Source organism: Halichoerus grypus, chromosome 14 (assembly GCF_964656455.1).
Source record: "Halichoerus grypus chromosome 14, mHalGry1.hap1.1, whole genome shotgun sequence".
Lineage (NCBI taxonomy): Eukaryota > Metazoa > Chordata > Mammalia > Carnivora > Phocidae > Halichoerus > Halichoerus grypus.
The window spans coordinates 20,883,406-20,955,494 of record NC_135725.1 but is presented as its reverse complement, the minus strand read 5'-3'; the positions used below and the strand labels follow the sequence as shown (position 1 = coordinate 20,955,494).

The 72,089-nt window shown below is 39.7% G+C and overlaps 1 non-coding gene across 1 annotated transcript; it reads right to left on the bottom strand.

The window, feature by feature from the left end:
* Positions 1–38,046: 38,046 nt before the first annotated feature.
* On the bottom strand, positions 38,047–38,186 carry LOC118538040 (U4 spliceosomal RNA). Its single transcript, XR_004918412.1, has one exon. It is a non-coding gene; the product is annotated as a U4 spliceosomal RNA (small nuclear RNA).
* Between the last annotated feature and the right edge of the window lie 33,903 nt (positions 38,187–72,089).

Sequence of the window (72,089 nt, the reverse complement as noted above, 5' to 3'; positions counted from 1 at the left end):
TTCATTACTATTCTAAATATGGGAGATAGCTTATCTTCCATATTTAAAATGTGTCCACTTGACATTCAAATTTAATATATCAGTTGCAACAGAGAATCTATTTTATGAAATTTGAGAACGAGGAATTAGCAGCCACAGAACTATCCTAGGAATTCTTTCTACCAACCTTAAGGCTACTTCAGTAGATGCTTGAGAGGATATGATGTGGGCAGCACACTGATACCCCATGTAGAGGACTTCAGGTGTGCCCTACACTTGGCCAAGGGCCAATACAGGATATACACTGACAGCACCAGCTCCCACAAGAGACCATCCACATGGGTGACTCCCTCTGGCTTGCAGTCCATGGTGCCCACATTACTCATTCATATTAGAAGTTGGAGGAAAAAATGTATAACCATATATCATGAGGGATGTTCACTGGACTTATTGTGGTGATCATCTTGCAACATATACAAATACTGAGTTGTTACATTGTACACCTGAAACTATTATAATGTTATGTCCATTATACCTCAATTTTCTTTTTAAGAAAAAGAACAAAGAAGTGAGAGACTGGGATTTGGAGCTCTTCAAATGGAGAGAAGTCACCAACCTTGTCCTTGTGGATCCTGTGGCTTCAAATTCTCTATTCTGTCTGGTTTTCTAAATCTCCCCAATCCAGGTCCCAGGCTGGAATATTTCATGAGGCAGAACTGAGCATCACTCACTTTTCCCAGGCCACTAGGGAAAAGGCAGCCTCCATGATGGAAACCCATCTCCCGTAGATTAATCTCCCTTTAATCCTGGGGACTAAAGCATTCCACAGAAAACTGTGAGGAGACGTCTGCTCTTTATACACACACACACACACACAGAGGTGCCCAGGATTCAGAAGGTCTACACCCTCACTCTATCACTTAGCTTTCGGAGACTATCATTCCAAAATTACCCTAAGTATATTAAATCTTTCAACTGGCTAAGAACACCCAGGAAACCGGAATGCATAGTTGGTAAATGGGTCCCTTATCATTCCTGGTTTCAGACTTACTTGGACTTGTATGCAGTGCTTGCTCAAAGGACACAGAAATGTACAGTCTAGATTTTTTAACAATCCCTTCTATATCCCAGGGTCTCCAGAAGTAAAGCACTAAATATCCTGCTTGCTCCCATTCAGGGCCTCCTGACACTCAGAAATGCGTTTCATCTGGAGTTTATCGGTATACTTTGCAACCTTCCTGAAGGAACCTTAGTCTTTGTCACTGCTTTTATGCTCCCTGCCCACCTTCCTCCAGCACTGGGCAGAGCACGCGCCCCATCACAGCAGCCGGGGATCCTCCACCTGGACGTGCAGCCGTTAATCACCCTTCTGCCCTGCCTGCTGGTTAGTGACTGGCAGGCCCCCTTCGAACCCCAGCTCCTCTCTCTTCCCTTCCAGATATCTATTTCTCCACATCAAAAACAGCAGAGTCTCTTCTAAATATCTTCATTGTCATGCCCCCCTCTAGATTCCTCAGGTTGTTAGCAAATGCCTCCTTTTATCGGAGGTTCGGTATCCCAGTCGAGATCTTGCCAGGCTCTTGAAATGTGGATGGTGTGTGCACTAATGCAGGGGAGGAGCACCTACCACCTGCCTGGGCAGAGGAGAGAGGTTGCCTTCTGTCCTGGACTCTGTCTCTGAAGGATTTGCGTTAATGACTACCTGTATTGTCATTCACACGCAGAATTCCTGACCTGGAGAAGAAACCGTTGCTCTACCATTCCACCCCAGGTACCGTGGGAAGCAAAAGGGGGAAAAAGAAGCAGCCCTGAGAGTCTTCTAGAACTGTCCAGTCCACAAGCAGAGCAGAGAAACGCCAAACAGCGGTAACATTCGACCCACTCACTCAAGGGCAGGCTATTCATCAGAAATGAGGTACAAATATATGCTCGAAGCAAGGGAGGGATACACTATGGGGCATTTAATCATAAATGAGGCAATTAGCGGCGTTTCCAGAAATAGTCTCAGCGCTGTCCCTTGCCGTGGTCCAGACGGCTGCAGGGGCCGCTGGTCCCCGCCATGCAAACTCGGTGAACCACAGCAGGTGGGAGCTGCTTACGAGCCTTATTCTTCCAACACTATTGCCATTGAAGCTTGAGTAATGTTTTCTCGAGAATTCTATATCCTCTCTCCTCCATGCCTTTATAGTCTAATCTTTTCTTTAAATATTTGAAAGCTTATGAGCCTACTTTCTACAGGCAATCTATTCATCCCTATAGGGCTTTTCAGAAATGAGATTAGTTTAAGTGAATGGATAATACAAAATATGCCACTAATTTTATGCAGCGTTATATTTAGAAATATAGGCGGCCTCTCCAAATTATACTAATTTGCATTAAAATGTGACATGGGCCTTTGTTTAAAGAGTTTATGTGCTCTTTCCACAGAAAATCTTGAGCACTTATTGAAATAGTTAAATTAGAAAAACCTTTAGAGACTCTTCCTAATATTACCAAAAGATTTTAACATCTTAAATAAAAGCATCCTAAAACCTTTCCCAAACCCTCATGCAGTTCCCAAGGCTTAACCCAATATTGTGCTTTTTTGCTCGTTTTATACATCCTGATATTAGAGGCTAAAAAGAAAAGAAGATGCATTTAGGAATTCAATTACATAATGACACGTTGACGTTTTTAAGTTGTGAATTCCATAATAAAGCAACTCTCCCTTTATGAAGGAATAAAAATACAACACCATGGCAGGTGTTGTGGAGGAAATTTTCACTTTATACCCAAAGTTTGGAAATGATATCTTTCTAAAATCGTAAGTGCGGAAATAACATGTTAGAAAGGAAGGGAACAAATAATAGGATTTATTTGCAATGTTTGACTAGCATTGGTGGTGCAGAAACAAAATATCTGCATTAAGAGTGGGCTGCTCTTGGGCAACCCTGCCACCAGCCTCGAAGGCCTTCTGGCTCAGTGATTCCAGAAGACTGGAGATTTTCCCCCCCGGCTTGCTGAATCTGATGCGAGCAGGAGTATCCTTCAACTAGCATAGCTCTGATTTAAGTGCATATCCTAGCACAATGAAACAGCAACTTTCTAGATCTTGACCAGGCTGGCGTTTTGCTCCTAAGAAAAACGGAACAAAATGGTCCACAGAGGGGCCATTGGCATTCAACCGGGTCTAGCTAAAGTCACAAGCAGTTTGTTGGGAGTAGATGATCAGCCCTGGGATCCTGAGCGTGCACCGGCCCCAATCTGTACAGGAAGTGGGGCCGAAGGGGAGAGGGAGATGAATGCCAGCCCCCTGTCACGACCCCCTCTACAAAAGAGGTGCCCTGTGTCAACCTTGTGCTTGCCTGGAGAAAAATTAAACTACCCAGGGAGTTAAAAAAAAAAATAGTTTTCAAATTTTCAGCCTCATTGCTAACATCGAAGAACGTCGTCTGTAGCTTTTGTTTTTTGCTGTTTGCCAAGCTGAATCAGCGTTTATTGAGTGCTGTGATGTGCTGGGCAGCTTCACGAACATTATCTTGTGTCATCAGCCAATAAAACTATAAAATAAGCACTCCTATTTCTGCTGCATGGATGAAATATAGAATTTCAAAAAGATTAAATGACCTGCCCAAAGTTCCCCTTTAGTATGTGATAGGATCAGGGTGGACCCTGTGTCCTTAAAGCCAGGTCCCTTGTCCTTTCATCCAGAGCCCAACTAACTAGCCCTCGAGATCAGTGTACCGGAAGGTATTAAGCTGTGTCAGCAATATCGGAGTCCCACCCATCCTGCGGATTGTCAACTGTCCAGAATTTTTATAAGAATTTTTCCCTAGAGCATCCATGGATCTCTCATGTTGTCACAGAAAACGTGAGAGAGCCTCAGAGGAGGATTCCAGCTGTGACTCTAGCCATCCCTGGGTTCGTGCATACGCACCTGTCTTTCAGGCACTTCCGTTTTGTGACTTCCAAATTAGGGATAATAATCGTGACTAGGTAGGGTTCCCTTCGTCTCTCTGTCCTGTTCCATTCTCACACCTAGCGCAGAGTGGGCTTGCAATATCCTTATCCACGCTGGGCTAGGGAAGGCAGCAAATGTTAGTAAAACAGAAGTTTGTTTGTTTTGCATGAAGATCCTCCTGATGATAAGAAACCAACTGGGAAAATATTATGAGATAATACAGAAATTCGAACACTACCTTCACATCGAATGATGTTAAAGAATTGTGAAAAATTTTAGATGTGTGGATGAACTGTATCAATGTAAATTTCCTGGTTGTCATATTGCGTCATGATTATGCAAGATGTTACTACTGGAAAAAACTGGGTAAAGGATATACAGAATTTCTTTGTAATATTTTTTACAATTTCAGATGCATTTACATTTCTCTTAAATTAAGCATTTTTTAAATTTAGATATGATAACTTCATTTTGGTTATGCTAAGAATCTTTAACTTTTAGAGATAAATAATGAGGTATTTATGAATGAAATAATTTAGAAATACATATATGGCAAAAAAAATTTTTAATGATCTATTCACATGATATACCAAAACAAGGTCAGATTTTTAAAAGAAGAAATTAAAGACTATTACTAGTATAAACATCTACCAAACTACTAAAAGCTATATCATAATCCTAAAAATAATTCATGCCTTTGATCTCAGTGTTCCTATTTCTGTGAATCAATTATAATCATACATTTTATATATATATAAACATATTCATGAGAAATATATATAGCACAAATATAAAATCAACCTGTAATCACTTGTAAGTATGTCACAATGAAAAGAAAAATAAATGATATGTGAATAAAAACAGCACACAATTTTTTATCAATAGGATTATTAAAAATGTTGAAAGGCAGGCATATAAAAATATATTTCAACAAATTGAGAAAGGTAGAATTCAAGGAAAATGAGATGAAGCTTGCTGCTCAGCCACAAAGTAGTGGTAACTTGCACTTTCTTCCCAAGGGATAGAGAAAAAAAAAAAAAAAAGAGGCCAGGCTCAAAACTAAATGTTTTACATGAATCATTCTCACTTAATCTTTACAACAACCTAACAAGGTAGATGGTACTACTGTTATACCCATTTCACAGGTGAACACACTGAGACATTAGGAGCTGAAGTAGCTCACCCAAGGTTACAAAGGTAGTAAGTGACTGAAGGGGGATTCAAACCCAAGCAGTCTGGGTTCAGAGCCTCCCTCACCAGTCAAGACCGCTAATATCAGCAAAAGAAAAGCTCCCCTGCTCTGTAGATTCTTCTCTCAAGTATTCAAAAGACTTAAAGCCTCTTCCACCAGTGCGCAAAAGTATATTGCATTGCAATTTAAACTAGAATCTATCTATCAGATGAAGTAAAAATTTCCAATGGGAAGATGAAGCACACATATAACTAAGAATCCTGTGTCTCCCAAATCAATAAGAGTTGATTAAAAAATAAGCAATTGCCTTTTATCTGTTACAGTCAACGGCAGTCCCTCTTTTACTAAATGGTAATGAGAAATGTAGATTGAGCTCCATGGTTTCTCAGAAAATAGACACATTTCCAATGGGGCCTGGGATGATGGAAACACAGGCAACCACTTGATTTGAGAGCTGACTGTGTCTGGCTAAATTTCCACTGCAGGAAAGGTCAGATAAAGCCTTTCCAGAAGGAAAGGAAGGCCAAGTACCTGATTCCCTACACTCGTTTGCCCCATTCCTCTGCTTCAATCCTAAACGAAAGGGTGAAGTAGGTTGAAGTTTGCATTCAAAAACTGGGCCTTGCACCGTTTAGATGTTGTAAGAACACTTGTTTTTTGTTTAATTTCTTGTTCCAGATTCCCCCTTTCTTTTATTTCATTGGGAGCCACCTCTTATTCGCATAAAAACCCCAAGGTCCCCCATATTTGGATATTCTTTCCTCCTTGCCACCATTAAAAACCTGCTCATAGGAAATTTTCTGACCAAGCCATTTATCCTAACATAATTGACTGATTAACTTTTTATGTTTAAAAGTTTTAATAATAAAATTTGGGAAGGGGGAGTTAAATATAAAAGAGATTTCCAATTTAAAATATTATCCAAAACAGGACACAACTGCAAGGGGCTCCCAATGGTCAAATCTGGGTCACTTTGATCTGGGTCACAAAATAATGATTGCAATGAACAACCATGAGTGCATACTATATAAATAAAGAGTTGTATAAATAAATAAGTGGAGAAGAAGGTAAAGCTCTCACTACAGTAGAATTCCAATTAAGAAGTAAAGCCGGAATGATAGAATTAGAAGGTCACCAAATCAGCAAACGTCACAGTAATAATTGTTGTGGGCAAGAATAATCAATAGCCATTAAAACTGGCATCAGTATCATCATCAATGAATGCTAGTTAGTGGGCAAAAGATGAGAAACAGGCTATTTACACAGTCTTGAAGTATCTCCCCTCAAGACACTCATTAATTACCAAGGGAAAAAAATAGTCACATTACCGTAGAGAAACCTGGAAGACACCATGTTAACCAAGCCATCAAAGTTCTCATCACCAAAGATGAGATGTAATCAACAGCATGTGTCTCCTGATCATGATGTACTGAGAAGGACAGAGTATCATTTCGTTGATATCCTTGCCCCAAATTCTTAATTTGAATTTAATCATGAAGAAACATGAGACAGATCCAAATTGAGTACTGGCCAGTACTCTTCAAAAAGTGTCAAGGTCATGAAAGACCACAAGGCATAGGAAGTATCCCAGTTAACAGAGACTAAAGAGACGTAATGACTCGATGGTTCAGATCGTGGTCTAGAAAAAGGACAGTGGTCTAACAACTCAGGTGGGAGGAAATTTGAATAAGGTGTATAGATCAGTTAAATGTATTGTGGCCATGTTAATCTCTTGATCTTGATAATTATATTGTGATTATGTAAGATGTTAACATCTGGGAGACGTAGGAAACGGTGTAAAGGAATTCTTTGGTTTTGCAACCATTTTTAAGTTTGAAATCATTCTAGTCACCAAAGTGCGCTTCCCCAAAAGATGAAAATACAAGGAAAACTAAGAAGAGTGATGCCCTCAAATTTCGAAGGCTGAATGTTTTGAGGCATGCAAGGTCTTCACCTTAATTCTTAACCAATAGTAGTAAAAAAAAAAAAAAAAAGTAGCAGTAGTCATAATTATCAGAGTAAAAGTAGAAATAGCTAACCTTGGCCAAGTGTTTACCATGCAACAGACACCAGATACAGATTATCATGTTTAGGGGTATCCAACTCTTAGTTTCGGCTCAGGTCATGATCTCAGGGTCATGAGATGAGCCCTTCAGTGCAGAATCTACTTGAGATTCTCTCCTTCTCCCTCTGCCCCTCCTCCCCCCCAAATAAATAAAATCTTTTGTTTTAAAAAAAAAATTATCATGTTTAGTTCTGATAACAACTCCATGGAGTAAGATACATTCAGTAAATGCTGACATTTAAAAATGCTAACTCATTCTCAGCAACTGGGAAAAAATTTAATGAAGTCAGGGATCGTGTCTTTCTTACTTAAGTGCATGTTACCAGAACCAAGCACAGTGCTTTACACATAGCCATTATCCAATATGCATATTTGTTGAACCAATGAATTAATTTAAAAATATGTGCTCTATCCACCCTTTGCATCATGAATAAGCAGCTCTATCCACCCTCCTCCCACTAAATATAGGGAGCCAATTTTCACTCCCCAATACTGACCGGCAATCTTTCCTAGCCATTAAAAGACTTGAGATAGTCATCTCCGTGTTGTTAGGACTCTGCTTTTCCTCCTTTGCCTCATCTTATTCTGTTCACCCAGAGGCCACTGGTCTCAGAGAACAGAAACATGGAGAGAATAACAGCATATTGCTCTGTGGGAAATACAGTCACCCAAAGCAACTTATTGTGGATGGGAGACAGACATAGGAAGAAACGGGTGCAGCTCCCATTAAGGAAGTCTATTTTTTTATACACCATACTATGTTGAATCTCAAGCAACTGAGCAGTGATGTAGAACAGGAGGGCATTCAACTTCATTCAACAGAGCAACACTAGATGGAACCTTGCTCAGCTTTGGAAAGTAAGCTGGAACTCGACAGATATTTCATTCTGTGCAAGAAGGGCTCTCAAGCAGTGCGCTGTGGAGTGGGGAAGGAAGCTCAAGGACCCTCATCTGCCCTGATGGTCAGTAGACTGGACACAGCAGTCCCCACTTGTGGGTATGTAGAGAGACGAAGACAAAATTATGCCAACCGAAAATAAAAAGTACTGAAGGATAAGGTAAATATAGTTTCATACAAAACAAACATCTGAAGGAAGCAGAAGAAAACCCTACAAGGATTTTTGACATTCTCAGGAGATATTTGAGTTGGAAATTCTCAAAACCAAAGCAGCTGATCTTACAGTCTCTCCTTTGCAGCTGCATAGACTTCTTTCTGCTTATCTCCCTATGTCTACTTCATTCTCTTTTTTTTTCCTTATGGCTTTCTGTTCTATGAAACAGGAACATGTCATGAAAGGGAGACAATGGGCTAAGATTATTTATAATTAATATAATAAGTAATTACAGTAGATGCATGGCATAGATTACAAGCTAAGATAAAATGTTATATAAGAAAGTGTTGCATGAAAATCAAATTGAGACAAGCCATATTTTTAATGTTGGTGACAACATTGATATTGCAGATAATCAAATAATCATGGTGGAAGACAAACGTGAGAAACACTCTCCAAATTTATCGGGGAGAGGAGAAGAAAATCTTTGGAAGAAGATGACAGATAAGGAAATAAGACAATGGAGATCAAACCTATTAATTATATATGTTCCCCAGGGGCAAAATGTGAAGAATGATTGGAATAGAGGCAGAAATCACAGATGAAGAATGCATTCCATTGCTAGTTTTAAGAAATGATTGAATACACTTATCAAAAATGTCAAGGTTATGAAACACTGTCACAGATTGGAGGATTCGAAAGAGGCATGACAACTAAATGCATTGAATCCTGGCAGAGAAAAACACGATAGTGGAAAAACTAACGAAAACAAAATAAAGTCTGTAGTTCAGTTAACAATATTGTACTAATGTTAATTTCTTTGATAAATACACCATGTCGTGTAAGATGTTAACATTAGATAAATCTGGGAGTGTATAGGAATTCTGTGTACTGTGTTTGCAATTCTTCTGTAAATCTAAAATTATTTCAAAGTAAAAAATTTTTAAAAATAATTGAAGAGTCAAATCAAAGGAGTTGATTGTGTTTCTGGAAAAATTATTGAAAAGAACCCTAGATCTGCAGAAATTCAGGCAAATTTTTAATTATTTAATTAAAAGGATAAAAATAAAACCCTATAAGCACCCAGAGAAAATAAGGTAGTTAGCTCCAAAGACCTAATTAACTAACAAAGCATCAAAATACTCCAGTGAACAAATTAGAAATTCCAGAAAAGGGATAGGAATAGAATTGTGGGAAATTTTTGTGTATATATTTGCATATATATATACACACACATATATGTATATACAACATTTGCATATGTTTAAAGCTTAGGTTTACAAAGACACACTTCTCCCAATTGTCCGTGGGATGTTTGTTTATAAACTAGAGCAGTAATTAAGTTGCAAAATAAAAGAAACTCATGGTTCATAAAAGAAAATCACAAGTACAGTTACAGACTGTTAGAAGAGCGGAATCTGGAGAACTGTATATAAATTTATTTACTTAATTCTATCAAAAATCCTATCAAAGTTGTAGTCAGAAACAAATTCGTAATCCTTAATGCCTTCATTATAGGTAAGAATATACTTGAAAAAGCATAGGATTTAAGAAGGTATTAAATAATTTTTTAAATCTTGTTAAAAAACCAGGATAACAAGACTAATTTTTTAAAAGATTGTATTGTATTACTATTGATGGGTATTAAAGAGGGCACGTTCTGCATGGAGCACTGGGTGTTATGCACAAACAATGAATCATGGAACACTACATCAAAAACTAATGATGTAATGTATGGTGATTAACATAACAATAAAAAAATTAAAAAATAAATAAAAGATTGTATTACTATAAAATAGCTAAATAAGTCCAAGCACTGGTTCTATGAAAAAAAAAAACAAACCAACCCCAAAAAATGTTTTAAAATGCTGATGAAACTTAATGAATAATGAATATAATAAATAATTAAGTATATATTTGTATAATAAATATTAATATAGAGATTAAACAAATAGAAAATACTTCTTGATTCTAAAAATAAGAACATCTTGATAGGATACTTGAGTTTATGGGAAATGGTATATTACCTGAAATGATTCAATTAAAGATTTAAAAATACAAAAAGATGATCACAGGAAAATTATTTAAAAGTTTATCTGAAAACTACTTTTAAAAATAGTTTATCTACAAATTATATAGATTTTCAAAAAACAGATCATCTTGTGCTATAGAAGCTACTCAAGTTTTTTAGAAGTTAAGGCCGAAACTAGATACAAAAAGCACCAAAAAGAATTTTAAAAACACAAACCTTACTTATTAATATAAATACTTTAAACTGAATCCATTAGTACAAAAGAATTAGCCACCATGACTAAGTAGGGTTTATCCCAAGAATTCAGACATAGTATTGAGAAATCTCTTAATATAATTATTAAAAAACTAGGCCTAATAAGAAAAAAAGACATATCATTTAATTTAATCATTCAGATGTTTCCAAGGCATTCAACAGCATTCACTATCCATTCCTTTTTTTTTAATTTAAAAATAGAAGAATATTTTTCAACATGATAAACTTGGATAGACAATTCAATAATACAAGAAGCAGACAAAAAGAGATGACTATTGGAGTGGAATCTTTTAAAATATCCTTAATAAAGGAAAATATATTTTATTTATTCAGAAAGCCCACTAAAACACTCTACGACTCTTAGGATTAATAAGTACAATGAAATATAATACAATGCAATTAAAAATAAGATAAGTATACATGGCTCAATTGTTGTCAGACAAAAGATTGACAATAACATATGAATAAAACACACACACAAACTATTTTGGAAAAACCTTAAGTAGAAACTTGGAATTTCAATGTCAAGAAAATATTACATTTTCCTGAGAAACATAAATATTATTTGTGTAACCAGATTGGATGTTGCAAATGTTTCACTCATTGTTTTGGTAACCGGGCTCTCCTCACTCTTGGTCTAGTCACCCCAGGATAATACATAGCAGTACATAGCACATCCCTGAGGCGGGATCTTGACTAAGAGAGGTACCACATGCCCAAGGTCATGGAAAGCCAGCTGCTGTCTGGGATTTAAACAACATGGACTACCAGTACCATTTTACTCAAATTGGAGATCACAGCAACTCACCAGAGACTATGCAGGAAAATGTGAAAAATCATTTTGAAGTATGACGTTTACTCATTATTTTGAAACATTGATAGTGTGGTGGTCTATAGAGAGCTGTTTTTGTTTTAGAAAATACCATACTAGACCACTCTGATTTGACAGTAGGGTGTTGAAGAAATGATATGGAGACAGATAGGAGGAAAAGGAGAGAGCCGAACTATTTCGAGACTCAGAACATTCCTACTGACTCAAAAATGAGTCATTAAGGAAAGTTCAAGAAGGAATAACATGATGTGGTGGGAGATCGGAGTGTACGGGGGAAAAAAATGTCCTGTGAGGAATTCTATTCAACATGCTAGGACCCTGACGGGCATTAAGGAGGGCATGTGATGTGATGAGCCCTGGGTGTTACAGGCAACTGATGAATTACTGAACTCTATCTCTGAAACTAATGATATACTACATGTTGGCTAATTGAATTTAAATTAAAAAAAAACATGCTAGGATCTTGAATCATTTTTAACACACAGATGTGTAGTAATCCATCCTGAATGCTTTGCTATGTAATCCTATGCTGTCAGTCTTCATACCACCTGCCCTCTCAACACGTCCCCCACACTCCTACCCCACCGTCACCCTACAATTTCAGTAAAAATGCACTATAAGAAATGTTTTGGGTAAGCAATATTGTCGGAAATTTTAAAATGTGTCTTTGTTCCACGTACAGGTCAGTGTGGAGCAGAAAGTACCCCTTGGAAAAAGAGAATAAATAAGAAATCAGAACCACTACTTGAATGACAAAACATAAGTCTCAAAGAATCATGCAATTCTTTTTTTTTTTTAAGATTTTATTTATTCATTTGAGAGAGAGAGAGACAGAGAGAGCACAAGCAGGGGAAGAGGCAGGGAAAGAGGGAGAAGCAGACTCCCTGCCGAGCCGGGAGCCCGACGTGGGGCTCGATCCCAGGACCCTGGGATCATGACCTGAGACGAAAGCAGACGCTTAATCATCCAAGCCACCCAGGTGCCCCAAATCATGCAATTCTTGAGGAGGCCTTAGACTTCTGTGTGGTCCAAGGAAACGAACTCATTTTTATATCAATCTCAATGGACAAAGGGACAAGAACTGATAGTTGAATGGCATTATTTTATGGAGTAAGGTCTAAGTTTTAGAACTAAGAATAAAAAAATAAATTTAAAAAAATGTTGAACTTCCCACATATTCCTTTAGGTCTTCTCATGTCCACAGGAGAGTTCACTTCCTTTTACTATGAAATTTGGCAGACATTTCTGTGATATATTGAAATACATCAGGAGAGCTATGTGTACAAAATCAGGGAACAGAATGACTCAATGTCCAAAGCAAGCCCTCTGGAAATCATCTGGCCAGTTTGGCACATAGAAAAGCAAGCAAGGCAAGCACACTTTAGCAGTGTATTTCCAGCACTACTTAGAGAGCAAAGTGGACCATGATGGCAAGGGTGGGAGCACTCATGTCCCTCAGAAAGGCTCTCCTCAATCAGAGGAGAGTGCACCACACCAGCCTGTGACCAACATTCCTCAAATTCAAGGGACACCTCTTGCTCCAGGTCACACTCCCTAAGCAACCTTTAGATACAACTGGACAGTATTTTGGTCTTCATAACCATTTGCCTCCTGTAAGAGAAAGTATTATCTCCTGACATGATAGTAATGGTTCTCTTATCTGCTATAATTCTCATCATGCATTCATACATTCGCGTTCAGACTGACTTAACAGTTGCCTGTGAATGCACACCCATCCCGGAAAGATTGATCCCCAATCAATGAAACAACAAAGTTTCTGGGCCTGGAAAACTAAGAGCCACAACTAAATCAATCAAGATTGTTTTCTTATTCGTGAATGGTACATCCTCCGCCATATGCATTCTTTCAAATATTTAAAGGGATGCTACTAGCATGTCTGGGTTTGAAGGACGAAAAAGGGAAAATGGGACACCTGTGGACAAGATTGAGGGTGCATTGGGAATGACTTTCTTCCTCCTTTCTATCACAGCCTCAGAAAGTTCATTTCTTGGCTAGGCACCTCTCACCGATTGATTCCCTGTTTTGATCAAATTCCATCCTTAATATAGAGTAGCAGTTGTCAAAGTGTGGTCACCAGAACTTCCACATCAACATCACCTTGGAAGTTGCTAGAAATGTAAATTCCTGGGCCCCACCCCAGACCTGCTGAATTCAGAATTCTGGAGACAGAGCCCCTCAGTCTGTGTTTTAGTGAGCCCTCCAAATGATTCGAATACATGCTGGAATGTGTGAAGTTGTGATGGCCTTTGGATTTTTCATTAACTTCACTAATCGCAGGTGGCAAGAGTACCACTCTCTCTCCAATATCAGAGTGAACTTGCCCTCCCTGAGGTATTTTGCAAGTGTAGGATCATTAATTTAAACTGATTTGTCTCTTAATGTCATTTGTCACCATTAGCAAACCAAGTTGTGTGCCCCACTGGGAGGGAAAAAAAAAATCAATCACCATGGCTTGGTCTTAAGCTGAGTAAGCATTGTAATAACTATAATCTGGACACCCAACCGGTCCCAACCACATGTCAAAATCTAGCTAGAAGACGAAAATGAGGAATTTTGAGTTTTGAGCTGCCATGAAATGTACTGAAAAGATCACTGAACAAAAGTCCAGAGACCTGGGTTCATTTTAACATTATTTCCTTTGGCTTTAGCACTTCCATTTACGTAACATAATAAGCTGGTCAGTAAATTAATCTGAAAATAGCAATTCTCTTTGAAAAATCAAGCATAGGCACCTGGCTTCTAAATACCTTTAACTTGTGATTTCTGCCAAAAGCACTTGAAATGAGTGCTTCAATGCTGTAAACTATCATGTGGTGCTGGTGAACATTAGAGGCCATGAAGAGGAATGAAGAAATGCTGCACAGACAAGGCTAGATCCTGCTTTACACTCTACACTTGACTAAAGTCGTATGACCAAGAGCAAGTGTCAATTCCTATGGGTCTTCACCACTTCATATTTATGGACAGTTGCAAATAAACAGAAACCTGAGTTATGTGCTGGCATGTAGAAAAACCAAAGTGTGTGTGTGTGTGTGAAGAGCTATTTATTGACTATGTACCTAAACATTCCAGAAGAAATCAGGTGCTTAAACAATGCATTAGGAGACAACTCTTCTCTGCCCTTGGGTCTGCTCCTTTCTGCTGCAACTCCATTCTCCTGCGCGCTGCTTCTCACAGTGGTCCAGCATTTTAAGGCTTCCATCCTCAATTCAAACTGCACCAGTAAGAGAGACTGCTCTCCTTGGAATTGAATAAAAATGCCAGAATAGAATCTCACTCGTTCTGTGCCACATGACTTCCTTTCAATCAATCACTGTGGCCAGTGGGAAGAAAGCTCTTTGACCAGGCTTGGGTCAAATGTTCATCCCTGGAGACAGAGTTGGATCAGCCCCACTGATCAAGGGCCAGAATTTGGGTCAGAACTAGGGCTAGAACTAGGGTCTTGAGGCAAGCAAGGCATTTAGGGCACATTGTTTAAGAAGGCACTCTGTCATTGCTGATCCTGTTCTTGCATAACCCTGAGAGTGAGTGCCTCCTTAAATTTTATACCCTAGGTACCTCGCTGACCCCATCCAAGTTCTAGTGGCCTTGCTACTGAAAGGTAAGTGGGGGAGTTTCCCTAAAGAAAAATCAGTGTGCTACTATGTATAGAAGGGAAAAAAAATGAGGCAGAGGTCAAATGTAGCAGATGTCCATTCCAAGATTATTTACATGAGTGAAGGCAAGAGACTTGCCCAGAAAATCATGTAAGATCCTTCCATGTTCTAAGATACACAGTTCCATAATTTGTACTCCATCACCACTATCTATCTAAATGTAAGAAAGAACCAAAGTCCAATTTTTCCAAACAGGAAAAAAGAAGAGCCAACACCTAAAGATGAGAGTCACTTAACCTCTAGGCTACTTATAAAACACACTCTATCTTTGACCCTTTCTTTCCATTGTAAATGAAATAAAATTCACCAATTGCTTTAACCAGAAGTCATGAATATAACAGAAGTAGTTTAGCCTGGCTATTGGATATACAAAGATGATCCTTAGTCCAATGAGGCTATAAGTACACTTAAACATAAGACACAAGTGTAAGTGTTATAATTAACATGACCAGTATAAGGTAATAATTAAGCTAGGACAACAAGCATAAAGAGACTGTCCAGGACAAACCAAGACATATGTCACCCTAACTTGCAAGACATTTCCATAAAGGGTTAGGAGAGCACAAAGCAAGGGGCTAGAACTCAGTAAAGGCAGTTTAAATCAAGGTTTTGAACAGGTGGAGTGCCTACAAAGATGGGGAAAAGATGTAATATTAACAAAAGCACATGGGTGGGAAAGAATGAAAGAATAGGGCCTGTTTACGAAAATATGAGTAGGTAAAATTATCTTTGTGTATGGTGTAAGAGAATGTTCCAGTTTCATTCTTCTGCATGTGGCTGTCCAATTTTCCCAGTACCATTTATTGAAGAGACTGTCTTTTTTCCATTGGATATTCTTTCCTGCTTTGTCGAAGATTAGTTGACCATAGAGTTGAGGGTCCATTTCTGGGTTCTCTATTCTGTTCCATTGATCTATGTTGCAACTGATAAATTATTGAACACTACATCTGAAACTAATGATGTTGACTAACTGAATTTAAACTTAAAAAAAGAGAGAAAAAAAGAGAAAAGAAAAAGAAAGATGCTTACCCCACAGGGAAATAAAAAGAAAATATGAGTAGGTGAGACTGGCAAAAATCTAAGGGGGATACAGCAAAAGATAAAGGGCGTAAAAACAGATTGGGTCAGATTAAGGAGAATGAACATTAAATGCCAGAAGAATTTTCAACTTATCTTAAAAGCAATGAGGACAAGAAGAGTAGTGGCATGACTAGCTCTGTGGTGAGGGACACCATAATCTTAAGAAAGTTATTCTAGGACAAGCATCAGTTTTACCAGAGAAGCAAAATAAAATAGAAGTCATGATTACCCAAAGAAGTAGTTGCAAACTTACTGCCCTGGGTCTACAAACTTACTTTGAGTAGCTGATGTGATGGATTAAAAAAATTAATAAATTAAAACTAAATTTGAATGATATTAGGCACGACATTCCTGCTCAACCTTCAGATTCCACCATTCCCAGTTGCCTCGCCTTGAATGGGTAAACACATTTACCTGATAAGCTTTGAAGGCATTTGTGTTTGAGAAAACACTTCAAAATGGATATTTCCTGCTCCATCCTCTGGTTATTTTCAAGTTTTTCCTAGGAATTAATATATTTTCTTCTCAAGGGGACAGATTTTAAAACTTCACACTGCCTTCAAAAGAAAGCTTATAAAATATGAGATTATGCCATCGAGAAATACACATCTGTAAAATTTATTTCTACTGATACATTTACTATGCTCTCTTATCACAGAGTACAATACAGAGGAAAACATTTCAATGGAAGAGAAAGAAAAAGAGGTAGGAGGAAGAAATGGGGAAGAGGGAAAAAAGAGATGGACAGACAACGGAAGGAAGAAAGAAATCTGAAATTAAGTTTAGTACCTGAAGAGACTAAATTGGCTAGATCGTATTTGCCAAGATAGAATCCCCACACAAATGGAGCTCAGAGAGCCCCAAATACACGGTATCTGTATCACAAGATCCCTATAAAACATATAAAAATAGATGCAAGCATGAGCATAAATAAAGAGAGAGGTGGGAGTGGAAAGCAATCCCGTCTCCCAGATCGAGGAGTAGAGTGAAAAATAAGTCGTTTATCTCCGGTTTTCAATCTAGGAAAAATAAAAAAATGTCAACCCCACAGCGTGGTAGATGGATGCAGGGAGTAATTGGTCAAGGAAACAAGCATATGTCATCAAAAAGACCCTGTGAGCTTGAGAAGCATATCTCTGCATGCCAAGATTAATAGGAGCGCGGCTCTGTACACTGACAGTTCAGATAGCAAGAGTTTCAGAAAGCATCCCTGCTGGCCTGAGAGATCTGCAGAGATCCCTCAGTAGCAGCTGGAACCCTGCCCTCGCTGGTGGTGGTCCCACAGGCCTAAGCAGATGGCTGACCGAATGCACCCAGGCCGCTGGACCCCGGGCATTTGGGGTCAGGAAGGGGCAGATCCTCTGGCTCAGGCACGCACTGATGCTTCAGTAGAAATGACCATAAAGGAAGCCTTCTACTGCCTTGAAATAGCTATTGAGTTCTTGACTCCACTCACCATTTATTTTTCTTTCCCCAGCCATCTGACAATTGTTTGGTTTGGGATGCTGGCTGCCTGCCATTTTCCTTGTCAAAGCACAGCTAAGAGAAAGCTCCACACTATAAATCTTCTTGGGTGGGCCCCAGGACTGCCGCCTACCCGGGCTGAGACATCTCACAAAGGAAGGCCATTCTTAAGTCCTGCAAGGACGCTCAATGGATGTGGGGCCTGGAAGGAAAGAGCCAGGGTTAGAAAGGAAACTTACAGCTGGGTCATTGAACATTAAGGAGCAAAGAACCTTTAGAAATCTAATCTCTATGCAACTGGCTAAAGTGATTTGCCCACTGCTGCGTAATCAACCATCCACAGGCCTGATATTAAAACTGAAGGCCCTTGTCTCTAAATGTAATGGAGCAGTGTGCTTTGGGAAAGGGCACAATTCTGAGCATCATGGTGGGCCACTCAAAGCTGTGTGAGTTTGGCCAAGTCACAAACCACCCCCCCCCCCCAGTGTTTCAGTTTCCAAGTCTTAAAAACAGGAGTCTTCAGCTATGATTTCCAAGGCTACTTGTAGTCCCCCAATTCTAGTACATCTTACTGGGTATACTGTGTCCCTCAACTTTTCTCCAGGCCCCGCCACACATAGACACACACACTTTCATCTGAGTATTTTCAAATAGAGTCCCCTGCTTGCTTTTTCATCGGACTGTGAGTTATATCAGAGGTATGTGACATTTGCTCAGCGGATCATGGGGAACCATGAACTTTGTACGCTTTTAAAGGGAGGTCAACAGGGACCTACTTCCTGAGGATACAGCCTTCTGCGAGCCTCATCAGTTTATTCTAAAGCTAAAGGGCTTGAATGATCTCCAGCCTCTTGCGGGTTGAGTTGTTGTAGAGTTTGCCCAACGGCATTAAACTCCTCTATTATATTTCTGAGTAGGTAAACTCAGTGCCCTCCCTTATTGAAAAGATGAGAATGGGATGTTTGCCCGAAATCCTAAGTTTACATTTGCTCGATTTTGCTTCCTTTTCTCTACCATCTCTTCCTTATCCACCTGCCTCTGAAAATAGTTGTAATAGTAATGGGATAATAGTGATACTATTGGTAATTAATATCTAATTCACTTAGTGGTTAAAATGATAAAATAAATTCACATGTGTAAAGAGCTGAGAAAGGTGCCCGGTCTTTAGTAAGCACTCAATCAATCTTAACTGTTCTATGTATTGTGCCACAAGCCTAGAGGGACACCTATATTCTAAAAAGGAAGAAAATGGTATGTGTTTTTAATGAGAAATGGGCTACACGATCACGGTGTGTCTCCTCGGCATTTAGGAAAGCTGATGGGGTTATAACCCTAAATCACAGGCTTCTATAGGAAAATGTGAATTACTTCTTTCTGTCAAGAAGATGGCAAAAGGGCACCAACCAGATCACTGAAAGAGTCAAGTTTGCCGACAGATTAAATGAGCCAGAAAGAGAGGACTAAGACTGCCCAAGGAATATACTCTTTCTCAGAAAGAGAAAATGGGGCCGTGTCTTAGATTTAGTCAGAGAGTTAACTCACAATGAATGAAAGCTAGAGGTCAAGATGCCAACAGTTATCTTGGTTAAGACTCAGAAGCTAAGCCGGAATATTAGCTGAGCTGTCCCATACAGATGTGCAGGTTGAGCACTGCACAACTCTACAGGTCATCATCAACCATTCACACAATAGTCATCATGGATTTATTTATTTATAATGGCAATTTTCTAGTAGATGGCAGTAAAGTGTCATAAGGAAAGGATACCATTCTCGTTAAGACATAGTATATGCTAGTGGCAGCCCTTGAAATTAGACAGGTAATAGGTAAGGATTTCAATCTTCAATTACTGTTAGTACCCTTGCCTTAGTCAATGGCCCATAACTATAGAAAGAAATATTCATCCTCACCAAAAAGAAAAGAAATGCAAAGATGTGGTGTGTCACAGGGTGAGCTAAAACCTAATAAGGAGACATAATTTTTGTTTATCAACTAGTGAGGATACAAATGATTGTTAATACTTTAATGCTAGTGAGAGTATCAGAAAACAGGAACTCTCATAAAGAGTAGCAGGAATATAAATTAGTATAACCTTTTCGTAGGGCACTTCAGCAATGTGTATTATAATCAGAAAAGTGCATATCATTTGACCTATAACTCAGACTTGAGGATTTGCAAGAAATACTTGCACTGGTGTAATTACACACACACACACACACACACACACACAAAGCATATACAAGGCTCTTTATCACAGCATTATTTTAATAGCAAAAAAAAAAGAGAAACTCACACAAAGTTCATTTACCAAAGACTGGTAGAATTCTTCTCGGTATATCCATTCCATGAAACACATATGGTACCATAAAATGAAGAAGGAGGTTGTTACTCTACCAGCGTGCTAAAGTGGAAAGCATTAAAGAAATACTAATGAGAAATTTTTAAAACATTGCCAGGAAGTGTGTACAGTATGATTATTTTTTTGAGGGGGGAGGGGCACAGGGAGAGGGAGAGAGAATCCTAAGCAGGCTCTATGCTCAACGCAGAGAACAAGGCAGGGCTTGATCTCAAAACCCTGAGATCATGACCTGAGCTGATATCAAGAGTCAAACGCTCAACCGACTGAGACACCCAGGCGCCCCCCGAACCCCCGGTATGGTTATTTTTAAAGAAAGAGAGATGGGTGAAAAAAAATGGGGGAAAGAGGAAGCAAGGAAGAGAGGGAAAGACAAAGCAAAGAAGGGTATAGAGTTTCCTATGCATAGAAGTACATCTGGAAGGAAGCACAATAAACTGCTATGAGTGGCTCTCCCTGAGGAATATGGGTAGAGAAGACTTTTACTTTAGTGCTTTATTTTTTTCTTATTTCAATCTTTCACAACGTGAGTGTGGTCATTTTCCTGACGTGTTACCTGTGTGCTTGCTATTTCGTTTGCAGGAAACAGTCTCCCACTCCAGATACTTGCACAGCTCCTGCTGCTTCTGCTTTGCTTCACTTGGGTCCCGGTTCAAATGTCATTTGTCTTAGAAGACTGCCGGACCCCTAAATGAAATAACGCCTTTCATCAGGCTCTAGCCCTTCCTACGGCTTCATTTTCCTTTATGGCATTTATCAATGCCTGATATGATGGTATTATAACATATACTTATTTTCGCTTATTTATTGTCTGTCTCCCTTTCCCACTGAAGGCTCTCTCTGTGAGGGCGGGGTCTGCCGTGGGCCCCTCTGTCTTCTAGGGCTCCAATGCCTCCAAGTTACTTTAAGATACTTGAGCAAATAGAGACATGGTGTGTCACGGGGCGAGCCAAAGCCTAAGAGCTAATCAGGAATGCAGAAAGGGTAGCCACTCAAGAACCCCCTGATGGCGAGGTCAGATATCACTATCATGAGCAAAAGCCGCATTCCAAAAGGGACCACCACAAGCCCAGCTGTAACTTATCACCATGAAGATCAGGTATATGTGTTAATTGTCACATCAGCATAGTGACCAAGGGCAACAAGATCTCAAGGTATGCAAGATCTGTGGATTAGCTAAAAAAATACATTCAAAACACTTCCTAACCTCTTGCATAATTCTAGAGAATGACATCCAAGCTTCAGACCTGTTCACTCTGGTACCCAGGAGAATTTCTGTTGGTCTCACACCACCTGGAAAGTAGAATCCTGCCTCTGGAATGCTGAGTCAGCCTAGAGAGGACCGTTCATGCAAGGGAAGTTTGTGCTTCAGGCTCACAGAAGAGGTTGTATAAAACCCTCTACAGTGCTGTGCAGAACCATATTGGAGACAAATGCAAAAGGAAAAACCAGTAATATTGATTCCATCTTTATTTTAAACATTTGCTTTTTTCATCATGGCTCTGTTGCATTAATTTTGATTTTGAAAAACAATATATTCAAATATTATTTATCTTGTCTACTGAGTTTTGGGTACCCTCTTAAATTATATGCCCTAGGAATGGGTCTCACTCACATCATATTACTCCTGCGCTGGTTTTTGGTTCCTCCTTTGCTAGTAAATGTTTGTTTAATAACTATGTATGTGACTAAATGTGGTCTGAGACTTGCTTTCATTGTACCAGGTAGTGGTGTTCTGGGGGAATAGCCAAACCCATGCACCACAAACTTTTCAGGGGGCTTATTTAACCTCATCTAAACTTATCTACTCTTATCTAATCAAAAGAACCATGAGATTTTGATGACAAATTATCTTAGGTCAATAGAGCCTACCTACCCTATAGCCAGCAAACAGCAAGTACGCATTAAAAGAAGATGTGGTATATATATATATATACACACAATGGAATATTATGCAGCCATCAAAAGGAATGAAATCTTGCCATTTGCAATGGCGTGGATGGAACTGGAGGGTATTATGCTGAGCGAACTAAGTCAATCAGAGAAAGACATGTATCATATGATCTCACTGATATGAGGAATTCTTAATCTCAGGAAACAAACTGAGGGTTGTGGGAGTGGTGGGGGGTGGGAGGGATGGGGTGGCTGGGTGATAGACATTGGGGAGGTATGTGCTATGGTGAGCGCTGTGAATTGTATAAGACTGTTGAATCACAGACCTGTACCTCTGAAACGAATAATACATTATATGTTAAAAAAAAGAAGAAGATAGTAGGAAGGGAAAAATGAAGGGGGGGAAATTGGAGGGGGAGATGAACCATGAGAGACTATGGACTCTGAGAAACAAAGTGAGGGTTCTAGAGGGGAAGGGGTGGGAGGATGTGTTAGCCTGGTGATGGGTATTAAAGAGGGCACGTATTGAATGGAGCACTGGGTGTTATACACAATGAATCATGGAACACTACATCAAAAACTAATGATGTAATGTATGGTGAGTAACATAACATAATAAAAAAAAAGTACAGACACATTTGTTATAAAGTGAATGAAACTTTAACATCTTTAGAGCAATTCACTCACTTACATGGGCTCCTACCCATGGTCTGGAAGAAAACCTAACAATTTTGAGTTGTAAGTTTGTTTTTTTTTTTAAAAGGACCCCCCTTCCCCAATTTATAAACTTCAGGTCCCTCAAAGCTTGGATCTGACCCCAAGCTGTAGACATACCTATTTTTGACCAAACCAATAATTGAACATTCAGGTTTACAAACCCAGTAATGTGCAGAGATTATTTGCTTTACAAAACAATATAAAATATTATTCTTTGGATATCTGGTTCCTATTAGAGTGTTTAAACTTTGATTCAATTTACACACATTGATTTTGTCCCAATGTATCAAAATCATTTATTCTATAGTCAGGCATACCTAGGAGCCAATGCTTAATTGATACAGAAATAACTAGTTGAATATTATAAATTTCTTAATTGAAGGTTTATGTGAAAAATAATTCTTTAAGCTATCTAGTTTAAAATTTTTCCCATTTGTTATAAAAATTTTTAAAGGAGAGATTGGCCAAATTGGTTATGGGAGCTGGTCTAGCTTAAGTATAAATCATCTAAGAGTATAAAATCCAATTGCAATGCCTGCACAAAATACAGTAATCAATACACAATTCATTCAACAAATATTTATCAAGTGCCTACAACATGTGAGCATTCTACTAGGCTCAGGCAATAAAACATTATTTAAGATCACTTCTTACACCTGATAGATCATACTCTATGTGAGCTACTTCATCCTGGATAAAATGGGAATAATGATATTTGCCCTGATAACTCACCATTTCAAACTGAGGGCCAATTGAAGTCACGGCTTCTCTTCTCCATTTTTCCCTACCCACACCTCCTCTGCCCTTCTCTTTCCTACTGTGTGCTCCAGGGCTCTGCATCACTGTGGTTCTGCTTTTCCAGCTGCCTTCTGATTGTTTTAGGTCAATACAAGTCACTGGCAAGAAATTGGAGAAAGAGAGCAAGGAGAGGCTGGGGTATTTCTCCCCTGCCCTTCCTGCCTCTGGGCCATTCTCTGCCAGCTTTGTTTTACTATGGCTACTCCTGGGTGGGCCCCTTTTCATGATGATAGCAAGGGTCATTGCCTTCCGGTAACGTTCTTCCCACCCTTTGCCCTTCAGGCTTTAGAGGTAAAAGCTTTGGCTTCTAGCTGCTGCTACCCTCTGGGGGCCTCCATATCCATTATTCAGTGTGTGTGCCAACCCCTTCCTCCAGCTCTGTAAGTAATCTCATTTTTCAAGTTCCCTTGTTTAGGCCATCTGAGTGAAGCCTTTTCCTGCTGGGACCCTGACTGATACATCATATAGGATTAATTTCTTCTAAAAAGTTTAAACAAATACAAAATGTAACGGAATCGTTAAAATAATTAACAACCCCGATGAGTCAGACTCAGAGAGAAAGTACTAAGCAAACATCTGTCACAACAGAGTATTGTTTGTGGGCTCACTCGCTACCTGGTCCATTTCAGAGCTGACATTCCACACTTGGAATGTCACAGTTCCAACTGTGTTTTCATTATGATTCTGAGCTTAATTGTGAACATTCCCTGTGAACCGAAATCTGGCCATGTTAAATCTATATTTGTCCCTCATTTGATTTACTAGTCAGAAGATGTTGAAAAGAATTACTTTAGGAAGTTTTAATACATATGTTAAACTAAAAGATGTCTTCCAATTTGAATCCTATTATGCCGGGCTTCACAGATATATGAAACACCCTGATAATCTCCTATCATGTGTGGGGGGAGAAATATTTACAAATTATGAAACTTAATGAAATAAAATACTTAATATTTATTACTGACCCTTCTAAAACATTATTGACTAAATATCCTTGAAAATGTTTTCCTTTTCTGATACTATTGATCTCACAGTATTGAGTAACCTAAGAGAGCAAAATCCCCAAACAAGAAACCCTTTCTTCAATTCAACAAGGTAGAATTGACTGTGAATTCTTAAATTAAAAAAATAATAATAGTAATTTTCAGTAGCGTACTTACTTTTGAGTCAGAATTTATTACTTGATAAGAATGTCATTCTTTGGGGTATTAATATTTCTCTGAGTATTTTAATGAAGTCTATATGGCATTGCCACACATTTGCCTGCAAGGACTTATGGAATTTTTCCTCATCTGTGAGTAGGAGCTATAAATAGTCTATAAATAATATTATATTTATATGTTACAAATTATATAAATGAAATGATACAATTATACAGAGGGAAACCTCCCCTTTCCACCTGTCTGGCTTCTGGGTCCGGACAATCAAAACCCATTGCTGAGGGAATGAGTCAGTGCATATGAGGTGGTTGCAATCGTACCACATGCCAGGTTAGTGCCCAAAAGCTTTGTTTCCTGTCGGCAAAGTTCATTCGGTCACTGAGCCAGAGGAAAATTTACCCTGAGGTCAATGAGTTTAAGCTTCAGGGCATCTCTTACACTCAACTCTGAGAGTGTCACGAGCCACTGGGAGTTATAGAATGTTCTAGGTGGCAGGGGAAGCCAGGTTGTCAGAGGAAGCATTTCCATGAAGTCATTTCTGGCCAACTGCTTAAAAGGACATCAAAAGAAAAGCGCCTGAATCTCTTAGGCTCCAATAATTTGTCATGATTTCTTTTCTCACTCTAAATACACATTCATTTTCTTACCTACTTTTATCTAGAATTTTGTATTATTTTCCTTACAGAAAGCCCATCAAATTGTATAAACTTCAGATCGGGGATTGCCCAGATCACGTTTCCCAAATATAATCTGGTCCAGAAATTTAGGTCTTACAAATTACTATGAACATGGCAAGAGTTTTGCTGCCAAGAAGTAATGACTTAAAGACGCTATCATCATCCAACAAAGAAAACCTATTTGATAGCAAAAGAAACATGACTCAGAAGACTTCAGCTTTTCAGAAAGCAGCGTTGGTAGTAAAAGGAACATTAACTAAAGCCACCAGTAGCGTGAGGAGCCCCGGAAGAAGCAGCAGGCAAATGCAATGGCCATGAAAAGAGAATGAGATTTTATTGCTAAGGTGTGTTGAACAACTTAGTTTAAAGGAAGATAACCCTGGGGTGCCTGGATGGCTCAGGTGGTTGAGCATCCAACTCTTGATTTCAGCTCCGGTCATGATCTCAGTATCCTGAGATCAAGCCCAAGTCTGCTCCGTGCTCAATGGGAAGTCTGCTTAGATTCTTTCCCTCTGCCCCTCCAATCTCTCTCTCTAAAAATAAATAAATAAACCTTTAAAGGAAGATAATGCCACCTGTGGGCAGCCTAAATATGCTTTGAGCAGTATATGCTTTATCATGCTAGTTCCCGAAAATATCCAAATAAACCCAAGAACTATACTTCTCCATTTGCGATTCACTCTTCATCACATTCAGATCATGATAGTGCTGAAAGTCAACAGCATTTTGCAATTTCTAATTTCCCAAATGAATCTGAGGCAGGGCAAGGTAACGTGGTAATATGAAGACCCAATAAATAAGGTGAGATATTTAACTCATTTTCCTCCTTCACTTCATTATTTCAGATACACAGTAAATCAAGAAAGGCAACCATTCCTTTTGTAAGATATTATAAACCTGTCAAAACTTTCAGTTAGCCATTTATTCTGCGTGCATAATCTGCAATACTGATATCTTTGTGTTACTTTAGCCTTAGCTTTTAAAATATAATTGTGATGAAAATGATTTTGTTTATTTCCAAATAAATATTCAAGCATATGCATGTACTTCAAAAATAATGAACATATGTGTTTAAATCAAAACGGAATGTGGGGGGAGTCCATGAAAATACATGCAACCATTGTAAGGTCTAGCTCATTACATTTGCCAAACTGTGAAGTCTGGGCGAGCTTCCCATTTCTGTGCCCGCTGGAAATCCTGCAAGAAGCTGATTCGTGAGACAATGCCAAGTCATCCAAAAATGGAGGGATGAGATTAGGTTCTGTGTAACACAAATACCGTGATCCTGTCGATACGATCTAGCTGCAATCCCTTTGTTTGTATGTCTAGCATATGATTAATACTGTATTTCAAACCTGAAACAGGAGGAAGATAACAGTAATACACAAATAAAGAAGCCATTACAGAGAGGAGTAGGGAATCCAAGATTTGTTAATTAATCATCTGGACAAACTAGGACGTTGTCTCCTTAACGTTTGAGCTAGTTTTGCCATTCAGATATATATTTTTGAACAATCATCTGCTGATGAGTCAGGGATAGACACAGAAGATCCCGAGGGCATCCTCTCTGATGTTTTTAAAGACATGGCTCCTTTCTTAATTTAGAAGAATGAGAAGGAAGAGACCGTCTTAAGTACACTGCAATTAGAAGAAACATAAGCATATACAGTTGCCTTTACTTTTTACAAAGAGACTGCAATTACTATAGAAGTACATTTGTCTGTGTTTTATTTCTGACTTGCTGATCTGCGATGCGCTATGGGTTAGCACCACACTGTTCTGCCTCGTCTTTGTCACCAGCAGTGGTCACTAATTTGTTGCTCCAGGATTCTATTGTAGCATAAGCAATCAGCCCAACTTGGCATGAAGCAACAACCATTTTATTCTGCTCATGGATTCTGTGAGTCAGCAATGTGGACTGGGCACAGTGGGATAAGTCTTCTGCTCCATGACATCCGGGGTCTCATCTGGCAAGACAAGTGGCTTCGAGTGACTGGAACAGCTGGATCTGGAATCATGTGGAGGCATCTTCACTTGCACATCTGGTGCCTGAGATGGAATGACGCAAAAGCTGGGCTCGCATGGGACTGTCAACTGAAGTGTCTACACGTGCCTATCTTGGAGCGTGGAAACATTGCAGTGGTTGCTTTGTACCTGGTGGCCAGAACACCGAGAGTGAGTGTTTCAGCAAACAAAGCCTTTCCTGATCTAGACTTGGAAGTCACATGGTGTCATTTCTTCCATACTCCATTGCCCCATTGGCCAAAGCGTCACAAGCCTACCTAGGTTCAAAAAGAGTAGACACAGACACTGCTTCTTGAAGATATCTGTCAAAGAGTTTGCAGCCATGTTTAAAATTGCCGCACCTGTACACTCTTAAGCGTAGATAAAGCAAGAGAAGACACTCATATCGATTAAACTGCCTATTACGTACCACACACTCCTAGGAATTTTAAGTACAACAGCTCTGCGAAGAAATTATTATCATCCCTGATTGACAAGTGAGGCATCAAATGCTCAGGGGTTAGGAGACTTACCCAAAACCCGCAGCATTGTACCAAAACCCTGATCCACTTGATTCCAAAGCCTGGTATTTTCTCACTATTCATTATTATCACACCATGTCTACTTACTTTTTTTAATAAAAATTCTTTTCCAAATGAAGGAGTTCTTTTTTTTTTCTTATTTTAAACTAATTTGTCTGGAAAGTGTAGTGTTTTAGCCACCATGCTTTCATTCATGACAACCCAAAACTCACCAAACACCAAAAACTAAATAATTTCACTGCATTTAAGGTACTTATAAATAAAAGACTGTCCATTTCCTATTACTTCTGTAAGAAATTACCTCAAATTTAGCGGCTTAAAACAACACAAATTCATTGTCTTAGGGTTTTGGAGGCTCAAGTCCACAATGGGTCTCACAGGGCTAACATCAAGCAGCCTGAACTCCCTCTAGAAGTTCCGGGGAGTATCTGGGTCCTTGCTTTTTCCAGCTCCTAGGGGCTGCATCCATTCCTTGGCTCAAGGTCTCTCCCTGCATCTTCAAAGCCAGCGATCTCAACACTTCAACCCTTCTTCTGCCATCACACCTCCTCCTCTGACACTTGGACCCCCTACCTCCCTCTTTCACTTACCAGGACTCTTGTGAGTACATTGGGTCCACGTGGATAATCCAGAATATTCTCCCCATCTCAAGACTCTTAAATAAATCAGATGCGCAAAGTCCCTTTTGCCCTATGAGCTAACGTCTTTACAGATTCTGGGGGTTAGAATGTGGACATTGTGGGGGGGGCATTATTGTGCCCACCACAAAATCTATCATGCAGCGATAGCCTAAGTGCACACATCATCTGTATTCTCCAATTAAGCCACCGCTATATTCTGTCACCCACTCCCGTGAATGTGTTATGTTTACCAATTATCGTGCCGTTAATTACAACATTTCCTCTCTTACATCCAAATTAACTATCTCATCAAGCTCACTAAAGACACTCATTCGGCAGTCCGAGTTGGAGGCTGCAGACAAAGCTCGCCCGGCCGCGTGCATGGAGCACCACCGAGGGGAAGGGCACTCCTCGAAGGGCGGTATGCCCACCGTCCCCTCCCTCGCAAATCCCTTGACAGACAGGCACACTCGGGGGCCTAAACACACTCACCCACGCCTGGAGCTCCCCCTGATCTGCAGGGGCACCATAACACTCCCTTCCGTGGCGTGGAACGTGTCTGATTATGCCCAAGAGGCGGTGAGGAGATGCAAGATTTCAAGCGGGGTGTCATGTCTAAACATGAAAGGTGAGCGTGTGCCACCGTCTCATTCCCCGCCCCCCCAGCTCCAATAAGAAGGAAGCCAGCGGTAGAAAGTCCTAAGGTTGAATCTCAAAGCCCCAATTTTCATGCAGAAGTTCTCATTTGTTCAAGCTTCGCGTTTAACCATAGGCCATGACTAGAATTTATTAACTCGCTAAAACTGATGCTATGAGGTCTTCAGCCATTGTGTGGGGGCTGTTTGCTTAATTACCCATATCTAAAGAGTGGCTTTGGCTGATTTGTGATTCTTTCAGCTTTCTAGGTCTGTGCGGCTCTCTGTTCAGCAACAGCACAGGTCATTGAGTACCTACTGAGAAGTGTCCTCCCGAAAAACCTGAAGGACTCAGCAGCGCAAGCCTGGTGCATCATCATCCTGCGTTCACCGGATGTGCGGCTGCTGGTGCAAAACCAAAAATCCACTCTGGGTGGGCAGTGAAGGGCTCGGAACCACCAACAAATGCCAGAGAGAAGCTGGGTAATTTTATTCCAATTATACTCTCCATGCCATGATGTCACAGCATAAATTTGTACTTCTGCATGCAGCTCATGCTGGTGTGATGACAGCTCTTAAAATATTGAGTGATTGTGGGCCCGTCAGCATAAAATTATTCTAACATGGTGCCTTTATTAGTGCTTCAATAAATGCCATTCTTCTTGTGTTCTGAGGTGGCATTTGCAAATGAGCTAATTTCTCTGCAGTAAAATAATTGTGTTGCATTTATTTTGCAGGGGGAGAAAACAGTGCTATTACATAAAGGGGGCTTTTTTTCCATCAAAACCACATACGCTGTAGTTAGCCAAGTTTAAAAAAGAATGCATTAACTAAATGACTAGGTAATTATTTAAATGAACATGCTGCTTTAAAAAGCTGTAGATGGGATAAACACCTTAAAAAAATCCCTTGTTATTACAAAAAGATGTGGCAAATTAGTCACAGGAGTATCCATGCTCCAAGTCGGGGGAAGAAGGTGTTTGCTGATCGGTGACAAGCATTTTGGGGGTTCAGTATGTGTTTCTTGACTTCATGCCGCACTAGCTTCATTCTCCAGAAACAGTGGGATGGGGAGGGGAGAGGAGAATTGGTAGCATTCACATTTTACCCTCCGCCTTTTGCTGTCCGCCTCCTCTGGCCTAGAAACCTAGTCTCCTACTGTCTCATCAGTGCAAGGACCCTTCCGTACGTTGCTGGATGGACGCTGCCCATGATAAGCACACAGGGAGCTCCACATTAAGGGAAGTAGGCTGCAAATCACACAGGAACCTCTCCCTTCCCATAAACGAGGAGATGTCAATCTGATCTGTTTTCCCATAATTGAGGCACCTCAAGACGAAGAAATTATTAACTCCCTGCCCAAACTTTTTGGGAACCAGCAGTAAGACACTCTGATGCCACTTGCCTTTCAACTTGCAAAAATAAAAATGAAGGGAGGGAAGGAAATAAAAGTAAGAGGGAAGAGGAGGAAAGTGAGCAAGAGCAAGAACAAGAGAGAGGATTAATAAGAAAAAAAGAGAAAAACAGGAGGAAAGAAATACAGAAAAACAATCCTGAGAAAATTTTCTCCGAGAAACTTCCAGTTCTGAGAAATAGGAAGTTAAGTTTAAAGGTTAAAGCCAAGCAAATCCCACTCTAAGGATACACTGTGAAGTTCATTCAGGCCACTACTTCCTAAATGAAATAATGAGGTTCCTTGCTTCCACACTGCCGTGAAGATCTAAGTTCCTTCCTCCCATAGGCATTGTTCCTCCTTGGGCATGGCCAGTGAACTAGACAAAACTAAGAGGGTGTGTAGGTTTAAGAATTTATTTGTTCAAAAGAAAGCAAGACATCATAAAAATTTTTAAAAATGGGAAGTAACTAAGGAATATCTGCCATGCAACAGACACCAGGTTAGGTGATTTCTATTTATCCATTCATTCACTCAACGTCGCTCCCTCTGACGAGTTCTGGGTAGTGCTGCTGAGATTTGTGGAGCCATGGAGAACATTTTCCTTACAATCTGATTGTGGAACCAGCAAAGGGAGCAGATTCACACCAAAATGTCAGCTTTTCAACTGTATTGAGGAGCGGGGCTCCCATGGGAGTCTTCAACAGCTTCCCTAATACTTGACCCCAAGTCATACCTGGCCACCAGCAGGAAAACCACAGGGGTAGCTGAGGATGGAGACTGGCATATAGGCAGATGTGTAGAGAAAAGGTCTTGAGCTGGACATGCTCAGTTCCATCACCCAATTCATCAAGCGGCTCTTTCATCCCTGGAGAGGCAGGAGTGAGGGGCAGGGAGAAGTGAAAAGTGTTCACGCCACAACCTGACAATTTCTCCTCTCTGGGAAGTAAAGCAGAAATCATACCCCTTTTATAGAAGCATGACAAGTAGAGAAGGTGTTGTCCTATAAAAAAAAGAGTCCTGTGTTACAAATGGGAAAACTGAGATGCACAAAAGTTAATTTTGCCCAAGCTTATATAGGCAGTAAATAGAGTTGAAATTTAATCTCTGATCTGTTTTCAGCACTGACTATGCTATTATCCACTACAGTGTGTTATATTTTTAAAAGCAGAAATAATGTTTATAAGGAAGTAGGAATGAGAAGTCACGCCTCTTAACAACTGAGGAAAAAATTTTATTCACTTTTCAACATCTATGTTTCAGGCAGTCATAGGCTTACCAAACTATAGACACAGACGCTGAAGTCTGTTAGAAGTGGGTTCTGTTCCTAAGAGACAAAAAGCTGCTTATATATCATCACTTTTAGCAGAACTTAACTTTTGTGAGGACCAGTGGTCTTCAACTGGGGTCGATTTTGCCCACTGCCCACCCCCCAGGGGACATTTGGCAATGTCTAGAGACAGATTCCCCCACGACAGAGAATTACTGGCCAAAATTATCAATAGTGCCATGGTTGGGAAACCCCGATGTAGAGAAAGTAGGTAAACGACTACAAAGTAGGATTTAAAGGGGCAAGAAGATCCTTAAGTCAATCTTCTCCAGTGAATGCCAAAACCCCGCAACCAGAGAATCTTGGGGGTTGCACTCCATTATCTTCAAAAAGCTCTACTTAAAATTCTCCCTGCGAATAAATGGAAGCAGATATTGCTTTTAAAGTGAGAGCTAGCTGAGAAAAAATGAGGTACTGAAGATGAAAGAAAAGACTGTTGCTGGTCTTTGGAGAAACAGCACAAGGACTCTGGTTCCTGGAGGACTGGAAGAACAAGAGAAAGAGATGCGGGAAGGTTGCCTTCTTTATTATTTTGCCCAGGGCCGATCTTAAGTCCAACAACAAAAACAACAACAACCTCACCCCCCGGAAAAAATATCTGTCCCAGAGGTTTCTAGAAGACTAAGCTGCATTTATCCAAGAGTTGCAAAGTAGGGTACAATGCTTTGAAATCTGGCTGATCTGAGTTTGAATCTTGGCAATGCCATTTTCTTTACCATTTGGCCCTGGGAATGTCACTTAAACTGCCTGGGCCCTACTTTTCTCATCTTCATAGTTTTTAACTGAATCAGATTAGTATATGGATTCAAGGAGGTACACTGAGACCCTGGCCCAGAGCAGAGGCTCAGCCACTGTAATAGCCACTATTGCTCTGACAAGACAAATTCTAGGGCAACTGACAAAGACCCCTGCTAAGATAATTTTAAATGGCCTTAAATCCTCTATGGAATCAGAGGACGTAGAAATAAGTAAATAGGTGAAATGAACCCATCCCTGGGCAAGCGTCGGAGGTAAAAACACAAGAACATCACGTGGCATCACGTCAGTGGTGCTTTCTTCAAAGGTCCATGAGACCGGAGAGCAGCATGGCAAATTGCCTCAACAAAAAAGATCATATGACCTTCAAAGCTGAAACTCTACTCCATGGTCTTTAAGTTGAGTTGCTAAAATGGAGGGAAGAAGTTCGTGAGATAAAGGGCAATTTTAACAGGGTTTACACGGATACGCCTGAATCCGTCTCCAGAACACACATTAATGCTGAGAGCATGGATGTCCCTAGTTGTCTGACCTAACATGACACAGGGGACTCTGATAAGGGGCGGGGGGCGGGGTGGGGGGGAATGAAGCTTACCTTACACTCCAGGTGTGGCATGACTTACTAAACAGGCTCAAATTCAGTCATCATTCTTCTGCCCTGTACTTTATCTTACTTTATTGTAAGTAGAAGAGTAGAACCTCAGGAAGATACTGTAAGGATTAATGGGAAAGCCCCTTTTGAGTGACGTAAACATTAGATGTCTGTCTTTGATGCGTTCTCTGACATATCTCACTCTATGCATGGGGCCACAGGCAAGCTTCTGGACCTGCGTACCCCTCATTGTTTTCATTTGCAAAATAAAGGAGTTGACACAAAGAACTCCAAGGCCTTGTGATCCGGGAACCTGAAGCATCCCCTGGGAGCTTGTTTGTAGCGACTCTCATCCCACCTAGACCTACAGAATCAGGATCTTTACCAAGTTCCCAGAACAAATCATATGCAGTTTCAGGTTTGAGAAGCCTTGTCCGAAGGCCCATTCTAGCTTCCTAAGTGTATGAATCCATGAGTTGTTAAGGAGAGCTAGTGAATGGGAGGCCAGATGTTGGCCATTGTAGAAAAGTTAAAATATATTCCACTGCTCTCTTGGCCCTCACCCCTAGGATTTCCTTCAGGCCTTATATCTGATATCCTCCTTAGGGTTAAGTATCCAATGGTGGCTGAGTCAGCTGGGATAAGCAAGTAAAGAAACCCGTTTAAGTTGCACTTCTATGCTTAAAGCTATGTAAGTATGGTGATAAAATATTTTACTCTGTGACTCCAACCTGTACCTACTGAGAAAGGCAGCATAGTGTAACGCCCGCACTGGCCAAGAAGCCCGACAGACCATCTGAATTCAGGTCTGCCACTAACAAGCTGCGTGATTTGGAGTCCTTAAATATCTCAGTCTCCTCATCCGAAAAAATGGGAATAAAAACAACCCATTTAATTAAACAAATAAATACGTCAATATTTGTAAAATCCTCTGACCAGAGCCCGGCTGATGGTAAGCACTTCATAAACCCTTGGTTAAATAAAATCCACCAATATATAAGAAATGTTTCCATTTCCCTATTTTGCTTTTAACCACAGGGAAACCAGGCTTAGCCAACACTCACTCTCTTGTGGTAATATCTTTGATCGAGCACAAGGCTTTTATAATGAGCATTCAGGAAATGAGGTTATTGTAATTTAGCTGATAATTTTTCTTTTCAGATATTATATATTGTACATAATGAATATATGATCTATATAAATAATATGAAAAGTTTACTGTAATATGGGCTATACGCACACTTATTTAACAAGCACAACAGCTTTATGAGAGAGCTATGCTCCGCATCGCCATGTTGCAGATCCCAAAACTAAAAGTGTAAGTGACCTACCTAAGGTCAGAGAGCTGCGTGGAGTGTGGGGACTTGAAATCAGGTGGGCTGGCTTCAAACTCTGCATTATTAAATATTACACTATAGCGTACTATACACTGACCACTGAATGCCATGATACACTGCCTTTGTCACAGGGTCCTCATCCTTTCTTGTTTTATTTAATATTTATATCACTGGTCATGGTCCCAAATTCATCTTAAACGATGCATCCCTTAGGAGCAGAGAGGGTTTCTCTACTTTTCTCTGTGTAAAGCCAACCGAAACAACCGGTGCGGTTGGTTAATCACTTCCTAAATTCCTAGTAATAGCAATGACATAATATATTACCAAATCCCAATGACATCACAGAAAAGAAACCAACGCCGAAAACATCTTTTCCTTCTGAAGTTACCCTGAATGGGACTGTTGCATTTATGCTACATTTTTACAAGCTGTTTATATTAGGTTTGTACAAAATATTTGAAAACCCACTTGGATAAATTATCCCAAAAGCTAGTAAATGACCCTTTTATGCTTCTTTGAAAAGACCAGAGCCAGTAGCCAATCTTACTATCCAAGGGAGAAAAGGAAAAGCAACAAAATGATGTTGAAATGGCACACAGGGCCTCTAAAGTTATAATAGAGATGTTTCCGATCTTGTTATTCATACTCTGTCATAGGCAAAGGGCTTAAAAACAGACAAGGGAGCATTCAGGCTTCTTGCAAACACAGGTGGGTAGAGCCTCCGTCAACGATGGCTGCAAATGGGAAACTGGGGAGAAGGAGGGAGGCCCGTGCTTAGGGCGCATGCGTGGGAGGGGCAGGTGCGCATCCCCGCACGCAGCTGTGCCGAGAGCCTGACTCCTCGGAGACTCGCGCACCGCCCCCTGCCTGTGGACCCTAGCCCCCAAGTCCCGTGGCCTTCTCTGTGGCACATCGCCCCTCTGAACACACATAGTATTTAGAGCCTGAACTCCCACTTGGCCTAACCACAGACAAACGATGCTGTCCCCTTATCTCCTTCTGGGGGAGGCCATAGAGCTTAGTTAAAATGCAGCTCAGAGACAAACTCTGCATGTTCACGTTCCAGACCTACCACTTGCTACCTGTGTGACGCTGACAAGCTCCTTAACCCCCTTTAAGCCTCTGTTCCCCTATTGGTGGAAGAAGGAAAATAGTAGTTTCCAGACCCTGAGGTTACTGTGAGGATCATTCCAGCTAATGTGTGTAAAGTGCGAAGGGAAGTGCCTGGGGTGTGGTAAGCCCTGGATAAATGTGAACTATTTCTGCCTAATGAGGTTGTACATTCCTCCCTTGTACTTCTCTCTATCCTACGCACAGTCAAAGCAGAGCAATTTGCATAAAGTAGGTGCTCAGAAAGTGTTAGAAAGGCACGTGGTTGCATTTTTTCAGGCCTTGCTCTCAGGCTCGAGATTTTGCAAATCACTGTCAGAGATCCAAGGGCCAGCTGCGTTCCAATCGGTTGGGAAACTTTAAAAATACAGATTTCAGCCTCCTCCCCTGGAGATTCTAATACCAAAAGTCTAAGAGGAGACCCAGGAAAATTCCTAAAATAAAACCACCTCAACAGTCAAGCAAACTCCCCATGTACCTACAGCTGCCTCTCTCAGCAGTCTTATTCCTTCTGCTTTTATGTAAGGAGATGCTGACTGGAAGCCTAACTCAGAGGAGTGGAGGCTAGGAGGGTGGGAAAGAAGAAGGAAGGCCGGGTAATAGGGGGTAGGGGAATCAGGGAGGGGGAGGGGAGCAAGAAAGAGAAATCTACATCCCGTCAGTGAAGCCAAAACCACCCTCCTACTGGAGGGCAAGCCACACAGGACCCCTGCAGTGGCATTCACCCTGGTTAAAATTGACCTTGACCCTGATGGCCACACTTGTTAAGGAGCAGGGTCAATGATACCATTAGATCTTACAGAGTGTGGCTTCGCCAAACAATAGCAGGGGCCCTGCCCCAGAAAAATCCTGACTGCATGCCAAACACAAAATAGAAATTCTGGGCAAAGTTCCCAAGTATAACTGGCTCCAACTCTCTTCTCCAACTCTGGCTCGGGCTCCTACTCTATCCCCATTCCTGCCAGGCTGAAGGATCTTTGAAGTGGCAAAATGAAACCAAATACTGTCCTTTACTCGTCATCTGGGCATAAAAATTTCAAACAACGCTTCGTGCCCATGTCTGATAGAATGCTTCTCATTTCCCAATCCCTGACAAGCCTAACTATTCCTTTGCAAAAGGGAACAACTAAGAAAAAAAGTACAAGACATAAAAAAGATATAATAGTTTAAAAGAAAGGGATCACCATGGGAATTCAGAGCAAATGTCTTCCTATAAAATAATAAATTTACTACAAGGAACAAAGAAGGGCTTTACAACATCTATATTATGTGTTTACAATAGAAGTCACCAGAACCTGTTTCTATCAAGCCATATCAGATATGGAGCTAAAAAGCACAAATAAAAAATGTAATGAAATTAGTAGAGGCTGTCTAACAAGTTAGTTACTTAAGAAATTCTAATTTGTAAAGTAGTAGACCAACTAGAAATAACCCCCACACTCAGGGAAAGTGGATAAAAAGTTTTCAGTGGTTACAGAAAGTTAAGGACATGGAAGACAAAGGTATGGGGATTTGATAAAGTTGTAAAGGAAATCTAAAAAGAATAAAATACAGAGACATCACTGAAGCAATGATTAAAGGAATAATAGAAATTTTTTTACCTGAAAAGTTGATTTTGAAGATTGAAATACTTTGCAAAAAAAAAAAAAGAAAATGTAATGAAAAGAAACTAACACCTAGACATATATCAACAATTTTTTTCCATTAAAAATATCCCTCTGTTAACTAAACTTATTGTGGTAATCATTTCACAGTTTATGTAAGTCAAGTCATTATGCCACACACCTTAAACTTAGTACTGTATGTCAATTACCTCTCAATAAAACTAGGGGAAAAAAGAAAACTCTAGAATGCTTACCAGAATGTGAGATGTTAGGCACTAAAGGCTGCATATTTGTGATAAAAACAAAATTAAATTAAATAAAAATAAGTAAAATATCCCTCAGACATTCCGACAGGTGTGGGCACAGATACATAGAATTAAAGCAACAACACACACTCACACACATACAAAGGAACGGAAATCAGACAGACATTTGCCTTCTTTGTAATGCTAAATGAAACAGTGACCACAAAGACTACCACATTTTGAAAAACAGTGACTTCAACTCAAGTTTTTGATCAAATCTAAAAGAAACAAGAGGAAAGGTTATAAATATGCAAGAGATCAGACAATATGCCACTATGTATCATTAATGAAAGAATTACTCAAAAACATACTCTAGTTGCCAATAGATGAATTAAAACAAGCCTATTTGATTCAGAATTTCAGTAGACTAAATCTAGTAATAGTTCCAGATATTTTGAGTTTTTCTGAGCACCAAGTTCCCATGAACCCTGACCTCATTTCAATCCCCTCAAATATCTGTATCCTAAGAATAATATCAAAAATATATTAATTAAAATAAGTGCTTACTGGGGCGCCTGGGTGGCTCAGTTGGTTAAGAGTCTGACTCTTGATTTCAGCTCAGGTCATGATCTCCGGGTTGTGAGACAGAGCCCCATGTTGGTTTAAGATTCTCTCTGTCCCTCTCCTTCAGCCCCTCCCCTCTTCTTTTCCCCCTCTAAAAAAAATAAATAAATAAAAAATAAGTGCTTACTATATGTTAGACATATTCATTATCCCAAAATCTTTTCAATTAGCAATAATCGCGCCTCGGATAAACCTCATTGGTTACGATACTGCCACTGCGCAAAGCTCCAAAATCTTTTCAATCACCCTGCAAGAGATCCCATTTTGTACTCTTCAGAGATTTAAAAAAAAAAAAAAAAATCAACCTTAGGGAGCTTGATTACATGACTTTCCAAATACATTCTGTTACTAAGTGACAGGATCAGTGTTCAATTACAAATGTTTGTTTCCAAAACTCAAGCATTTTCTACTGTCCTATTCTACCTTCCCAGGAACCAGAAGTCTATCAGTTGGGAGTGGGGATGCCTGAGACTCGGCTTTGGTTATACCGAGAAAAGAAATGCAAGTGATTGGGTGCTACTCCTCAGAACACATTGCCCTCCCAGTATTGATGCATGACAATATGCATGGAGCATTGCCAGGCAAAGAAGTGTGCCTAAGCACCAGTGTTTAGATTTGGGAGGCGGGGAAGGCTTCGTGACGTAGGCATGACTATGCGGTTAAACTCAATCTCTAAGTCAACTGAAACCCAGTCACACAAAGTCTCCACCCTAAGTCACATGGTTGGTCTTTCTGGCGTGGCCAGTCCCACCTGAAAACTAGCAGGTGTGGTCCTCTCCATCTTAAGATCCAGTGTGACCAGTTGTGGCCTAAGCAAAGATATTCTATTAGGTATGACATAGAGTACATTCTAGAAGTTCCTCCTTTCTTTGATTCCCAGTTACATGAGCCAAAACATGTCCTTACTGAGTTTAGTTTTCTGACACAGCTGAAAGCATCCCAACTTCTCATTGTCTTGCATTTTACTTTCTGTGTGTGCAATTATTCTCTAATTACTCCAATAACGATAAAGGCAGATTAATATGATGATGATGACAAAGCATATTTTATTCTATTTGAAAATATTCCAGGGGTGCCTGGGTGGCTCAGTCAGTTGAGCATCTGACTCTTGATCTCAGCTCAGGTCTTGATTTCAGTCATGAGCTCAAGTCCTGCATTGGGCTCCATGCTGGGTGTGGAGCCTACTTAAAAAAAAAATATTCCATGCTTTCCATTTTTTCCAAATTTTATTCTGCAGTATAGGGTATACTACTCAGAATCCCTAATGTACTTCCAAGGCAGAGAAAGAATAGAGACAAGAATAATTAGACTATAAATATGAAGCAATACAGGAAATGACTTATATTTTTGTTCATTTGACAAATGAGGTGACTGAGGCTCAGAGCAGGAAGCACCCAAGGTCACATAGCTACTGATTCACAGAACTTGAACCACAACTGAATTCTATTGATGTGACCTCTTGGTAATTTCCCACTCTGTATATATGACTCTCTTGTCACAATGTGCATCTAACTTGCTTCAGACCTTTGATATTTGTGTAGTGGTTAAAAATGTGGATTCTCCAGGACTTCACTATGCATGAAACCTGGTTTCACCACTTAACAGTTACACATAGTGGAGACAGTCACTTAACCTCTCTATATCAATGTCCTCATTTGTAAAATAATATGTATCTCACAGGGATGCTATCACAGTTAAATGGGCTTATATAAGTAGAGGACTTAAAACCGTTCTAGTCATGTGTGAATGGGCTATGCTGTCACTGTTGTTAATCTTAATCTAAGGGCTATGTTCAATAAAAAATATATATATAATTGCAAACATTATAAGGAAGCTTTGTTACCTATCTCCCTCAACTGTTTACTTCTCATCTCAGGAGAGAAATCTTGAAGTCTTCCACTTTCCGGAACCCCGAGTCATGTTGCAGGAGTCCTGAGAGCCATATTCTCCCTTGCACATGTATCTTTAATAAGGGGGAGAAAAGACCAAAATATAAAACGATAGGACTATGGAATGTGTACAGGGAGGTGATCAATTGAGTACCTGGCTCATTGTGGATGCTCAATAAATTAGTATTCCCCTGACTCCATCAATATTTTCCTGCATGATGCTTCACATGCTTTCCAGAGAACTTTCTCTTTACTCATTTAGTTCTTACTGAGCCAGAAGCTACATAAACCAGAAGTCAACCTCACTCGTGTGAAAATTGGGAATGGACATATTCTGGTAATGACAGCCAGGGCTGGTCTCCATCAAAGCATCATTCATTTCGGTTAAGACACTAGGTCACAAGGAAACCTGGGAATTTGTAGAAACCCCTGGCTGGCCAGCAGATAAAGCCATTGTTGGCAATTAACACTTTGCATGAACTAGTGTATTTTTCCTACGCTAGTGCTTTTTCTCTAATGCTTCTTCCCTAGTGTCCTGGGAATGGGACAAAGAAGTTGCAAGAATAGGGGCACCTGGGTGGCTCAGTTGGTTGAGCGTCTGCCTTCTGCGCAGGTCATGATCCCAGGGTCCTGAGATGGAGCCCCAAGTTGGGCTCCCTGCTCAGGGGGGAGTCTGTTGCCCCCTCTCCTTCTGCCCCTACACCTGCTTGTGTGTGCTCTCTCTCTCTCAAATAAATAAATAAAATCTTTAAAAAAAAAGAAGTTGTATATATATATACAATGGAATATTATGCAGCTATCAAAAGGAATGAGATCTTGCCATTTGCAACGACGTGGATGGAACTGGAGGGTACTATGCTGAGCGAAATAAGTCCATCAGAGAAAGACATGTATCATATGACCTCACTGATATGAGGAATTCTTAATCTCAGGAAACAAACTGAGGGTTGCTGGAGTGGGGGGTGGGGTGGGAGGGATGGGGTGACTGGGTGATGGACACTGGGGAGGGTATGTGTTCTGGTAAGCGCTGTGAATTGTGCAAGACTGTTGAATCTCAGATCTGTACCTCTGAAACAAATAATGCAATATATGTTAAGAAAGAAAAAAAGAAGAAGAATGTAGCAGGAGGGGAAGAATGAAGGGGGGGAAATCGGAGGGGGAGAGGAACCATGAGAGACGATGGACTCTGAGAAACAAACTGAGGGTTCTAGAGGGGAGGGGGGTGGGAGGATGGGTTAGCCTGGTGATGGGTATTGAGGAGGGCACGTTCTGCATGGAGCACTGGGTGTTATGCACAAACAATGAATCATGGAACACTATATCTAAAACTAATGATGTAATGTATGGGGATTAACATAACAATAAAAAAATTTAAAAAAAATTAAAAAAATAAAAAAGAGCAACTAAAATTGACAATAAAACAAGAGGTAAAACTAAAAAAAAAAAAAAAGAAGAAGTTGCAAGAATACAAAGTATCATAAATATATTGAAAAACTCTAGAGTGTCTACAAGCAGCTCCTGAGTAAGACAGAGGGCAAGAGGGGAAGGCTGAGGGGAGGGGACAGTGCATCCCAAAATTTTAAGTGGCAAAGGAAACATCAGACATTTCAATTATCTCAGTAAAACTGGAACTTCCACAGATCCTTGGGGGAAGGGCTACTCTTGTTTCTCAGTCTCATTTAAGGCTGCATGAAATCAGTTCTCAAATGGCCCCTGAGTCCTGTCCAGGCCACTCTGCTGCTCTCCACATGCCTGGCTCTAGTGCTCATCTTCACTCTGGAGCCTTCTTGGTTCACTTATTCTCTTCTCATTGCTCTTTGAGCCTCGTCTCCAGGGATCTCTGCTCCAGAACAGCAGGGTTTTCTTGCTCATCATCTTAAAACATTGTTATGCATCTGCAGGCAAGCTTCACCTCTGGTGAGCTGACCTCATGGAGTGAAAAAATACAAATGTACTCCACGCACTTCACTCCTCTCTTCATGGGAGAGCAGTGACATCTGCTAAATATGCTTCTTGCATTTAAAATGGTTTTCGAACTAGTCCTCCCAATCAGATTTGCCCATGGAGAAAGGGCACCAGGATTGGAAATAGAGTCCTAAACTCTATTACAGATAAAACATGGACCCTCTCCCCTTGGGAAAGCCACAGACGTTCAGACTCTTCATCTGTAAAATGGTGATAATTACACCTACATTTCAGGACAATTATGAGGATTAAATGAGATAACGTTTATGGTGTAATTTGGGAAATGTGTTGGCATTTAATATATATAAACTATATATATATATAAATGTTTTAGCCAACATGAAGGTCAGTTTTGCTGCCATGGAGAGAATCTTCTTAGACTGGCAACTCCTGATGAATAAACATCATCCCCACCAAATGGTTGTAGCAGGGATGGTCTCTTTACTCCAGCTGGGGCAAATCATATGGCAAATCATAGTCTGTCTCCCAAGAACTGGGAAGCAGAGCACAGAAACCAATTCATTTAGTTGTAGGAAGCTGAGTGGAGAGGTCATAAAAATATGGGGACCGAGGTCACTATGGTGGATAAACAGATGAATGAGCAGAAAAGGCAGCAGGTAGAAGGAGAGGAGATCAAAACAGAAACAAAAAGAGAAGCAGAAGTGAATGATTTATGTGAAGAGAGGAGGGAGAAATCATGGAGTCCATCTCTAAGACCTGAACCTATATAAAGAATATACATTAAGCTTCTTTAAGAGAGTTTCCAGGACAATGAAACAAATCCCAAGGTAGACACTGAAACAAAGTCTGAGTCACACCCACAGGGAGAAAGATTGAGCGAGAGATGCATCCACAGCCATATAAACATAGATGCAACCTCTAGTCCTCTAGCCTCCATGCTGGGGCAGACTGGTATCACTTTGCCACGACAGATAAACAGATCAGTGTTGCCAGAGGAGTTGTGAGAGAAGAAATCAAATTGGGTGAAGGAAAGTGGTCTATTTTGGGACTGCACCCAAAAAGCAAAAATAGGAACCTCAGTAAAGGCCCACAGGCATTGCAATCTAAATGCATCACACATATTCCTCCCCTTACAATCATCACTCTGCAAAGAGAAGCCTTGGGCTCAAAGCCTCAGCCTTTCATACAGAGGCAGACAAGTCTCAAGAGCTTTGGGGGAAATACATCACTCAAGGCATTCTTTGGTAAATGTGAAGAACATGAAGATGTTGGTGAGGTTGGTGGCCTGTTATTACCATCAGTAGTAATATATGCTTCCACAGAAGTGCTCAGATTAGGGGAATTTTATAAAAACAGCATCGTATTATTATATATTATAATGAGGAAGGAAGTGTGTGGGGGGAGCAATTTTTAGAAAGTAGGATGACAAAGAGATTAAATATTTTCCTATGGGATGCCAAAAGGAACAAAATTGATCAGAAATTGGTGAAAGGGGGATGGCAATGGAATGAGGGTCCCGTGCGTTCCCGGCTCTGCCATTTTCTAGCTAGGTGACCATGAGCAAACTACGTTACTTTTCTGTGCCTTGTTTTCCTCATGGGTAAAATGAGGATAATAATGATAAAAGATGTACCTCCTAGGGTTGTTTCAGCAATTAGATGAGAATTGTGTAGCACCTGGCACCTAGCTCACCCTCAGTACATTCAGCTGTGATTGTTGGCTTTAGCTAGGCTTTCCCTGAAAATGGCAATGAAACTAGGATTTGCATACAAGTGGTTTATTTGGGAGGTGATCTCAGGAAGCACTGGTAGGGGACTGCAGAAGTGAGACGGAAAAGGTAAGAAAGCCAAAACAGGGAGCCTTAATGAGCAGTTATCACGGTGGGCAACTGTGATTCAATTGTAACAACAGGCCAAGTGCCTCTCTGTCATGGTGTTTCAGACAATGAGAAGGAGAGACATATGGGGGCACTGGAGCCATCTTGTTATCCCAGAAACGTTGCTACAATGGGGCACAGACCAGCCTGCTTTTGATGAACTCTGGCTAGCATTTTTATTAGGAGAATTGAAATATCTAAAACTATAGATTTTGGGTTTGAAATTATGATGAATAAAAATTCCAAGCAACCTAGTTGTTTCAGCGAAGCATGTACACATAGTGGGAAGGAAATCACTGAATTCCCAAAGGGAAATGAATATCCTTTAACTTTCTAAACACATTGAAGCAAGGGCTTAGTGAATGTAACCTGAGGTTCCCCATGGCTTTTATTCAGGCTTTGAGGACCATGGGGCCACCCTAATATTTAATAACCCATATTTCACTGGACCTCCATCTCCCCTTTCAAAGTTTTGTTCTATTTTTTCATCCCATTATTTCTGGATGAGAGTTCTCACATTTGTATCTGAATTTGTCAGTTGACAACTCAAACCTACTACAGAGCACCTCCCTTCCGACAAGGTGACTCTTTTCAACTGTAAAAACATTGATGTCTTTTCCAAAGTAACTGTCTCCAGATGCTCCCAAATGTCTTCTCTTCAGCCTCCACATAGGACTGCATTCTCCGCACACTCTATGCTACAAAACCCTGTTGTTTTCTGGCAACTCTGCAAAGAACACCCTTGTCCCTGCTCTGTGTCTGTCTCCACTGCCTGGCACTAAAGCAGAAAAGCCTGGGTCCTTGGTCTCACAGAGTCTCCCTTTCTAAGCAGCTTCTTCAGCTTTCTACCACAAACACTTTACCTGCAGGACCCAGGCACATAGACACCTAATGGGCCCGTTGTAGCCTGTAGGACCCCACATGACTCTTTTCCTCACTTCCTCCCCAACACCTCTCCTTCTACTCTTCTCTCACTCATCTCCAGCCACATTGGCCTCCTGGATGTTTCTAGAAAACACAGGAAGCTCTTTCCACTCTGCCTGGAATGTTCTTCCCTAACATCCCAAAAAGCTGACTCCTTCCTGCCATCAGATTCCAGCTTAAATGCCATCCTTATCATTGGTGGTAAAATGTCTGCTGTCCGCCCAGCACCAAACCACCACACCCACCTAAGGCTAAGAACTACATTTCCCAGAATTCCCTTTTCTGTATGCTTCTGCTTTAAGTTTCTCCATGGAGAGGAATTTGAGCAAGATTTAGGAGACAAATGTATGGGGATTAACATAACAATAAAAAATTAAAAAAAAAAAAGATTTAGGAGACAGAGGTCATTATTCTTAGAAGGTTGGGAGAGTCAGCCTCACTTCACAGCCCGAGAAGACTAGCTTCAAGAGCAGTCTTGTGCTACTTCTTTTTTTTTTTTTTAACATTTCATTTGTTTGAGAGAGAGAGAGCACGAGAGGGTCCGAGGGAGAAGCAGACTCCCCGCAGAGCAGGGAGCCCGATGTGGGACTTGATTCTGGGACTCCCGGATCATGACCTGAGCCGAAGGCAGTCGCCCAACCAACTGAGCCACCCAGGCGCCCGTCTTGTGCTACTTCTTGAACTTTGCTTTGATCTCTGGCTTTTCCAAATGGGCCAGTGATTGCTTCTCTGCCTCCCAGTCTGAAACTTTCCAGACCTTCACTCTCCAGTTCTTCCCACATTCACTTGACTCCTTATTCCTGCAATGCTTGAATTGCCTCTGTTTTTCCGTGGGGAAACCAAACCGATCCACCACCTCTCTGAAGTAGTCCCCAGTCATTCACTATCTCACTCCACCCTTAATTCTCTCCCTAGTACATCTCGTTGATATTTTACTTATTCATTTATTTGTTTGCTCTTTGTCCGCACTGCTGCCTGACCCCTAGGCTATAAGACACGAATGGGAACTTTGGTCATTTTGTTCACTGTTCTACTTCTAGTGCATGCCTTATAATAAAGTCCTACCTCTGAATAGAAGTTTTAATAGCTTCATAATTATAGAACTGGTAAGACAGGAGTACAGGAGTAAGAAGGATTTCATTACCTGAGAATCCCAATAAATAGATTCATATATAGAGTAGAAACCAGTATGATTTTTACTTCCTTTGCAAAGGGAGTACAAGTACATTTATTGAGCACCTACTATAGACAAGTCAGGAACTGTGCTAGGCACTTTTACATAAATTATCTCTTTTACTTGCTTATAAAATAGTTTCTGCAGCACATGTACCAAGATTGATATAGGATTCAATAAGCTGCTCAGCAAACTCAGACTAGATGTGTCTCTGTCTTAAATGTCCAGACCTTAACTTGGCCTTGGTCCTGTTCTCTCTAGCCAGAACACAGGAGCAGGCTCCTGAAAAGAGAAATGGACTATTAAAATTTCCCAGTGGAAGGAGAAGATCACAGTTTGCTCAGAGAGCAGCTCAGAGTCTAACACTTAAGGTGAGAATTTGTATCTATGCTGATGAATCACCTTAAAACCCCAGGAAATTTGGGTTGGACATCCACCAAAACAGGAGTGAAATACTAAAACACTACTGTGCTGATGTACATGAGTTAAGTGATGAAGGTCCACCTCATTTGTAAATGGCTCCCTTCTGATGAGCCCCTCTGCATATTTCAATCACTGACTTCTAGTGGACTGTTGCTAAGAGTGTAGTGTTCCCTCCCTGTGGTCCTTCCCAGGCACATGAGAACTTTGCAGGCCTCATGCAGGTAAATGGAGTCATTTGATTAGCTTGCGAATGAAAGAGATTTGTGCCACTTTTGGTCAAGGCACCGAAGAGCAGGTGTGAGTGCTCTATGCTCTCTCTCTCTCTCCCTCTCACAGAGACCCTGGAAACCATGGTTTTTGGTGTGTGTGTGTGTGTTTTAAGATTTTATTTATTTACTTGAGAAAGAGAGAGGACAAGCAGGGGAAAGGGTAGAGAGAGAGAGCGACAAGTAGACTCTCTACTGAGTGGGGAGCCCAACGCTGGGCTTGATCCCAGGACCCCAAGATCATGACCCAAGACGAAGTTAGATGCTTAACCGACTAAGCCACCCAGGTACCCTAGAAACCATGTTTTTGCGGTGGCAGCAACACAAGATGGTAGGCTCCTTCAGCCTGGATCTGAGTAACTGCTTCAAGCAAAGCCTTCCATTGTAGACCCATGTAGGACATTCATGTAGAATACATTGAATGGATGACAATTAAATCCTTTTTCTGTTAAGGTACTAAGATGTGGGGACTGATTTGTTACTATGGCATAACCTAACCTGTCCTAACTGCTAACAACTCCAAAATGCTCTTCCCTCATAACAATTTCTACTGAGAAGTGAAGAACAGTGAGATTCCAGGGAATGATTTGGAAGGACACTGTGCTTTTCTGTCAGGTATTCAAAAGTATTTTGTACAGATTGTCTCTTTTATGCATATAGCATTTCTGTGATAAAAACTAGAATGATCATTTCCATGTGAAAACTAAGGCAAAAAAGCAGTGAATTGATTATCCATGGATAACCGCAATTCATTGGAAAGAGCTAAAAAGAAAAATCCATATGGACTTATTCCCAGCTTCAGGCCTTTTTCATTCACAAAACAATCTCTTGGGCTTTTCTGGGCTAGCATCCATTTCTTGCCTCTTATAAAACCCCTTACCAGAATACCACAGTGCTAAAAGAATGGGGGGAAAAAGTATAATAGCTTTTTGGATATAAAACCTGAAGTAATTGTATTGTATGGCATGTCTGTGGCCTTAATGTAAATTTTTTTTTCTTTTGATTCCTTCCCATTCTGCTAATAGCATGCCCTCCAGAGTAATCAAGTTACCCGGCCAACTAAGCTCTTGCATTACTAAAAAGTATTACCCGAGAACAGCATGCAACCACTAAAGCTTTTTCCCCCATCCTGTGAAAAATGTAACACTGGCTAAAAAGGAAAGCCATTCTTGGAACCAGTTTGGAGTTTTGTTGGGTTTTTTCCTTCCCCTCATACCTAACAATTTAAAGGCTGAATAAAAGTCAAGGATTATATTCAATTCATTGTCAACACTAAGTATTCGACTGATTACCTTTCAGAATATACATATAGCATATTCAAAATATAGAGATAATATAGATATAGATAGATTTAAAATTTCCAATAGGAGGCTCATTTAAAAATAAAATGAAATGGAATTTTTTAAAGTTTGAATAAAAGTAAATAATAAGTAATAGGAAGGGTAAATAAAATAAACTTATTTTTAATAATTATCCTATTCCATCCATGAGCTTTTTTGATTCATCTTATATGGAATAGATTCATCCAAATAATAATAAAGATGACTGGCATTTTAAGAAATCATTAACTACTATTTCCTCTTAGTATTTGTTCACTCTGACCAGTCCAGGCAGGACCAGGCAGGAGAACTCTCAGTGAGGAGAAGCCCCTATGAGATAGAATTTGTATACCTAGTCTATGTTGTATACATAGTCTGTGTAGGAAACATACAGCTGGACCTCAGAAAAATAGCCCATTTGATGCCATTACTTCATTTGCTATAATTAATGTGGACTCTCTCACCTCACAGATGATTTCTGTTGCCTTCCATCTGTCTCATTTCTGTATCCTCCCATCTCCTGACTTACACTTCATCTCCTTTTTCTTGACCGATGCTTGTCTTTTGAACTCGATTGTGTCAGGCTGCTTTTGTTTGTTCATTTGCTTTCATTTTTGTTTGTTTGTTTGTTTGTTTACTCTCAGATCCATTTCTCTTGCATCCCCTGCTCTGCTCTATTTCCAAGCTTCCTTGACAACTGACTTTGACCTTTGTCCAGCAGGGTAGGCTCCAGTGGGAGATTAAAGGTGGGAGAAGCCAGGTAGTGTTTCTCCCTCTCCTCCCCTCCCCTCCACTCCCTTCCTCTCCTCTCCTCTCCTCTGCTCTCCTCTCCTCCACTCCCCTCTCCCACCTCTTCTTCCTCTCTACCCTGCCACTTTGGACAGAATCTCTGGAAGGGGTTGCATCTCTATGGTGAATTCTAGATACCACTAAGAAATTCTAGTCTCTACAATCCTCATATTATTTTCTAGAACTTTTATTGTTTCACCGCCCCTATTTAGACTTATTATTGAATCTAGAATTGTTTTGCTTTTGTTTTTGTTTTTTGGTCTACAATATGGTGTAGGGTAGGAATAATATTCTTTTTCTAAATATGTATATCTGATTGACTCAGCACCATTTATTGAAAAGACCATTCTTTCCTCCACAGATCTCCAGTATAATCATTATCATAAATCAAGTGACCTTATAAGGGTGGGTCGCTTTTGGACTCTATTGTTTCATTGATTAGGCTATCTATATATCAATATCATATATCTTAATTAAAACAACTTTATGATAAATCTTGATATCTAGTAGTATAGTCCCTGAAACTTTGTTCCTCTCCTTCAAAATCATCCTAGCTAATTTTATCCCTTTGCATTTTCATATACATTTTAGAATCAGCATGCCACTTTCCAGGAGAGATAGATGAGAGAGAGCAAAAGAGAGAGATGACTGGTAATAAATAAACCAATCAACCTGGAATTGCATTGTATCTATAAATCCGTATGGGAAAGGCTAATGTCTCTTTAATATTGAGCCTTCCAATAGGTGAACATGGTTTTGGTCCATTATTTTGGTCTTCTTTCACATCTTTCAATAGATTGGAATAGGGTTATTTAATTTTCAATGTAGGATTCTCACATTTCCATTGTATTTATCCTCAGGTATTGATATTGTTTGATACTACTGTAAACAATATGTTTTTAAGATTTTATTTCCTAATTGTTTTGCTAATATAGAGAAAAACCATTGATATTTGTATATTGACATTTTATTCAGTATTTCACTAAGTTCATTTTTTAACTCTTTGCAAATTCTTTTGGATTTTCTATGTTCACATGTCATCAGTGAACAATGAAATTTTATTTCATCATTTTCAATCCTTATATATTTTATTTCTTTTCCTTGCCCACTTTCAGAAGCTAGGACCCTGTGTTGTTCCTGATATAAGAGGGAAAGCCTTCAACATCTCACCATTAAGTATGAAGTTGACTATAGGTATTTTATAGAATACCCATCTTAGTCCATTTGGACTGCTATACCAAAATACCAAAGACTGGGTAGCTTATAAACAACAGAAATTTATTTCTTATGGGTCTGGGGGCTGGAAGTCCAAATTCAGAGTGTCAGCATGGTCAGGTTCTGATGAAGGACCTCTTGTGGGTTACAGACTGCTAACGTCTCACTGTGTTCTCTCATGGTAGAATGTTCAAGAGGACTCTCTTGGGCCTTTCCTATTAAAACTTTAATCACTTCTGAAATACCTCATTTCCTAATACTATCACGTTAGGCATTAAGATTTCTAAATATGAATTTGAGGTGCACACAAACATTCAATATGTAGCAATACTCTTCATCGGGCTGAGAATGTTTTCCTTTATTATTAGTTTGCTAGTTGTTATTAAGCGTTTCTATCATGAACCATTTTTTTATTTTATCACATGCTTTTCCCGCCTATATGATTTATATGAGATAACTATATGATTTTCTTCTTTATTTGGTTAGTTTTTAGTTTCAATTGTTTTCAAATGTTTAATTAATCTTTTATTTTCTGAATAAACAACTTGGTTGTGATGTGTTAGCGTTTCCATACATCACTGGACTTGCCATTTAAATATTTTTGCTTAGGGATTTTGCATCTATGTTCAAGACATTGACTCATAATTTTTATATGTTTTGTTGTCGTCGTCCAATTAGGTATCAGTATAATATTTTGGATACATGAAAAGTTCAGGGAGGTGTAATGTAGAGGGAGGTGTTTCCTCTTTTTCAACTTTTGGAAAAGTTTGTCTAAACATTGTTTACTTATTTCTTCCTTAAATATTTGGAAGAGTTTAGAAGTGACGCCATCTAGGCCTGGAGAATTATTTGTGAAAAGTGTTTATCTGGATTCAATTTCCTTAATTGATATAAAACTTTTCAAATATTCTATCTTTTCTTGAATTGGTTTGTTAAACTGTAGTTTTCTATAAATTTAACTATTTAGCCTGAATTTTTACATATATTGGGATAAACGTGTTTATAATACCCTGTTATGAGATTTAATGACTGTATGATCTGTAATAATGTCCCTTTTTTTACTCCTAATATTGGTAATTTGTATTTCTCTCTTTTTTCTTTATCTATTTGCCATAAGATTATGAATTTTTTAAAATCTTTTCAAAGAGTCAAATTTTATTTTGTTGATATTTCCTATTATACATATGTAGTTTATTTTATTAATTTCCTTTCTTTTTAAAATTTTCTCCTTTCTACTATCTTTGATTTTTGATTCACTGTTTGTATTCTAACACCTTCATGTGGTTGCTCGGATCATTGACCTTCCAGCCTCTCTTCTTGTCTAATATATACATTGAAAACTCTAATTTCCTTTCTAATCATGGCTTTAGCTCTGTCCCTCATGTTTCAATATGTGATGCTCTTATTAACAATCAATTTTAAATATTTTCTAATTTACATTGTGATAACTTTTTCACCTTTAGTTCATTTCAAAAGAAAACTGCTTCATTTCCAAATATTTGAGGATTTTCAAGATACCTTTCTATTATTAATTTTTATCATAATTCTCTTGTGATCAGAAAACATACTCCTAATTTTAGTCATTTGTTATTGAGACTTGCTTTCTGGCCCATATGGCTCTCTGTAGTTAATTTTGTATAATGTACCATGTGCACCTGAAAAGAGGTGTATATTCTGAAGTGTAGTGTTCTATATTTGCTAATTGGGCCAAATTAGAAAATCATGTTGTTCATATTATCTCTATTCTTACTGACATTTTTAAAAAAGATTTTATTTATTTATTTGCCAGAGAGAGAGAGAAAGAGAGCACACAAGCAGGGGGAGCAGCAGGCTCTCCACTGAGCAAGGAGCCCGATGTAGGTCTCGATCCCAGGACCCCAGGATCATGACCTGAGCTGAAGGCAGATGCTTAACCTACTGAGCCACCCAGTCGGTTCTTCTTACTGACTTTTTGTGTCCATATCGTGTCAGTTAACATCTTTTAACATGATAGTGGACTTGTCTATTTTTCACTCTAGTTTTGTCAATTTTGCTTCATATATTTTCAGGTGTTATTTGATGCATACCAAATTGGAATTATTATAACTTTTATCACTGTATGTTCCTCTTTTTTTTTTTCTAATTTCTTTTTTCCTTTTTTTTTTTTTTTTCTAATGATACTTATTCACTAAGTACACTACTTTTTACTAGATGTGCTAATACTAGTAGTACAGCCCACAGCATCTTTTGGTCAGTGTTTGCCCAGTGTGCTTCCTCTATACTTTCATCCTTTCTGTGTCATATATTAAAATCATATAAAGCACATTTTGATTTGTTTTTGACCCAATCTGACTCTGACAGTATTTTAACTGGAGTATTTGCTCCATCTCTATTAAAGGTAATTATTGAAATATTTCCGCTTAAATCTCTCTTATTCATTTCTGATTTGTCCAAACTACTCTTCATTTCATCTTCTCCTTGCTTTCTTTTGGATTTATCAAGTAGCTTTTATTATTCAATTTTTCCCCTTTGTTAGCTTTTAGTTATGCTTCCATTTATGATTCTTTTAATGATTACCCTAATTTTCTCTCCTGCTTTATCTAATCTCCTGTTAAATCAATCTATTGCATTCTTAATTTCAGTTCATAAATTTTGCAGTTATAGAATCCCCTCTGTGTTATTTTTTATAGGTTGTAATTCTCTGGTGAAATTCTTCATCCACCTCTTTCTACAGATATTAATGTCAGTACCTGGATTACCTATGGGTCTATATCTTTTCTGTTTTTCCTCTTGGTTTTTGGTAAGAAGTCCTCTTGGCATATCAGATAATTTTTTTTTGTCATGCCAGACTATAATGTATTTTTAAAATGTAGAAGTTTTAAATGATGCTTTCTTTCTTTAGAGATAATTTACTATTTTTCAGACAAGCAGCTGGATGAGGGGTTGATCATCTTTATTCAATCAGAGATTGAGATGATTTGGGATTTGGTGTCAGTTTTTGGAAGATCGAGTCTATTTTCAGTTTATCTTTATTCCCAGGGTTTAGCCCTCAGGAGACTCAATTTAAAGCCTGGGGCATTTTTTCAGAGTTCCTCATTTTGAAGAGCAATGAATTCCAATTCTTGTCTTCTGAGCACCATGAAACTGTCAAAAGCTCTGTGCCTCTTCTGCTTGAGTTTATGATTTATGCATCCCTCCACATAGAATTCATGTTTGTTTGTTTTCTAGATGGGCCTGGCAGTACTAACAACCTGGAATTTCTCTAACTGATGAGTTTTTTCCAGTTATATTGGTGATTGTGCCCTTTTTTTTTTCAGGTTCTCTGAGAAGACTATTTTTCTCGCCAAAGACAAAATAGGCAAGTTTGCTTCTGAAGGACATACTCTTTTCCAAGGTACCAAATGAGGGTGTTGACTTCAGCCTTATGTGGAAGGTGCTGATCTGCCATCCCATTTTCCTTGGGTTGCAGGCCTTATCTCCTATTCCCCACATGTGGAACTTCAGAACCCAGGACTTAACTTACAGAGTTCAGCAGGTGTCATCAGGGCAAATACCAGCTCCAGTTCTTCCCTATTTCTTTTCCTTCTCACTGACCCTGAACTCTGATTATTTCACATACTGTAACCCCAGCTCAGTCAGACATCTTTAAAAAAAAAGAAAAAGGTAGGGCACCTGGGTCGTACAGTTGATTAAGCATCTGACTCTTGATTTCACCTCAGGTCGTGATCTCAGGGTTGTGAGATCGAGCCCCATATCAGCTCCACACTCAGCGTGGAGTCTGCTAGATATTCTTTCTCCCTCTCCCTCTGTCCCTCCCACTTGTGCATGCACTCTCTCTCAAATAAGTAAGTAAATCTTTTTTAAAAAGAAAAGAAAAAGGATATTTTAAAGCATTGGATCTAGCATTTTTTTGCATTGTCTACTGTGGAATGGACCAATACACACCAGTTATTGATACCAGTTACAGGAAAGGGAAGAGAAGGAGAGTAGAGGGAAAGATCAGTAAGTGCTTATGTTGCTTTGTATTTTTTATATACGTTTTATAAATTTGGGAGAGAAAGTTCATGAGACTTCTGCTAAATAACTGTAATATAGAAAAAAACGGTTTTGAAAATATTTGTACAGTCCATTAACTTCTCCAGGTACTTGCAGCTTTGAAGTAAGCTGAGCTATCAGAAAGTGACATATTTGGTAGACATTTAGGGTATCCCTAAGAGAGGAATGTTTACCTTCAGCTTTTATCAAATGTCATCATATAGTCAAGCCATATGAAATTTAGTGTTTTATAAGTTATAAAAATGTAATTGAGGTCAGTGTTTATTACATCATTCACTGCCCTCGAGGAATTATATAATGGCTTAGAACCAAATTCACACACCAGCTATGGCAACAAGGTTTGAGCCTTATGATGTGTATAATTATGCTCTTCTTTTTATCTGATCCTGATATTTTATTTCTTTTGGGTTTGCTGTGTTACAAGCTGTCTCAAATCTTCAAAGGGAAAAAAAAAAGAAAATAGATTTTTATAAATGCACATTGGGCAGAAGAGAATTCTGGATTTCAAAGCTAAATTTTCTAAAATGCTATCAAGCTGAGAAATAATGATTGAAACACTTGTCCTATGAGTCTCTGGGTTATAGAGAGTGACCAGAAAATTCGAGAAAAAAGTATTGATAAAGTTTTTTTTATTTTTATTTTTTTTAAGATTTTATTTATTTATTTGTCAGGGAGAGAGAGAGAGCAAGCAAGTGCACATGCAGGGGGACAGGCAGGCAGAGGGAGAAGCTGGCTCCCCGCCAAGCAGGGAGCCCGATGTGGGACTTGATCCCAGGACTCTGGGATCATGACCTGAGCCGAAGGCAGACGCTTAACCGACTGAGCCACTCAGGCGTCCCTAAAGTTTTTAATAAAAGATATAATTCCATATAGTTGAGAACTCTGTATAGGTGAGGGAATGCTATGACTAAATCCATATTAATTAAATTTGGGTTTGGAAACAAAATTATAATTGATGTTCTCTTTTATAATAAAGTGAACATAGTCTCAAATACAGAAGGTAGATCACCCGCATTTGTCTGACCTGCCATTCAATTTTGTATTAAGATTTTTATTTATTAAATAAGAGATTAAAAGCTAGTTATAAGAATAAAAATTTATATAGAACAGAATGAGCATTAATTGAATTCCTTGAAATTTTTCCTTTCTTCTTAATGAACTTTGAAATTGAACCTCACAGAAAGTCAAAATCACAAACACGTTGAGATATTATTGTCTCTTCTACCATAATTAATTTTATATTTCATGTAAACAATTGGGAAGCAAAATTGGTGCATTAAGTACTGTGAATCCTGATTACAACTCCTGGGTTTGAAAGGCAGTTTCACCACCCACTATATGGGTAATTTGATGCTGTTTACTCAACCTTTCCATGCCTCTGTTTCTTCAGCTATAAAATGGAGATGCTGACAGTTATCAATATCCTAAGAAGTTAAAAAGTTAAGGAGCACCTGGGTGGCTCAGTCGGTTAAGCATCCAACTCTTGATTTTGGCTCAAGTCATGATCTCAGGGTCGTGAGACTGAGCCCTGAATAGGGCTCCAAGGTCAGTGGGGAGTCTGCTGGAGATTCTCTCCTTCTCCCTCTCTGTCTCCCTTTCCCTCTCCTCCCTCTACCTCTCCCCCTCCCCTGCTCATGTGCATGAGCTCTTTCTCTAATAAATAAAATTCAAAAAGTTAATATTTGTATAGCATTTAGTATAACTCCTGATACTTAACAAGCCCAAAATAACTATTAGCTATTAAAATTTTTTCTATGAAAAAGTACAGATCATTAAATATCACATCAGTGATCTCTGAAACATTTTTCTTCCTCCTGTTAAATTAACCTATAACCTTTAGCCTAATGACAAAGTTTGACTGAAATACTTAGGAGTAAGGTATTTATTATTTAATGTGGACTTCCTTATAAGGTGGTACAAAAAGTCAGTAGATATGGAAATAGTATAAAGAAGAAAATCTGTAGACAACTGCCAATTCGGAATTAGATGCAAACTTGGACAAGTCATTTAACTTGATAGTGCCTGGATTCTTTTCATCTGAAAAATAGCAGTAATCAAAGTGTGCTTTTTCTACCTCACAGGATTACAGTAAAGTAATACACACACACACACACACCTTTGAAAAGATTGTTCTGATTCTACTGTAAAGGGAAGGAAAATAGCACTTACTATTAATTCTGCTAGATGTTTCATCTACATTATTTTATTTAAACTGCTCTGCAACCCTATTAGGTAAATACTATTATCCCCGATTTGCAGACCAGAAAACAGAGGCTCAGAAGTCTTAGGCAGTTTGTCCACACTTACATGGTCATTAATCAGCAGCTCAGGATTTCAAACTGCCTCCATTACAAACGACTAACACACTCATCATACTTGGTGAAGTCCTTCCTAGAGGAAAGGTGCTCAGTAGATGTTTTGGGCTTTACTTATTACTTAATACAGAAGCCGATGTCTTAAGTTAATCAATTATTTTTGAGTTTCTACTCTGCAACACACAAATCTTCCTGAAACTTCCATCCTTTAGTGGCTGTTCATGAGACTAAGAGTTTTTTTTTTTTAAAGATTTTATTTATTTATTTGACAGAGAGAGACACAGCGAGAGAGGGAACACAAGCAGGGGAAGTGGGAGAGGGAGAAGCAGGCTTCCCGCAGAGCAGGGAGCCCGATGCGGGGCTCGATCCCAGGACCCTGAGATCATGACCTGAGCTGATGGCGGACGCTTAACGACTGAGCCACGCAGGCGCCCCAAGACTAAGACTTTAATGAGGAAGGACTGTAGTTAATGTAATAGTTTCTGGTCGTTGCCATAACTGCAATGTAAGAGAAACAGAAACAAGCTTGTTGGTAATCAGGGCAGAGACTGAGTTATTTCTCTAACTATCCCTAACATAAACCCTGCAGTTTAAGAAGCCACGTAAGGGTTTCAACATTGGACTACCACCATAGTTTCCTGTATTAGAAGCTGGCTTGTGAGAACTCACAGAAAGCCTCCTGTCAACCATTCCCAAGTCTGAGAAGACCCCTTATGTTCCCCTTGTTTTTCCAAAGGGCAGGTGTGACAGACAATTAAAAACTCTGAGTGGGGACCATAAAAGAGAGTTTAATCATTGACGAGTGGTAGAAATATCAGCCATGAGGTAGACAACAGCCACGGAGCCCTTTTGAAGCAAACCCAGGTGAGAAAGGCCATTGGCACCAGCGGGAGAACCCTCAGAGTCCCCATCTCAGTCCTCTGTGGGAGCTCTTTGCTAAATCTTCCTAGTAACATCAAGCCGGAATGTTTATTCTTCCTATACAAGAGCTTGAAATCCATTCACTGTCAGGCAACAAACAGTGGTAGTATTTATCCCTTGTGTCCCCAGGAAAATAGTTAATCCTTAAAGACGTTGATAGCTCCTATTTTTAATGGGGAGGTTTGATAAGCACAATTTTATGCACATGGAGGAGGGAGGATGGCAAATTCGGAGGCAGGCCAGCCCTGTCAGGAGCAACATTCGCTTCTAACCCTGCCCGGGCAGACAACACGATTGTATATCCTCATTAATGCTGTAATTGGTATCTGGAATCTGTTCAAAAATGCCGATTTACTTTGTAACAGAGGATTATGGCTGAATTTGGAGTTCTTTATGGTCTGCAGATGCTTGAGAAATTCAAATATAAAAACTGTCAGTTAAACATCTCATGAAAAGCTGTACCTTATACTAATCCAAAGGGACATGAACAAGTGCTTGAGGGGATAAAAATCCACTGTTTCGGTAGCTAACCACTTACAGAAACATTAACATTCTTGGACAGGGTTGCTCACTGAGTTTCTAAAGTAACTTAGGAGCTATCAGGATTCAGTTCTTAACAGACTTCAACACAGTAGGGGGAAAATTGTCAGTCACCAGCCTCCAGTATTTATGAATTATTAATGTTGGCTTTCTGGGTATTTTTTTTCAAGTTTTGCTTTTGTGTGCGTGTTCAGCTGAGTAATTCAATAGACTGATGGAGACATGAATAGATATGTTAACTAGCACCAGGGTTAACCTTTAAAGTTCGTTAAAGCTGTCAGCTTTCAATGAAATATTTTCACGTTCCTTTTTTTTTTCTGTGAACTGGAATATAAACATTATTTGTACACTGGGATCAGAGGTGCTTGGGAGAAAAGGAGAATCCACCTGCCATCCTTTTTTTTTTTTTAAACCGACAACACTAATGGATTCATCAAGAAAGGCATCTTTTAAAAAATTTTTCGTTTACAAACCATGCCACCAGAATATATTCATGGCCTAGTTTTATTACAGTATTTTTCAACCAAAAAAAAAAGAAGTAATGGCAAGTCCCTATTGCTACAAAAACACTCAGGGGTGAAAAGGACTTGGATCTAAAGAGGACAAGGACAGGATTTTGGAGAGGAAAAATGGAGCCCAGGGTAGAGCTCTACATCAATGTGCAGGCTGCAAAAGGAACAAAAACCACATCTTCCATTCATGGTAAAGATGGAATTTACAGCTGGTAACAACCTTTAGTCAAAACAATTCTTTTTGGAAGAACCAAGAAATGAGGGGGGCCCATAATTAAACCAATTGTCATGTTTTCAAATTTTTCAAGGATTTTGTAGCCACGTGGGCTTGCCAAACAAGACTAAATAATAAATCCCCCAAAGGAAAATCATCCTGCTCTGAAATCTTTCCTGTGACTCTTTACTGTAGAGTGTCCTACTTTTCCTCGCTGAGGTTCAGCCACCATTTGGAATCATCTGCCACCTAATGTCACAGGCCAGGGCTCTCCTACGGTCCATCTACACATCCAATGACGGTGTATTTCTAAGTCCTCCTTTTATCTCCATCCCGATCAAAACGAGAAGTGAGGCAATGTGAAATGAAATAGGAAGACTTGCTTCTTTTCAAAGTTTTTAACTGCCCACCAGTTTGCAAGGGTTCCTTTATGAAGGATAGAGAATAAGAAAGCTGTCCATTCTGGGTGTATAACAATAAATGATATAATAAATGTAATATCCTGACCTTTTTCTAAAGGGATCTCTATTCTTCACTTTTTTTTCTCCACCACATTCATTTAAGGTCAGCAAGAAAGATAAGAGAATGATTTTACCAAACATTGTAAAAGTGAAGAAAAGAAATTGAAGCAAAGAAAGTTTGGATTACTTGCCAGCATCCTAATACTCCTAGAAATAGTTGAAGTCAACCCTTGAATCCCTTACCAAAGACAACCAGCTCATAGCATAATCCACATCGAATTTTCAAAGTAGTTAATGTCTACCAATAGATGCACCAAATTGGGGCACCAAAATATGGCGTCGATCTTAACTATTCTTTCTCAGTATCTGTGCCTTTAAGACTCTTCCTTGCAACCAGGGCTGAAGAAACCAGTTTTGAGGACTGAGAGTTTATTACTTACTTTTCTTCCCCTCCTTCAAGACAATTTCCTTTTTCTTTTTTTTTTTTTTTTCTGGTATCTTTTATTATCATTTATAATATAGCAGTATATATTAGAGACAATTTTTAAATTATTGATGTGCTTTATTTGTTTTGCATTTCCAAGTACTTGTCTTCAAACACCCATCTGCTTGGGGAGATGTGTTAGGGAGAGAAAAATAAAAAGAAATACTGATGTAATATTCAGCATCTGACATACAAAATAGGATTTAGCAGAAAGTCAATAAGCTTAAGAGCCATACACTTTTTAGAGAGAAAGGATTTCCCAAATGCTTTTATTTCCTCCTTTAGTATATCAACAACCCATCCGGGAGGACCCATGTCACTGAGTTCTTCTTAGTGTTGAGAAAATTCCATTTCCACCAATGAATACAATGGCAGGAAGTCTCTTGCTCAATTGTAGAAGGAGATTAAAATGTAGGTAAAGAAAAACAAAAATTATTTCCAGCTTGGGGATTTATAGGGAGCAGAAGAGGAAGAAAGAAATGAGATTCAAGTGTTCGGTCCTGCGTCTCTTGATGTCCCCCTCTCAGACTTTTACTCAACAAGGGCAATTTGTCCTATATAAGGAAAGAAACCTTGAAGAGAAGGGACTCTTGCCTCTTTTTCTCCATCTGGGAGTCAAGGAGGAGGTGACTGTGCGGAGGAGCCCACATCAACATACAAGCACTCAGCCTAATTAAATAAAAAGTACACCAGGTGGTCAGAGAGAGGGTGATGTGGGTTGACACATTTGATCCTCCCTCAAGACCCATGGCACGTGGGCATCTGAGTCGAGACCCAGCCAGACTGATATGGCAGCTGCTGTGCGGGGACAAAGTGACACCACCGTAGAAGGTAGAACCGGGTGGCCTGGCCACAGGGCTGGGTGGAAGGCGTGGTAGAGAACAAAGGTCTGAAACCAGTGGACACTCAAGAACCAGAAAAGCACAGAGTCCCCGCCACCCCCTATCATAGACACCGACGCCCCCGCATATACTCATATGCCATCTTAGGAAGGAAAATAAGGGGAGATTGGACCTAAGCAATTTTATCTAATAGGAGTTGAAGAAACAGTTTAAATTTTCTTTGATCAGACTAAGCTTTATTCTAAATTGAATATTTTGTCACATTTCCTTATTCACTCAGTTTCAGAATTAGCTCCTCAGGTGACTCTTTGGCACGTTAAGCTTAAGAACCATTATCCAACTTTCTAGCCATCCTTGCAAAAATAAAAACTAAGTTAATCTTTGGATTACTTGATCATGAGAAGAACAGATATTCTCGGTACTTAGGTTAGTCAGAATTTCTCCCTAGGGGCCTTTTAGCAACAATCCCATGCAACGTTTTCAGTGGCAACCTTTCAGTAGACACACAAATACACTCCTTGAAACTGTTTCTAGAAGTTTCTTTGCTCTATGCTGATGACACCTCAACAAAAAATAATTTATTAAACACAATCCAATGTTGAACCAACATTACACAGCAGAGGATGAAGTTTGCTCCAGAGGTAAGCTTTAGAATATCTGGTGGAATTCATGAAAGAAATGGCCTTTGAGCAAACTTCCTTTCATAAATATTATTTCAGCTTGATTTTTGCTAAATGGTGGGTGGGTCCCAAGTTCAAGAGTATGCTTATTGTGGGACTAGCTTATGTCACTTATTAAATATAGATGTATATCTAAGCAGGCAATAAAGATTGTTTTGATATCCTCTTATAGAAATCAAGTCACTTAATAAGAACTAACAATACTGTTTTAGTTTTTTAGGATTGTTATAACAAAGTACCACGGACTGTGTGGCATAAAGAACAAAAATTTATTTTCTCTCAGTCCTGGAGGCTAGAAATCCAAGATCAAGGTGTCAGCAGGGTTGGTTTCTTCTGAGGACTCTCTCCTTGGCTTGCAGATGGCCATCTGCTCCCTATGTTTTCACATGGCCTTCCTTCTGTGTGTGTGTGTGTCCTAAGCTCCTCTTCTTACAAGTGCACCAGTCATCTTGGATTAGGACCCATCTATATACCTCATTTTACCTTAAATACCTCCTTAATGACCTTATCTCTGAATACAGTCACATTCTGAGGTCCTGGTGCCTTGGATGATCTGCAGAAAAAAGTGTATTCTAACCACAGAGCTACATGCCTACCTGGCCCAACATTCAAAGAAGCTGGTGGGAGCTGGGAGCAGGATGGGAATGGGACTGCCCCACAGCAGCAAGGTGAGAGGGCAGACCAGCTACAACGTGTGTGAGAGTCTCTGTGTCTGGCATGCTGAACCAACCTGCCAAAAATAACAAAATGGCTTTTACTTCGTTTTGGCCTTCCGAGCCTTGCGTGAATTTTTCTAGTGGCCTACTGGAACCAGAAACCAAACAGGAAAGGGTATTCTGGGAAATGTGGTTCTGCTCAGCTACACTGGCCCAGTGCAAGCCACCAGGCTTAGTAAATCTAAATGTACTCATTTGGTTACAAAGCTGTGAGCACTTTTTCAACTGCACTCTATATAAGTCCATATTAAGGCTCTTCTAAGGGGCACCTTGGTGGTTCAGTCAGTTAAGCATCCGACTCTTGATTTCGGCTCAGGTCATGATCTCAGGGTCATGGGATCGAGCCCCGCTTCAGGCTTAGCACAGAGTCTGCGTGTCCTTTCTCTCTCTTCTCCCTCAAATAAATAAATAAAATCTTTTTTAAAAAGGCTCTTCTAAGAAAGATATACTCAAAATAAAATAAAACTATATAAACCTTAGCTAATGATTCAATATAGGCTCGTATCTTAGGGTGGAAAGAACGGTGAACAGATCTATGTTGGAAGATAGTCATTTCTGAGCCTAAACAGGTCATATTTTGTACACTTGATACGGTTTCCACAATGACTTCACAGGGATTATTAGTTAAGCATCCTGTTCTCCTTCAAGATCTATAGGACCCACGCCCTTCTGACCTACTGTGTAATACTCAGAAGGCTTCTGACCCTATCCACATGGGCTTTCCACAGGCTTCCTGTTTACCAATGGCTTTAGGAACTTTAAAAGGTCAGATCTAATCTGTTTCCATGTTGAGATGTTGGTGGAGTCTTCTAATGTATAATGTGAATATCCAGTTACAGGGATTGGTTAAATACATTCTGATTCATCTATATAATGGATAACTATTTTGCTTTTACAACAGATATTATAGAGAAACATATTTAATTACTCAGTATTGTGTAATTGAATAAAAGCAAGTTACATAGGAAGGTAGTCTAATTCTTGTAATCCATAGCACGTGTGTGCGATAGAGCTGTCCACGCGCAGATAAGTTGACTCTAGGTTCTTGGCTGTTTTTGCTGCTGCCAGCTGGGATTCATATGAAACGGAGACACTGAGTGTATGATACGAACTAACTTAGGAACTTGGTTTGTCTTTTATCCTTCCACTCTATTTGGCTTTAAGAACTTCAAAAGCTGCAAGACGCGTAAAGTTTATCTGGATTATCTCGTCATTTGGAGCATTCAAGTGTCTGCTTCAATATGCCTTGGAATCACGATTGCCAAATGAGAGCGATACTTTGTGCTTCTCACATAGCTTCTTCCCAAGGATCCCAAAGCACCGGAGAAGTGTTACTTTTGCCGCCCTTCACTTCTCTGAAGAAACTCAGGATAAAGTCCTGGACAATTTGACTCACAAAAATTATCAGTTAATCCAAAGATAAACTGTCGAGGGCCTGCTTCCTCAAATAGACATGTTCTTCTTCCTTATTCATTCTCCCAGAAGACATGAATCCCACAGACAAAAAGAGGAATATGGAAATTAACAAAAATTCACTCTAAATAAAGAGCACGTAGGTACATAGAAGAACTGCTTGTATCTGAAAAAATACCAAACTTCTTGGCCTCCTGTGGAACATACCATACTTTTTTTTTTTTCCTTTCCATATCTTTGTGTTGGCCTTTCAACTTTTAAAAGCCAGTGATAGCCCCTTTCTATTTAAATTCATAACAGGAATGCAACCAGAGATAAATGATTTCCTTAACTATGAGTCTGTAGCTATGCTATGTGACACCAATTTAGATCAGTTTTAGGGATTACTGGGTAGAAGCCATTCTTTTTAGCCCCCATCTTCTTCTTACCAACATGAGGCATCCACACATGACACACTCTGCCCAAGCTTATTGTGCAACGAGTAGCAATGATGAAGGGAAAGACTCTGGTCTCCTTACCCTCACCCTATACTACTATATAACCAAACTATTTTTTCTTCATTGTTTTCATTCCCAAATTATGATTTGGTCACACAAGTGTCCTAAATATACATTTACTTGATGTAAAAATCCAGAATATTTTGAAAGACTGAATCATCTTCATTTATCGTCAATACGTTAAAGCCATTTTTTTGTTTCTTGCTGCAGTGTATCGTTTTGTGGTCGATCTCAGCTTCTTTGAAAAATTTTCATTAGATGTTTGCTTGTTCATATGCATAGTTTTAAGAGCCTGGGAGATCTCAAAAGCCAAGCATTACTAACTGATATCTGGACATGTTTAAGAGACCTATTCACTCACTTAGCAAAATAAATTACAATAGAATTTTTATATATATGAATGAATACATGTTATATCTTAAAAATGTGGATTTTTCTCCTTAGAATGTGGAACTTCTCGGTTGTATTTTTATACCACACATTTAACTTTGAAATAAGTAGGTTGCCACATACCATAGTAATTGTGGATGGACAGGGGTCACCAGGAAACAATAAAACTGTCAGCACAAAGTAATAACAACTGAGCACAGGGTAGCAAATAGGACACGAGTGTTTTATGAGGAAAGGTCAGGAGGTTCGAGTCACGGGGAAGAAAGATGGTTTTTGCCATCCAAACTGAACACACTATACAAGTTAATTAGGCTTCTAGAACTTGTTCCAGATGGTGGAGAAATCGAGCGCAAGACAGATAGATGCCAGCAAGAGGAGTCCTGGATGAAACACAAAGCGAAGTCTGGTGTTGGGGAGATCCGGGAGCAAGTAGGAGACTGGGGAGAGAAGGCAGCAGAGATATGGGACACGGAGCCTTAGGAGATGAGACCAACATGAAGCCTGAGGTCAGGGCTGAGAGGCTGCCCAGAGACCAGGACATGGGGAGAAGGGCAGTGGTCTCAAGGCGTGGCGTGCCGGCCAAGGCCACAGCACATACAATGAACTCTTCATCAGCAGCCCTTTGTGGCCGGCCAGCACAGATGTAGACTAACCCTCGGAACCGGGTGTCGTGCTGTGCTGCGGGAGTTCCCAGATAAATTAAGAGACATTGATTCAAAAAATGATGTGCTCTATATGTCTCAATCCACTGGCTCTAAATTACATCTACTTTACATTTTTAAAGATTCCATGAATTCAAATTAATTATAAGTGTATACATCCCCAAAATTATGTATATCAAAAATCTATCACATATTATGCAAAATGTTTATTAATAATAAATAAATTAAATAAATAATATTACAGATTATTAAATAAATAAATAATTGAATAATTGATGTTATTAATTATTAAATAAATAATAAAAACTCATCCTATATAAATTCAATTATAAGAATGATACATTGCAAACATTTCTTTTTTTTATTAACATGTAATGTATTATTTGTTTCAGGGGTACAGGTCTGTGATTCATCAGTCTTACACAATTCACAGTGCTCACCATAGCACATACCCTCCCCAGTGTCCATCAGCAGCCGCCCCACCCCCCCCACCCCCCACCACTCCAGCAACCCTCAGTTTGTTTCCTAAGATTAAGAGTCTCTTATGGTTTGTCTCCCTCTCTGGTTTTGTCTTGTTTCATTTTTCCCTCCCTTCCCCTATGATCCTCTGTCTTGTTTCTCAAATTCCTCATATCAGTGAGATCATATGATAATTGTCTTTCTCTGATGGACTTATTTCGCTTAGCATAATACCTTCTAGTTCCACCCACGTCGTTGCACATGGCAAGATTTCATTTTTTGATAGCTGCATAATATTCCATTGTGTCTGTGTGTGTGTGTGTGTGTGTGTGTGTGTGTGTGTATACACCACATCTTCTTTATCCATTCATCTGTCGATGGACATCTAGGCTCTTTCCATAGTTTGGCTATTGTGGACATTGCTGCTGTAAACATTGGGGTGCACATGCCCCTTCGGATCACTACATTTGTATCTTTGGGGTAAATACCCAGTAGGACAATTGCTGGATCGTATGGTAGCTCTGTTTTCAACTTTTTGAGGAACCTCCATACTGTTTTCCAGAGTGGCTGCACCAGCTCATTGCAAACATTTCTTAACAAAGTGCTGTGATTTATCACTATATTGTGAAGCTGAGCTAGGACAAGGGTGGAAAAAGTGAGGCCTTGACATTGGGCACAAAATTTAAGGTGGCACCAAAAAATCTTAGCAATCGAGAGAAATCACATTTTAATGCAATATTTTTAAACTGTCAAAATGAGTTTATCCATGATGAACAAAATATCAAAATGTTCATGATAAACAAAATATCAAAATTTTAAGTAAAGACAGGAGCCCACCTTGACCTTGCAAGGCTTGCCCCACTTCCTCATGGTCCTGTTGGATACTGATTACAGAAGGTTTTTTTGTAATTTTCATAAATTTTCCACCTGAGAGGCAAGTGTCTCACTCACTCATTTCATCCTACTTCTGGCCTTAGTGGGCTGTCTTTGATAAAAGGATGGGCCACATTTGTCCACCTAAGTCTCTTGCCCTGTGATATCCTCTAGCACTTCTGCAAAGCTGGACCAGCTGAAGGGGCACCTTTATATATCCTCTGGTACCAGAGTCCCCTCCACACGCCACTCCTTGCCTGCGCTGGGCCCCACAGTTGTAGTGCCCTCACTCCAGAGACAGAATGGCCAATATTAGATTCTGTTGATTTAACATCACCTGAGTCAGGTGTTCTCCCAACAGCCCATAAATTCCAGGGGGACTGGGGCCCTCTCTCTTCATTCTCATTATATCACTGGCATCTCCCACAGTTCCTGGTACACAGCATGTACCCAATAAACACTTGTCAAATAAAGAAGGAACTCCTCCTTAGATTATAGGCAGAGGTAAATAAAATCAGAGACAAAGCAACCTCCAAAATGAAAGAAAAAGTTAACAGCAATTGAAGAAATGAATTAGCAGTGTTGCCTAAATTGCAATTTAAAAAATCTGGATTCAGAAAATCTAAAAAGTTTTGAGGTGCCTGGGTGGCTCAGTCCATTAAGCATCTACCTTTGGCTCGGGTCATGATCTCAGGGTCCTGGGATCTAGCCCCATGTTGGGCTCCCTGCTCAGAGGGGAGCCTGCTTCTCCCTCTCCCTCTGCCCCTCTCCCCCTGCTCATGCACGTGCGCACGCTCTCTCTCTTTCTCTCTCTCTGTCTCAAATAAATAAAAATCTTAAAAAGAAAATCTAAAAAGCTTAGAAAATAAATTGGCAAACATGCATTTGACACATCTCCCTAGAACTCTTGGTCATGGGTCTAGTAGGGAAGTGGGCTTTGAAAGAACAGAGCCCTTGAAATTGATGGCAAACTGTATAAGCAGGTTTGGTGTTGCGGGGGTAGAAGGCTGGTACATTTTTAAAGTCTTCTTCAGAGCTGGTTAATAATCACTATTCCAAAGATGGTTATAAATGGCAAAGCTCATTCTGGACTTGGCCCAGTAAAACATTTCCTATTAAAAAAAAAAAAAAACTCACTAATTATGATGCATTCCACTTGAACCCAGTGGGCTTTTCACCATCCTGGGTTTTTGGCTTTCTTTTTTAATAGAGCCAATGATATTGCTCTTTAAATTCTGTTATTACTATCAGGCCCGAGTAAACCTCTGTCCATGAGTGTTCTAATGTCAGTTACTCAGCTCATTTGACAGCCTAGAGCGCTGTCGGAGATGGATAGAAAAATCACATGAAATCCCAACAGTAGCCCTTGTCTCTGGCCATTTGGCAACTTCGCCGGCCCCAAGAGGAAACATACCTACATATGACCTCTGGTAGTCTTTTCTTTACTTTTCTTTACCTCTTCCCACGTACACACCAGAGAAATATCAGTGTTCTGCATAATACTTAATTTGGGGGGAAATATAGCTACCATCACAAGAGTGTATTCATTTCACAGAGGAGGAGACAAAGCATTAAGCCATTATATTACTAAGGACTCAGTCAAAATGATAGAAATACAAGCCAAACTGCCTTAAAGTGGAAGATAGAGTGGAGAGGTTTGCTCGCTTATTAATCGATAGGGTTCTGGGGATTCCTGGCTTCAGGCAAGGCTGGATCAAGGGCTCACACAGGGTCCTCGATACTACTTCTCTATCTGTGGCCCAGTTCTCTCCGTGTTGACTTCATTCCCTGTCTGGCTCTTCACTGTGGCTGCCAGGCAGCTACAGGGAGCCTCGGGCACACCCCCATACCTCAGCAGCTCCAACCAATATAGAGTTTAATTGCTCAGTACTTCAAAATTAAGTCCTGAAATTGAAGCTCATTGTCCAGGTCTCTGTCATATGTCCACGTTTATGGATGGACACTGTGGGAAGAAGGCATAGAACTGATTGGCCAGAGCTGAGTAACATGCCTATATCTAAAGCTAGGGCATTAGACAAGCATCACCCGAACTGTGGGGACTGAGATGGGGGAGTTAGTATTCTTGCAGAGGAAATTCAAAGTGCTGTTAGAAAAAGAAAAGAATAAGATGCTGGGCAGTTTAAAATATACAAATATATGGAAACTATAATTACAAATGGAAAAATTAAGCAATATGCCCAAGGTCAAATGTAAGTCAAGAGTGACAGACAGTACAAAAGCCTGTATTTCATTACTTCCAATCTGGCTAGATATATTCATTTGCTTGGGCTGCCATAACAAAGTACCACAGACTGGGTGGCTGAAACAACAGAAATGTATTTCCTCATAGTTCTGGAGGCTGGAAGTTCAATACCTAGGTTGATAAGGCTAGTTTCTTCTGAGGCCATTCTCCTTGGTGAATAGATGGCCATCTTCCCCGCCTCTATCCTCACACGGTCTCCTCTCTCTCTGTTCCCATCCTAACCTCCTCTTACAAGGACACCACTTAGAGTAGATGAGGACACCACTGTAATGATTTCATTTTAACTGAGTTACCTATTTAAAGACCTTATCTTCAAATACAGTCACATTCCGAGGTACTAGGGGTTAGGACTTCAACAGATAAATTTAGGGGAGGGAAGCACAGTTCAGCCCATAACAGTGGGTATCATTACACCAAGCATGGTGGATACAGTTTATATAAATGAGTGAAGGTAAACACACAGAAAGTGACCACATGCAGAGATATGGCAAGATGTGCATGGGGCCTTCTGGATACCTTAGTCAGTATGCAGACACCAAAGGTGACCTAATGGTCAATGACCTTGCTCCCCCACAAATTTCACCTGGTAAAGATTACATAAACTACACCCAGGAGCAAATCTAACATTTTTTTTCCCAACCAGACCACTTTAAAAAGTAGCAAGCTCTCATGAAATTTTTTTCATCAAATAAGATGAATCTTTTACACCATTTATACAAATGTCAGTTTCAACATTATCTTTTTCACACTCCTTATGCATAGGGCAATAAGGAATGGAAAGTACAGAGATTAATTTAGGTAACAATTACCATAATTCACAATTGCATTAGCACCTATTAAGGTTCATTGTTCTGTGGAAATTTTAATGATACATTCCTGAGTGAATAAAAGCAGAAGATGATTGGAAATAAAATTGTTTCTATGTATGCTGACGGGACTGCTGAGTGTAATTATACATTTCAGAGGCGACCTGTTTTGGAGTTTACTCCATAATTTTATGTAAATGTTAAATAACTTCATGTGTTCTTCCTCCTGGGTTAAATGCTAATTTGTGTTATTTCAACACAGGGAGTACTGCAGGGTTATTAACAGACTCGCTCTGCCAGCAAAGCCAACTTTGGAAAAATAGCTCCACATTCTTCAAACCGAGAGAGGTATCTTTAGTTTTTCTTCCTTTTACATCTCTTAAGTGGGCTGCCAAACTTTTAGTTCTGAAAACAGTCATTCATTCTTAAAATTTGTAGCAAAAACCCAAGAAGTGAGACGTTTCCTCCCGAAAGGTAATCAAGTTCATTCATAACACTGGTTTGCATCAACTTGTTCAATCCCAAAAGAAAACAGGATGATAGCAACAAACCTTGAGATATTCCCAGGTATGATAATCTTAATATGTAGGTACAAATGGCTATGTCCAGATTTCTCCCCATTCCTAGAGACTAAAGCAGAGCCAGCACATAGTAGGTGTTCTTCAGTATGCACTGACTGGAGGAAAATCCCCAGTCTTTACAAACCTTATGAAACAATCAAGACAAATATCTGCTGAGCCATAGAGGGCCTGTTTTGCTTCTGCAGAAAGGCTCACCCTTATTGCCTGTGTATGTATATATACATATACATATATACATATGCCCCCAAATCAGGAGAAAGCCAGAACAGGCACACAAAGAGGAGGGAGGGGGACAAAGCCACACATTCACAAAAGAGGTTTGAAAAACAGTAATACTGTCCCCTACAATTTCATTACCAGATCCCCAAGTCAGACGATCAAAATATTCCTCTTTACTATTATAAGATACTTTGGAGATGAGGTCAGGAAAGAATCAGATTATTTGCTGTGGCCTCTGAGTACCACACAGAGGAACTCTGGGATGTGAGCTTTTGAAGGAGCTTCTAAGGTCATCTGGGGAGAAAAGATGCCCGGCGTTGTGGGAACCACAGCCAGATTCACAAAGCCAAGGCAAAGCCAGCCCTGGCTGCCTGGGCTGCCCGACTCCCAGACCTGTGTCCTCCCTCTCCAATACACAGCCCAACCCAAAAAGGTGACCAGGCTGGAACATCCTTCCTGCTTCCTCTTTGCACTATGCAACAGTGTTGTGGGGTAAAAAGAATACCAGTCTTAGGTTCACCTGAGTTATGATGGGTCTCAGCTCTTCTGCTTACCTGCCATGCCATGTGAGCCAATTACTGACTTGTCTGAATTATATCCGCTCTTTAGCAAGAACATGTGAACGATCGATAGGCTTTCCTATTATGAAAAATCAGCAAGGATCTGGGGAGCCCAGAATGAACTGGAAATGTAGGGATAGAAGGCTACAAAAAAATTCTATCTTTAGCTGCTGAGGATCTCCTAGGACTGGTTGAACTATTGGTCACAGAGGAAATTGAGAATTGGAGATGGAGAATTATTAAAAGCCTTAACATTTATTTGAGTTCTTAAAAATAGTGATTAACAAAGCATTATAGGCATGGCCCTGGGCAGTTGTGCAACATTACACGTAAACATCCCCACCGTGACCATCTATACTGTGATTCCCTTTATTCAGTTACACAATTTTTAGTTCTACGAAACTCTGGAGATTTAGACACTTCGCAATGACTCAGTCATATCAATTATTTCTCGCTTAGATATGTCAATACCTAAAGCGTGGGTCAGTGTGCTGATCTCTCTCTGTTGGCGTAAAAGTTGGTCAAGTCGAGTCCCATTTGGAGAGACATTCCTCAAATAAAATGTCATCATGAGTATTGTCATCAAAATCACCATCAAAAAACTTATCTCCCCTACTAAGGAAAAGCCTTACGCCGGAGGGAGACTTTAATCTATTTGCTGGAGACCAAAAGCCATGATAAAAGTCTACAGTCATCTGAACTCCCAAGGCTGTTGCCTGAATGGCATTTAAGTTCCCGACTATGCATTTTACTTTCCCTCCTCCGATATCGCTTCGCCTCTCTCTCCTCTCTATTCCAAATGTGCTTATGCCTCCTGTTCTCTGAATGCAAAAACATGTTTCAGAGTTTCCTCCATCTCAAGTTTTGCCAACTTCATCCCAGTTTCACAAACACATATACAGAGATGTCACATGTAGTGATAACATGGCCTAGAGTAAGATAAAACATAAGCCAATAGTGGATAAATTTTAAAACAAGGCACTATTTTGGTGATTCAGACAGCAGATGTCAACTCAGAATATATAGTGACACATATCAGGAGGCAACTGCTGTTGAGAATTTAGGAACTACAAATAACTATTGAATCATTTCCCAAACAACTCACCATGCTAAGGAAAAAGTCAAAAATAGAAGTACATTCAGTTCTTTGGTTTGTCTCCTAAGTTAGGGGCACTGATTATACTTACTTCTATTCTTAAATGCTCTCTTACCAATAGGAGCTAATGCCTGTTTATTGCCACCAGACCTAAGGTGTCCTTCCTGTCAATATCTGTCTTCTTCCCAGTTTTATTTTCCAACAGAGTACTTAAATTCTTGAAAATTTAATAAAGATTTATCTCTAATATATCTGTCTCTTCCATTAAAACCAAGCTGGATGAGCGCAGGGACTGTCTCTGACTTGTTCATTGCTCTATCTCTGGGTCTAGAAGAGTCTCTGGCATGCCGTGAATGCTTGATAATATTTTTGAAAGAATAGCGGACATGTGTGTACTATGGGGTGCCGAGAATTAGTCAGTGGATCACCTGCAGGTATCTGGAATCATCTTGCCTAGGACAGGCAAGACCTTGGGTGACCAAGTAGTTGAAGCTGTAGAACATTTTAGTGGAAATAAGGAGTCTAATGGATTGCTTAGTGGCTTTTAAGTAAAGAGAACTTAGAGGGTAAAAATGATGAACTCAGGGCTTTGAATTTCCAGTTTGAAGTCTAGATTCAGGACCAGAATGCTTCTGTGACCTACCTACAAATAATCTAGGTTTTTTTTTTTTTTTTTTTTCCTATAGACACAGGGCCAAAAGTTTTGAAAAACAAATTCAAGATCAAATCTTTCTGGTAGCTGAATTACAAGTCAAATTGAATTCACAACCCCGAGGGGTTTCTTATGTTA